Genomic DNA, 72,089 nt, shown 5'->3' with positions numbered 1-72,089 from the left:
AAACCTCCAGGGGTTGTGAATTATTCACCCAAACTGTGGACCAGACCACAGTATAAATACTAAAACAAAAGCAAAATACTGCAGATGCTGGAAATCTGAAATAGAAACAGAAAATGCTGGAAATACTCAGCAGGTTAGGCACTCTATGGGGAGAGAAAAGCAGAGTTAATGTTTCAGGTCGATGAACTTTCATCAGTATGGTGTGCTGTCCCTCAAGCTAGGGTTGAGCTTCAGTGGAACAATGTCGGTCAGAATAGGAGAGGGATGGGGAATTGAAGTGGCAAGCGACCACAAGCTCAGGGTCACGCTTGCGGACTGAACGGAGGTGTCCAGCAAAGTGACCACCCAATCTGCGTTTGGTCTCCCCAATGCAGAGGAGATTGCATCGTGAGCAGCAAATACAGCATCCGGGAGGGCGCTGAGCACCTTGAGTCTCGTCGCCGAGAGCATGCAGAAATCAAGCGCAGGCAGCGGAAGGAGTATGCGGCAAACCAGACTCCCTGCCCACCCTTTCCTTCAACTACTGTCTGTCCCACCTTGTGACAGAGACTGTCATTCCCGTATTGGACTGTACAGTCACCTGAGAACTCACTTTTAGAGTGGAAGCAAGTCTTCCTCGATTCCGAGGGACTGCCTATGATGACGATGATGATGGAGTTGGAAGAAACCAATGACTGTCACTGACCTGAAACGTTGACTCTGGTTCTCTCTCCACAGATGCTACCTGATCTGCTGAATGTTTCCAGCATTTTCTGTTCTTATTACAGTGTGTCTTCTGCAAATTGGGTTTATAAGTGTAGAGAGAATGTGGGCACAGCCGGCACTTTGCCAGCCAGGCAGGTATAATTGATGGTTAGGCAGGTTAAAACGAAACAGTTCTACACAACTGGTTGTCTCTCCCAGTAATAATTTTTTTTTAAATGTCTTTCATTGCTTGTAAGTTTAACTAACTGTCATGGGCCCCTGCAACGTGGCATCTTCATACATACCTCACGACAAAAGAACATCATCATCATCATAGGCAGTCCCTCGAAATCAAGGAAGACTTGCTTCCATTCTAAAAGTGAGTTCTCAGGTGACTGAACAGTCCAATATGGGAATGACAATCTTTGTCACAGGTGGGACAGACAGTGATTGAAGGGAAGGGTGGGCGGGGAGTCTGGTTTTCCATACGCTCCTTCCGCTGTCTGCACTTGGTTTCTGCATGTTTTCAGCGACAAGACTCAAGGTGCTCAGCGCCCTCCCGGGTGCTCTTCCTCCACTTAGGAGGTCTTGGGCCAGGGATTTCCAGCTGCCAGTGGGGATGTTGCACTTTATCAACAGTCTTTACAGCAACTCAAACCTGGGAAGTAAGGGCTCAAATTTACCCATCCCTTTTTTTTGCCGCACTTACTGGAGATGCGCTGCTTTTCTCTGTTGATAAGTACACCGAAAAAATCGCTCGCCACTTTGGCCGTTGTCTGGCCTCTCCTCGGTCTTTGCACAGCATGGCCAGTCGAGTTGGGGGCGGAGCCAGCGTCCTGTGCTGAAAACAGCCGGGACGTCTGCACATGCGCAGTGGAGTGTCCGCTCATGTGCAGTAGCTCCTCGCCCTCAGCCTCTCTGTGTGCATGCTGCAGCCACTGTGTGTGTGGGACCCGATGCCCCCACCCCTAGCCCTGGCCGAGTGGCCTCACGGTGCGATCGGCCTCAGGTTTGAAATTTTATACACTGTAGCTATTTTTGAACTTTCTTAATGGCTTGTCATTTTCCTGGACTTTTGGATATTTTGAAAAAATTATGTAAATATGTTTTGTCTCTTGTGAATAGTGGTGACCATTTGTGAAGCCTATTCACCTGGTGCTATTGTGAGAGAGGAACATAAGTGACAGAGGAACACTGAGAGAATATCTTAGTTATTGAAGTAGACTTTATTTAGATAATATGGGCTCAATTTTGGTCCAGTATAATCATTGCAAACAAATAGTTGTTTCAATTAGTTGTGAGATTAGGGCAATTTTATTCAACTATCTTTTACTTCTTTTATTTTTGTAGTTTAAGCTTCCATGAATGCTTCTGTAAATTAACTTCGCAAAGTTTGTCATATGATGTCCTGTATAGCTGTTTGATCCTATTCACATTCTTTAGTCAAGTCATTAAGTTCTGCTGGCCTCCGATGTACCTACCTGCGCTGATTTCTTACTCTCTGCAAAGGTTTTCTGAAGTGGCCACATATGCTGGCCTAAGTAGATTTGGAGTAACTATTAGCTGGCCAAAGTAGCCGAAATGGCCAAAACTGGCGTAGGTGGCTGGTAACGCCCCCTATTGAGAAAAACTAAACTAAACTAAACAAATCATAACTAACTCACTTACACTGGCGCAAATTGAATGTGCAAAATGGGGATGTTTAAGATGCTCCAGAAAAATCAAGTTGCTCCAAAAAAACCGGAGCAACCCCTGGCCAATTTTGAGCCCAATGATTGGGTTTTTTGAAGAGGAAGGAGCGATTCACTCTTAGTTCGGTTGCTGCAGTTTATATAGAAGCACCCCTAGTGTGTGGTGCATTTAATAAAATGCCGATGTGCTTTGAGTAAGTTCTGAGCCATTTCTTCTTTTTGCTGAATACTTTAGCAAATATTCAACTGGGACAGGAGAAACCAAGTCAATAATAGATCATCAAAGAGACATGCTCAGCATTTTCATTACCATATAGTGGATGGACCTCAAGGGAATCCCTTTGCTGTCATCTTGTATATCCAAGCCCATTAATGGTAATACTAATAAACAAACAGCTGTATGGAATTATTATAGGAGGAGGTACTTACTATACTTACCCTCGACACTAATGTTCCTATTTCACATCTTTTTGTGGGAAAACTTTAGGATAAAAATTGCTGTTGTTCATAATAGCAAACAGACATTTATTTGCCAGCTGCACTGGAACTACAAGGCAGAACGAAAATCTAATAATTAGTGGACAATTGTGAGCCTCCCCACATGCACTCCTGTATCCCGTTCTACAACCTCTCATCATTTCATGATCCAGTATGCTACGCCTCCCATCATACATGCACATCAAGTCACATCTTGAAGAAGAGGGGTGTTATGAGACAGAGGAACTCTCAGCACAAAGTTCAAGGCCAACATTCCAAAATTTGCCCAACAATGGTGCATTTGGTACAGTATCAGTGTCTCTTCCCTCGATGCTTCCTCTTTCTGACAGTGTAAAAAGAAAGAAAGACTTGCATTTATACAGCATCTTTCACAACCTCAGGACCTCCCAAAGTGCTTTACAGCCAATGAAGTACTTTTGAAATGTAATCACTGTTGTAATGTAGGAAACATGGCAAACAATTTGCACATAACAAGTTCCCAAAAACAGGATGGAGATAATGACCTGATTGAGGGATAAATATTGGCCAGGACACTGGGGATTACTCCCCTGCTTTTATTCGAAATAGTGCCTTGAGATCTTTTACCTAAGAGGACAGACAGGGCCTCGGTTTAACGTCTCATCTGAAAGACGGCACCTCTGACAGTGCAGCACTCCCTCAGCACTGCACTGGAGTGTTAGCTTGGATTACATGCTCAAGTCTCTGGAGTGGGGCTGACTTAAAGGCGAGAATGTTACCAATTAAGCCACGGCTGATACACAAGGTGAGCTTTCTCTACTAATTATTCTAGTACTGCTTCTGGGTGCTAACCTAATGAGAAAAGGAAGTGAGGTGGTTGGCCTGAGGGCTTCCTGGGATGGGGAAGGTTCATTAAGTTCAGCACATTTCCATGCAAACGCATGCCATGATATGATGCAGTGGTGCCAAGTAAGTTATTTTTCTTAGGGAAGAATGGGATGCAAGTATGGGTACTATCCTTTTTAAAGGAGCTACACCTGTACTTTGAAACTCTTGCCTCAGATATCCAGGTCCCTCCCATCCTCCATACCTGTAGCACCTGGCAAAATCATTTACATAAATGAGGGGACCCTGAGAAAACCCAGGGTCCTCTTTGTGACAACATAACACCGAATGTGCCTGCTCACTACAGGCTGCGCCTCAGCAGAATTATGGCCCTTAACTGCTTCCATCTTACGTAGCCCCTAGTGGTAATTAGAGACCAACAGTGATAGAATCTTGGGGCAGGTCGTATATCTCTGCTTTTTAACTGTGATGTGTGTTGAATTAGACAGCAGGGCTATAATAGTTTTAATATGTTGAGGAGGCTATCCATCTGTTTTCAGTAACACGGATAATCAGCTGTTTGTCTCAAGTAACTCCGTAACTGTTTCCATGAGCACTATGTATACTGATGTTACTTGTTATGCAATTTAAATGAAAAAAATGCAAAATACCTGGCTTTTATGCTTATTGCTGCTAAATTAGGCTTCTGCTTAGTTTTTGATCCCAAGTCTGTCCACAGTTTATTTAATTATAATCAAAAATGTCTGTGTTCTTATCCCTTACTGGTCACGGAGTGTAAGTTCCACTTATTTAGATACATAATTCAGATACGTAATTCAGATATTGTTGCCTAAGTTACTGTGATACAGTGAAACAACAGCACCCACCCAGTACTTCAAAGTGATACAAATATGAAGATATTGAATGATTACAAATCTTTGTTTCTTTTGCAGAAATTCAGATCCGCAATCATGGTATACCTGCCATTGTCGCGTTTTATACTTAGTTACAGCAATTTTTAAAAGTAATTCTTGGGATATGGACATCACTAGCAAGGCCGACATTTATTGGTCATCCCTAGTTGCCTTGGGAAGGTGGTAGTAAGCCGCCTTCTTGGCCCGCTGTAGTCCCTGTGGTGCCGGTATTTCCACAGTGCTGTTAGGCAGGGATTTTGACCCAGCGACAATGAAGGAATGGCCTTATATGTTCAAGTTGGGATGGTGTGACTTTGAGGGGAGCTTGATGGTACTGGCGTGGCCATGCACCTGCTGCTGAAATTCAGAATTAAACAGAATCTTCTGTTGTATCCAATCCCATAAACCAGATGCAGTGTGATCACAGGACTCAATGGAATCTGTCCATTAAAAATACTGCAATGGCCTGTCCACTCCGTCTTTAGCTGGGGAACCTAGCTAAGAGGTTCACAATTCTTACTAATCATTTTTCAGATCAACTGTTTAAATACATTTATTTCTGAAATCAATGTAAGCTCAGTAAAAAGGCAGATACATTCCAAACTTTTGAAGCATTTAGAAAATGATTTTCTTTTCTGTGTAACAAATGAATAAATTGTAGATGTTTACTTTATTAGCTTTGTGCATTGGTCTTTATTTTCAATGAAAGAATTACTTTTATTGCCGTTAAATTATTATGTAACAAATGCGATTGGTCGGTTATTTAAAATAACAGGTTTGTTCAGTCGCAAGCCTCCAGAGAAGATTTGCTTGCTTTGATTTTTACATCAGCTTGTAAAAAATCATTCTCACCGGTGCAAAGGTCATCACTCCAGGCTAATAACTGTAATGACCTGCGTGAAGTTGCACTTAAAATGGGTTTTATGGTATAGGTCAATAAAAGTTTTATAGTACATCCAACTGGATGTGAATTTTGAGGCAAAGTGTGCTTATTTGTCAAGCAATTTGGTTGCGGCAGTCGTTCCATACCGGCATTTTTTTCATCCCCTGAAATCTTCTTCTTAGGCTATCCCTCGGAGTCGAGGATAACTTGCTTCCACACTAAAAATGAGTTCTCAGGTGCCTGAAGAGTCCAATGCGTGACCTACAGTCTCTGTCACAGGTGGGGCAGATGGTAGTTAGAGGAACGGGTGGGTGGGGTGCTTGGGTTGTCACGCGCTGTTTGCACTGTCAACGCTTGGCTTCAGCTTGCTCCTGGCGATGAGGCTCGAGGTGTTCGGCTCCTTCTCAGATGCTTTTACTCCACTTTGGGCGGTCTTGGGCCAGGGATTCCCAGGTGCCAGTGGGGATGTTGTACTTTTTCAAGGAGGCTTTGAGGGTGTCCTTGAAGCGTTTCCTCTGCCCACCTGGGGCTCGTTTGCCGTGTCGAAGCTCCGAGTAGAATGCTTCTTTCGGGAGTCTCGCATCGGGCATGCGGACGATGTGGCCTGTCCATCAGAGCTGATCGAGCATGGCCAATGCTGCAATGCTGGGGATGTTGCCCTGAGTGAGAACACTGATGTTGGTGCGCCTATCCTGCCAATGGATTTGCAGGATCTTGCGGAGGCAGCGTTGGTGGTACTTCTCCAGTGTTTTGAGGTGCCTGCTGTACATAGTCCACATCTCTGAACCATATAGGAGGGCGGGTCTCATTACTGCTCTGTAGACCATGAGCTTGAGGTCCTGGTCTTCAAACACTCTCTTCCTCAGGCGACCGAAGGCTGCACTGGCACACTGAAGGCGGTGTTGGACTTCGTTGTCGGATGTATGCTCTTGTTGACAGTAGGCTCCTATGGTATGGAAAATGGTCCATGTTGTCCAAGGCCTTGTCTTGGATTTTGATAACTGGGGGGCAGTGCTGTGTAGTGGGGGCAGATTGGTAGAGGACCTTTGTCTTACAGATGTTTAGTGTAATGCCCATGTTCCCATGGTGAAGGTGTTGACGATGGCTTGGAGCTCGGCCTCCGAGTATGCACAGATGCAAGCGTCGTCTGTGTACTGTAGTTCAATCATAGAGGATGGGATGACCTTGGATCTGGCATGGAGGTGGTGGAGGTTGAACAGATTCCGTTTGTTCTGTAATTTAGCTCCACTCCAGCGGTGAGATGGAGTATTGCAGCAAGGAAGATCGAGAAGAGCGTTGGTGCGATGAAACAGCCTTGCTTGACCCCAGTCCGAATAGGAACTGGGTCTGTGGTGGATCTATTGGTCAGGAGCATGACTTACATGTCATCTTGGAACAGGCGTAGGATGGTGACAAGCTTTTGGGGGCAACCGAAATGGAGGAGGGCGCTCCATAATCCCTCACGGTTGACAGTGTTGCAGGCCTTTGTGAGGTCAAAGAAGGCCATGTATAAGGGTTGGTGCTGTTCCCTGCATTTCTCTTATAATTTGACACATGGTGAAGATCATGTCCGTTGTGCCCATTAGTGGGCAGAATCCGCACTGTGACTCCGGGAGGAGCTCTTCAGCTGCAGGGATAAGATGATTTAGGAGGATTCTTGCGATGACCTTCCCTGTGGCCGACAGCAGGGAGATTCCTCTGTAGGTACAGCAATCGGACTTGTCACCTTTCTTGAAGATGTCATCATTACGGCATCTCTGAGATCTCCTGGCATGCTCTCCTCCTTCCAGATAAGAGAAATTAGGTCATGTATTCGCGCCAATAGTGCTTCTCCGCCATGTTTTAGTGCTTTGGCGGGGATTCCATCTGCTCCTGATGCCTTGTTATTCTTTAGCTTTCGGATGGCCTTTTCTACCTCATTGTGCTGAGATTGTGCTGAGATGGTGGCTCGTATTATGCTGCGAGATGAAGTCGAGGACACTCACGTCGAAGACAGCATCTCGGTTAAGGAGATCTTCGAAGTGCTCCTTCCAGTGAGCACTGACTGCTTCTCTGTCCTTGATGAGCACCTCTCTGTTCTTGGCCAGCATTGGGTTGGGGCCTTGGGTGCTTGGGCCGTAGGAGGTTTTGACTGCATTAAAGAATCCTCACAGTTCATGGATGTCAGCTAACTGCTGGATCTTCTGTGCTTTCTCCACCCACCATCTGTTCTTTAATAATGGGAATGTGAGCACACATGCAATCATTATCCTGCCAGATTCAAGGTGCATTTTTCTGACTGACTCACACTCCAATTGCTTGTATGTTATTAATAAAAAGTCTTTTAAAAAATGTTGCAACAAGGTGCTGTTGATAGAAAATGATGAATCTACCATTTTAACAAGCCAGCACAGAACCAAAAGATTGCAATATTGACACATTGAACGATGTTAAAGAAAGTTGTTTGAATTGTTGCAGCAATGCAATTTCTAATGTCCACACAAAATAGCCAGCATTTGCCAAGAGAAAGAGACATTTTCTACAAGCAGGGCTCAAGTTTCCAAACCATTTATCAATTTTTAAGCATGATAAGGAAAGATTTCATCTGTTTTCTATTCGTAACTAACTCATGAGCACAAATATAAAGAACACATAAGAGCAGGGAGGTTATGCTTAAATTGTATAATACTTTGGTCACAGCTGGAGTACTGCGTGCAATACTGGTCGCCGTATTATAGGAAGGACGTGATTGCACTAGAGAGGGTGCAGAGGAGATTTACTAGGATGCTGCCTGGAATGGAGAATCTTAGTTATGAGGACAGATTGGATAGGCTGGGTTTGTTCTCAGAGGAAGTTGAGAGACCTCATCGAGGTGTACAAAATATTGAGGGGCCTGGACATAGTGGACAGTAAGGGTCTATTTCCATTGGTGGAGGGGGCTATTACAAGGGGGCATAGTATTAAGGCGGTTGTTGGAAGGTTTAGAGGGGATTTGAGGGAGGGCTTCTTTACGCAGAAGGTTGTGGGGATCTGGAACTCGTTGCCTGGAAGAGTGGTGGATGCAGAAACCTTCACCACTTTTAAGAGATGGTTGGATGTACACTTAAAGTGCAGTAACCTGCAGGGTTACGGACCTAAAGCTGGTAATTGGGATTAGACTAGATGATCTTTTGTTGGTCGGCACAGATATAATGATAAGTACTGCAGGGAATAGAACACGGCCAGGGTGATCTCCTGGACTAGTTTCGATCGCCTGGATGGGTCGGAGAGGAATTTTCCTAGATTTTTTCTCCCTAAATTCACCTGGGTTTTTATCTGGTTTTTGCCTCTCCCAGGAGATCACATGGCTCCAGTTGGGGTGGAATGTAGATGTTTTCAGTATAAGGGGTTTTGCAGTGGTGTGGGGCGGACTGGTTGGGCTGGGTGCTCTTTGCCTTTCCGTTATTGTTCATGGGTTTGTATGTAACTTTTAGGGCTGCTGACCGAGGGCCATGCGGCTCTTTGTCGCCCGGCACAGACATGATGGGCCGAAATGGCCTCCTTCTGCGCTGTAAATTTCTATGTTTCTATTTATAATGGGCTTATTTTCGCCACCATTGGATGACTTTTTTTGGCATCTGCTGATTTTTTTGAGCAATCTTAATTTTACAACTTTGCTCAAAATTTGTACACCGGTGACGACTGTCAGCACAGGATTTTTTATATGCCAGATTTTTTGGTGCAGATCTGGGTGAAAATTGATTTCCGCGCCGTTTTTGGCCGTTTTTGGCCATTTAACCGATTTTCGCCAACACTGATTTCTTTCAGGATGGCGCACAGTGGCCTTAAGTACCGATCAGAAAAACCCTGCATTAACTTAAGGAAATCGGCACTGAATATATTTCTGAGTTTTTGGAGCGAGGGAAGAAGACAATTTAAAACACAAATTCATGATGAACAATGTTAAAGTAAAGGAAGTTGTTTGAATTGTTGTAGCAATGCAATTTCTAATGTCCACACAAAATAGCCAGCATTTGCCAAGAGAAAGAGACATTTTCTACAAGTAGAACTCAAGTTTCCAAACCATTTATCAATTTTTAAGCATGATAAGGAAAGATTTTGGAAGTTAATTTTCCCCATAGAATGTTAGAAATTAATTTTTTTCCATGTTATGTGAGAAGACAAAGTGTGACTCCACCCCACCACAGAATCTCTGCTCACGGGGCTCCAGGCACGGGTCTGAGTAGTGCCAGTCGGCCGGCGGCAGGATCACTCTCTCGGCCGGACACAAGCACAGGAGCTCGGCGCTTGGATTCCCCCGGGTGAAATACAAGCACACACTCATGTGTTTTTGAATGGCCGAGGGAGCGATCATGCTGGCATGCACTCCGAATTGTGCATCAGAGATGGCACAACACAGCAGCAAACATACGCATTTCGGCAAAAGCACTTGGTGCCATAAATCACTGTGCGTCGCGTCTCCATAGCGACCAAGCTTAGTGTTGCACATGCACGCAGACCAGGTCGTGGTCCGTTCTACTCGGGCGCCACCCAGCAAAGGTGTGTGTGCTGTGCTTCAGTAAGTACTGTCTCGCAATAACAAGAATGACAAAATTAAGAAAATAATTATGGGTGCAAATATTACTATGCCTCATGTAGTAAGGTTGGTTTACATGCATGCCATGCAGAGGCGACGGATAATACGACGCCACCATCGCAAAAACCAGATCGCTCGGGGATTGATGAGGGGGAGGCCATACCCTGACCGAATCTACAGGGACAGGCGCTCATACCTACACCTGAGTGATGCAGACTGCATTCGCAGGCTGAGATTTAGAAAGGAGGTCATCACTGAGATCAGCCAGCAAATCAGGGCAGACATACAGCCAAGAAGTGGCACGAGGACTGCCCTACCTGTGGAAGTGAAGGTCACTGCAGCACTTGCCTTCTGTGCTTCTGACTCATGTCAAGCAGTAACTGGGGACATAGGCTGCATCTCGCAGCATGCCACACCTTGTTGCATTTGACAGGTGACTGCTGCACTGAATGCAAAAGGAACCAGTTCATCAATTTCCCTATGACCATGCAGGCAACGCGAGACAGGGCTGTGGGGTTCTCCAGAATTGCTGGCTTCCCAAAGGTACAGGGTGCGATCAACTTTACCCACATCGCCTTGAGAACACCTTTGGACAACTCTGAGGTTTATTGCAACAGGAAAGGGATCCATTCCCTAAATATCCAGCTCGTCTACGACGATCTGCATCGGATCATGGCAGTGGATGCCAAATACCCAGGTATCATCTATGATGCATTCATCCTACGTGAGAGCGTTATATCTGCGATGTTTCAGGAGCTGCCAGAAGGGCACACCTGGTTGCTCGGGGACAAGGGGTACGAGCTCGCCTCCTGGCTTATGACCCCCCCCGCTACATAAACCCCGTACTGAGCCAGAGCGTCGGTACATCATGTCGCACATAACGAGATGGAGCATCGTAGAGAGGACAATTGGCAGGCTGAAGCAGTATTTCCGATGCCTGGACCACTTTGGAGGCTACCTGTAATACTCCCCTCACCACATCAGTCAGTTCACTGTCGTGTGTTGTATGCTGCATAACTTGGCCATCATGAGGGGCCAGGCACTGGACATTGAAGATCCTCCTGAGGGAGGAAGGGGGGGGGGGGGAAAGAGGAGGATGAGGAGGCTGACAACGAAGAAGAGGTGGATGAGGAGTAGCAGGAGGACAAGGAGCACCAGCAGCAGAAGGAGGGTGAACCCATGCCACCAGGAGGAGGCGACCTTGTGCACCTATAGCCATAGCTAGAGATTTGCGACAGCGGCTAATCCGTGATCGCTTTGCTGCCTGAAGACTAAACGGCCCGACAGTGTTGACTCTTTGCACCTGTTAGTGTGAAAAAATAATGCACGTAATATTGTGTTTTATGTTGCATTCATTCAAAAAATAATGTGCAGGATTCTGCTTAAATTAAAAAAATAATTAGGTTTATTAAACATTTGTACAGTTGTACTTAACTTCAATAAAACATTTTGTATCAAACTGTAAACTTTTCAATGAAGAAAACAAGTAGCAGCAACAAACAAACAAACAAACAAACAAACTCTAACTGCAACCATCTCTCCTCCCCCTTATTCAAAGACCTTTGCGCTGTGCGCCCCTCTTGCCCCTGTTGTTGCCTCTACTCCTACCCGTGCCCGTTGTCGCAGACTTCTGCTTCCTTCCCCTGACCCTAAGGTTTTTTCTGTTTTCTGCACGAAGGCGCATTTGTTGTCGGTGGGGTTGGACAGGGACAGACCTAGCAGACAGCATTGTGGAAGGCCGGGTTCATCGTCGGACTCTTATTCAGCGTGTGGATCAACCCACAGCACACTACCTGAGGTTGGTCTGGGGATTGGAAAGTGAGTGTCAGCAGTTGATGTTGCCAATTGCTGTTGGGCAATGATAGCCTGCGTATGTCCACATATTGCAGCAGCTATCTCCAACATTCCCTCCCTAATCTCCGACGTTCCCTCCCTCATCTGTCCCGACACTGCTCCCATTCCTCCAGACAGTGTTGCTACTTCTACTGACAGTCCCACTAATTCTACCCTCACCCCACCCATTGTGTCCAGGAGCGATCTTGTTAGCTCAATGCTCTCCCCACTCATTCCCATAATCAGTCCTATGTCCCCTGCATCCTGCATTTCAGGTTGAGCTCTCCTTCCCACCCTCCTCGACCGTCTTCCAGGTATGGCTTGCTGTAACCCACTGGGACCCGCAGCCTCAGACTACCCCATGAAATGTTGTGTCGGTTGTATCATTCAACGAAGGACTTGGCACCCTCAGAGTTCACCGGCTCAAGTTGGAATGTAACCATCTCATCATTGGGGTCTTCCTGCTGCCCTTCATTGTCCAGCTCATCCTCATCCTGAAGTTGATGAAGAATATCTGGACTGATGGCTTCCTGATCATCTGCTTTAGCTTCTATCTCTTTCCGATGCACAACATTTGCAAAACATAACAGAGCAGATGTTTGGTTAGCAGCAGGGGAGGGGGCAGAGGGGGCAGGGTGGCATGAATACATGAGTCACACAGCGCAGGCTCTTTTCAAAGATCACAATGCCAACCCAGACTGTGCAATTTGCAGGGCTTACCCTCTCTTGGTAACCTGGGCCCAGCGTCCACATTGGTGGTTGATCTTCTCTTGCAAGATTTAATCATATCAGTGATCCTCCGTTCCACGGCTGTTAGTTGCAGCCTATTTGGCGCACCTCCTCCAGGTATTGACCTCTCGCGGTTGACCTGTGACACCTTCCTCTGCAAAGATGAAAATAGAACTTTTTAAGAGAGGGTCCTTCTGCTGTGGTGGCCACACACATATTAGTCACATTTACAAATGTAATTGCAGTGTATAAATAAAAATATTACTTACAGTAACTGCTTGGCCAAGGTCCTGCCACTTCTTTTTGACCTGTGTGCCACTTCTTGGGGTCATGGCCAGTGCATTGAACTCTTCTGCAACTTGTTCCCAAAGTTTTGCTAGTAGAGAGGGTTTCAGTTTCTTTTGTCCCATTTTTCCTTTGTTCTCAAGCACATCCCATTGTTATGTCTTTAATACTCTTTTGAATGATTCCACGAGGTCTAGTATTGTACTTAAGCTGTTGTAACCTTAATCCCATTTATTGTAACTCCAGATTGAGGCACACGCATGGTGGGCAACCTTTTATACTGGGCCCTGCACACCTATGCAGGAGACCCTCAGGTCTCCCATGGCAGTGCCCTCTGGTGGCACACCTTATGTGACTACACAGTTAGTATACATGGTCTACATACAAGACATCACTTCCCCCCAGGTCTTTAATGCAAATTGACTCGTTCATTGACAACGACCTGGGCTTTGGTCTTGCTGGTTGACCATTGGAGGGTCGTTTCTAGCTTGGGTGGGTTGATAGTGAGATTTGTTGCCAGTGGAGGTCCCAGTGGTTTCTGGTTATGATTCCATGACTACTCCATTCTCCCCCCCACACAGAGATCATGCTAATGGCCCGTTACATGCAAGTTACATTCAAGTTCATCACATGGGTTTTACATTTCCATCTTGGTACATTTGTTGGGTGGATTACAGTTGCATTTCTTTGTGTGTGGTACACTTACATGATCAGTACAGGTATCTCAGTATAGGTACACAAGGACGATCTAGTTCCAGCACGGCCAGATGAGATCCGGGTCGTCTGGTGGCGGTGCAGCGCCCCATGCTAGTGGGTCTGTGGGCGAGGTGAGCTCATTTTACTTGAGTTGCCGGAGCTCAGAGCTCTTGCCATTACTCCTAGTATCGGGCAGACCCAAAGACAGCTGATGTGCCTGTGACCTCCCTGTCCCTTTCGTTTGCACAGTGTCGCTGCTGCTCCCTGGCAAGCGGTCTGAGCGAGTGAGCATTTCATCTAAGCGACGCTGGGGCTGTCTCGTCTTGTCTAACAATTCGCAGGGGACTGCTGACTCACTTTTCTTGAGGGCACCGTTGTGAGCACTCTCCAGTTTGGGATCCTGGCTGGCCCAGGTCCCGTTCAGAGGAGCCGTTGCAGGTGACCCTTCACTCTTGGGCGTTGCCGTGGTGGCGAGTGGTTTTGTGGGCTGCGCCTTTTCCACCCGGGTAGTGGGCAATGGTAGCCGACTGCGAACATAGGCGCAGTTTCTAGTTTCTGGCCCATGGTGGTTCATGTCATCGGGTGCCTGCAATGTTAAACCGATCTGAGGCATGGTATCGCTACCGGTGCCTCTGCTCTCCGGGGATTGTTTACTCTGCGGCTTGTCTACTTCTGTCAGCTATGGGGACACTTTATGATACATTGTTCTGGTCCCGGGGACACAGGTTACAGCATTGGGTAGCCCGCTGGACCTGTGTACGACTGTTAGGTGTTTGCCCGCTATATTGGCCGATTGCAATTTGCATCCGACATCGCTCAACAACATTTTGCTCGTTACAGCTGGACTTTTACATTGGTTACCAATTTCAAACAGTTCATTCAAAAATGGCAGGTTGCTGGCCTCCTTTAAAATGGCCTTACTACTTTTACTCCAATCGTCTTCCTTGCGTGAAACCATGTGTCGTTGCTCTATTAGCGCTGCACCTCGTGGTTTGGACGCCATCTTTTCCCTGTCCATGATGTCGACTGCCGCGATCTTCTTTCCCAGGAATTCTGCCACTGAAGCTGGGAAGGCACCATCGGATTCATCACCTGAAACAATCCACAATGGTAAATTGTGCACCATGCCATCATGGGATACACTTACATCCGCACAACCAACAACTGATATCAGTTCCTTGGTGTAGGTGCACAGCTTTGCCTGAACCGGGACCAGCTTGGGTCGTTCAGCTTGATCGTTCCACAGTCTCTCAAAGGCTTCCTGGCTCATTACTGACTGACTCGCCCCCGTGTCCACTTCCATGAAGACTGGAATGCCATTTATCTTGACTTCCATTATCACTGGAGGACAATCTGTGGTGCAGGTATATATTCCATACACTTCATCCTAGGACTGAGCTGCCTCACTAGCCATCTCCTCGTAATCCGCTCTGGAGTCACAGCCATCTGCTGACTCCTCTTCCACGTGATAAGTCACAGCTCTTTTGCACATTTGCTGGAGGTGGCTCTTTGTGCTGCAGCTTTTGCACACATAGTCGCTGAACCGATACTGATGAGCCCTGTGATTAAGTCCGCAACGCCAGCATGGTGCTACTCGACTTACGTTTGCACCTTTTGGTGGACTCTGAGTTAAAGGACTAGGGGGCCTGTACGCTCTGCCCTGGGCAGATTTATGTTCAACAGTTCTGCCTGTGAAAGGCGCCATTCTATTTACAGTACTTGCCGGGTTTGAGTCCTGAGAGTGAATCACCATCTGCTTGGAGCTGCAGCTTGAGGTCATGAATGCTCGGCTGATGCTGATGGCCTTCTGCAGAGTGACGATGGTTTCGGCAGACAGTAGTCTGTGAAGAAGGGCCTCATGACCGATGCCAATTATGAAGATGATCCGCAACGCATCGGCGAGGGATGCACCGAATTCAAACAGTCCTGCCAGCCTCCTGAGGTCAGCAGTGTACTTCGCGATTTCCTGGCCCTCGGGGCGGCGGTGTGTATAAAATCGATGCCTGGCCGTGAGGATGTTCTCCTTTGGTTTGAGTGGTCCTGAATTAGCACTTTCAGCTCCTCGTATGACTCGGTCATTGTTTTCTCTGGTGCAAGCAAGTCTCTGACGAGGCCGTAGACCGCGGGCCCACAACTGGTCAACAGGATAGCTCTGCGCTTCTCTGCCAGCGTGGCCGGATCATCGCCTACCAGGTCGTTTGCTATGAGATATTGGTTGAGCCGCTCTGTAAAGGCTTCCCAATCTTCACCCTCTGAGAACTTTTCTAATGCACCAACGTTAGTCATTTTTGCGTGAAAGTTCATGATCTCGTCGCCAGTTGTTATGTCTTTAATGCTCTTATGAATAACTTCACGAGGTTTAGTATTGTATTTGAGCTGTTGTAATCTTAGTCTCATTTATTGTTACTCCAGAATGAGGCACAAGCATGGTGGGCAGCCTTTTATACTGGGCCCTGCACACCTATGCAGGTGACCCTCAGGTCTCCCACCGCAGTGCCCTCTGGTGGCACACCTTATGTGAATATACAGTTAGCATACATGGTCTATATACATGACACCCATCTCCTCTCAATGATGTATACCAGGGGCTCAATTTCTTCTGCTAGAAATCTCTTGGCCCTTCCCCCTCTCCTTGTCCTTCTTCTTCTCCATCCCCTTCTCCTTCCCCTTCCCTTGGATCCATCTTTTTCAGCTAAAATTTAAATGTCCAGATTCGGCTCCGATCCCAATGTGTTCTCACAAGCTTTTGATCCAGACCAGGAGGTTCATTGTGGATGCGCGGGCACACCCGTCACCTGGAAAAAGTTTTTTTCCCCGGTGCATGCTCACTGACTTTTCGGAGCACACTTGAAGCTACACCCCCAAATTTAACTTCGGGTACCACAGCGCCAACATTACATTTTACTTTGGCGAAAGTTGTATATATTTTTTTCGGCACAATCAGGCACAAAAAAATCGGTTGTACATCCTCCTGGGCACCAAAAATTGGCAAAGAGGAAAATAGAGCCCTAAGTCACGATAAATAGCAATAGAGACAATCCTGCCCTCTGTGCATTTTTGTTGCGTATTTGCTTATATATTGCATATACATGTACTGAGAGTTAATCTACGTCCTTCAACGTTAGGGGCTCCAACGGGCCTAGAATGTAAGATAATTAGTTTGGATGAATCACTCAGTTCATGAGCTGTATTTGCAAGTATGTGTGTACATGTCTCTCCCTCGATGTATTTCCTTTCTGTCAGTCTTTGCGGCCATAATTGGTCAGTGTATATGCAAAACTGAATCTAATTCAACAGTCAGTCTGACAAGTCAAACCATCAAAAGAAAATGGTCAACCAGTCTAACATTAAAAATTGGTGCTACTCAGTTTCCTTATGAGCGTGCTCAACATAAAGTGACAGCGAATAAACAAAGGCACACGGCTTGCCTAACTCAACTGCAAACGCTCACCTTTCAAACAATAGACAACTGACATTCAAAATCTGTATCCAAATCAAACAAAATGCTAATCTGTTCATTGGTCTTGCAGTACCTAACGTCCGGTGACATTTTAAATTTACCAACCTTTAAAGTATGTGTGATTGAGTTCACAAGAACGTGTCTACTCACACATGTGCAAATAAACATTGCTGGTTTACATGTAATGAAACCAGAAAGTACTGCAAGTACACACCAGGTCTATTAGCACCTGAAAAGAGAAAAGAGAGGTTAACGTTTCAATTGCCATGTAAATAACCTTCCTTTGTTAACTGGTAAATAATTACAACATAACTGTAAACCTAAATTTAAAAATTTTGCTGGTAATTACAAGCTTCAAAAGTATGAACAATATCTGCTAAGTAATAAGCATTACATTTTTCTGAGCATACATAAACTTTGGGAGGGTGCCCACATCTGATTTCTTGTCAGAAACCTGAGCAATCCAAACATGAGACCTACTGTGGGGAGTACTTTCACAATCTGTAGAGTGTTGCTAAAGATGTTTCTGAATTCTATGCCGTGAAAGAATAAATGTTTGGTCAAAAATTGTTATGAAGCTGTGCTACATTTTAATATTTATATATCTGGGTTCAATTAAATTATATCAGATTAAAAAGGCGTGACCCCAAATGGATTAATAAAAGAATCAATTGTGAAATAAAAAGGAAAACTTAATCTACAAATTCTGCAGGCAGAAAAGGAATACGATTCATTGGAATGAATACAGGAACATGCAGAAACAGTTATCAGATGGGTAAAGAGGAACCAAGGAATAATTAATATATCTGCAGTCTCAAAACATAACGAGGAAATTATTTCAATAATTCATTAGAAAGAATCAAATGTGCCCAAAACATAAGATGTGCACAAGATAGTAAATATCCTGAATGACTGCATCCTCCAAGTATTCACAACAGAAGACTGAAATTCACTGGTAGATGCAGAGTCAATTGTGGATTTCAAAAGGGAATTGGATAAGTACCTGAAGGAAAAAGAAATTGCAGGGCTACGGGGAAAGGACGGGGGAGTGGGACTAGCTGGAGTACTCTTGCAGAGAGCCGACACAGGCTCGACGGGCTGAATGGCTTCCTTCTGTGCTGTAACCATTCTATGATTCTCTGGGCTAGAAACTCAATGCATTTGCACCTCCCGTTAACGCACCCGGGCGTGACGCTGGCAACGATTCCCGCTATACCGGGCGGGAGTTTAGCGGCGGCGCTATGACATTGCGCCCCGATCTCCTGCGCCCAGACATCATGAAGTCATTGCTGCGCACATCACCCCATTAGCGCCTCAGCCCCGAAATTCACTTTCGCCCGCTGCAGCAGCGCCGGGCAAAAGCACCAACAACCACAGAAGGCGAGGATCAGGCGGCCAGCCACTACCGGGGTGAAAATTAAAGGTGCCGATGTAAATTACAAAAAAATACTTACCTTGGTTTTCCCGCTGCTGCTCCATTTTCTTCGCAGGGTCCTGGTTGCGATCACTCAGCCCGGCACTCTGCTTGAGTGCCGGGCTGACCGCATGGTACTCCTGCTCGATGGTGGTCTAAGTAAGTCCCTTTTTCATTTGCAGAGGATACAGTGTGGGCCATTTCCCATTTTACCCCCTTTGATTCTAAGACATGAACAACACGCCTTTCCCAAAGAGAGTTAACCCAAGCAAACGTGACTTCCATATAAATGAGATGGAAGTACTAGACAGGCTAAAAGGGGTCCAGGGATAGATGGTATTGCTGAAGGAGACTAGGGAGCAGATTTGTCAGGCATGATGAGGGACTCAGTAGACAGTGGGGAGGGAACAGGATAACAAGATGACTAAATTCAAAAAACTGACAACAAATGAGCTACAGGCAACTACAGATAGGTCTTCTTACTTCAATCCTATGTAAAATAATGGAATTGATTATCAGGGATAAACTTGCAGATTATCTGTACAATAGCGCTTGGGCCTTGTCGGTAATCTCAGCCTGAGCTGGCAATGCTGGTCACACCTCCATTGGCAGCTCCCCTGAGTGACAAGATCAATGTTGGGCAGCCTGCCTCGCCAGTAAGGTAAGTCCAGGGAGGGGGGATCAGAGCAGGCTACGGGTGGGGAGGATTACAACTATGATGGTGTTGAAGGAGCAGGCTTTCTTCTTCTGGATCCACTGGAGCGTTTTCTTTTTAAATGTTTTTCCTACCTTTCGTTGGTGGCAACCAGGGACACTGAAGAATTCCCGCTCATCGGTCACTAATTTCATCAAGGTGGCCCTTCAAAAGGCATTAAGCCCCTAATTTACATATTGAAGGTGCCTAACATATGTTTTAGGCATCTGCCTGGGGCACCAAAAAATGGGCCCCACGAATATAGCAGTGGGGCCAAAGCCTCCATGGATTAGGTGCTGGCAGTTCCACTACTACATTGGGATACTTTGCACCTGTTTTACATTTGAAAAAACAGATGCAATGCATACTCAATTCCTATTCAAATAATCATGGGGATAAATTCACCAATCTCACACTCTGAACAGGCAGTCACACTCAATGCGTCAATCTCCCGACCCACACTGCCTTCGAACATGACTCCTCACTGGGAGAGCAGGACCAGTGAATTTACCCTATGATCTTTTCTCTCTGGTTAATGTCGTGGTTCTACGTTATCAACTTTTGTGTGTTTTAAATGTTAATTTAATTTTGAAGCACGTACCGCTTTTGTGTTTAGTGATTCAGTTGTGACAGTGGCTCACATTGGTATTTTCTTTTCTTACTGAAAATAAGTGCGAGTGGAAGCATGCTGAGCTGTTGAAATTCAATACTAAAGGTTAAGTGCAATAGCCCCAGGGCCATCTTAAACACCTTTATGCTGACCTAAAAGAGAGCATATTGATCTCAACTGAAGTCGTCAGAATGCTACAATTACTCTCAATTGTAGCATCCTTACAATTATGCATCCCTCAGTGTACCCAAGTTAGGAAAGAGAGGAGGTGAGGGGAGGAGTGAGAAAAATCAGTCGGGGTTGCTGCTGTTAATTGCTGTCCATCATCCCTGATGGAAACTGGATGTGTATGAATGCTGGGTGATGACTGAACCAAGCTCAGCTGTCACGATTGAATAGCTTATTGCCAGCACTTATGGAACTATACCCCAACATAGTCACCACCATCTGGAGAGGAGAAGAAAATATTGGGAAAAAAGAACGTTCACATGGTTTCTTGACAGAATGACAGCTCAACATTTCTAAAAGCAATCACAAGAGGAGGAAAGGAATGCTTCATATCACTGAATAAAAAGAGTGAGTTGGCATTGTTGTACATGTTGCAATTGGCTATCTAATTTAAGACATATAAAGACAAAGTAGCCTAGAAATCCCAGTCACCCAGCTTCGTTGCCAGGGACCATGTCATATGTGTAACAGAGGTGTTTAAGGTGCTACTGTTCTGCCTGCTTCACAAACACACTGGGATCTTGCTGTTCGGTTGGAGGGCCCACTGGCCGGCCAGGTATATGTGCCCAAAGTGGCATTTTCCAGCTGCTGTCTTCACCTTTGCTGTGTTGCCACCTTCATAACAGCTGAGCTCGATTGCAGTTGTGGTTCGTTATTGTGAGTTTCGCTCATGGCTGTTGGACGCAAGTACACCTGCTTCCTGCAGGCAGACTTACCATTGGCCAGATACTGGGTGGAACTGCTGAGATTTCCATGGTATCTGTCACTCCATCATAAGAACATGAGAACATGAGAAATAGCAGCAGGAGTAGGCCATTTGGCCCCTTGTGCCTGCTCCGCCATTCAATAAGATCATGGCTGATCTGATCCTGGCCTCAACTCCACTTCCCCACCTGCTCCCCATAACCCTTGACTCCCTTATCATTTAAAAATCTGTCTATCTCCACCTTAAATATATTCAGACCCAGCCTCCATAGCTCTCTGGAGTAGACAATTCCAAAATTCAAGACCCTCTGAGAGAAGAAATAACTCCTCATTTCTGTTTTATTCTGGAACTATGCCCTCTAGTTCTAGATTCCCCCATAAGGGGAAACATCCTCTCTGCATCTACCCTATGACGCCCCCTTAGAATCTTATATGTTTCAATAAGATCACCTCATTCTTCTAAACTCCAAGGAGTATAGGCCCAACCTGTTCAACCTTTCTTCATATGACAACCCCTTCATCTCAGGAATCAACCTCGTGAACCTTCTCTGAACTGCCTCCAATGCAAGTATATCCTTCCTTAAATAAGGAGACCAAAACTGTATGCAGCACTTCAGTTGTGGTCTTACCAATGCCCTGTACAGTTGGAGCAGGACTTCCCTGCTTTTATACTCCATTCCCTTTGCAATAAAGGCCAGCATTCCATATGCTTTCCTGATTACTTGCTGTAGCTGCATGCTAACTTATTGCGCTTCATGCACAAGAACCCCCAGATCCCTCTGTACTACAGCATTTTGTAGTCGCTCCCCATTTAAATAATAATTTGCTTTTTTATTTTTTCTACCAAAGTGGATAACCTCACATTTTCGAACATTATAGTCAATCTGCCAAATGTTTGCCCACTCACTGAGCCCGTGTATATCCCTTTGTAGATTATTTGCGTCATCCTCACAACTTGCTTTCCCACCTATTTTTGTATCAACAGCAAATTTGGCTGTGTTACACTTGGTCCCTTCATCCAAGTCATTAATATAAATTGTAAATAGTTGAATCCCCAGCACTGATCCCTATGCCAGCCCACTAGTTACAGTTTGCCAACCTGAAAAATGACCAATTTATCCCGACTCTCTGTTTGCTGTTAGTTAACCAATCCTCTATCCATGCTAATATATTATCCCAACCCCGTGAGCTTTCATCTTGTGCAGTAACCTTTTGTGTGGCACCTTATTGAATGCCTTCTGAAAATCCAAATACACGAGACCAACTGGTTCTCCTTTATCCACTCTGCTCATTACATCCTCAAAGAACTCCAGCAAATTTGTCAAACATGATTTGCCTTTCATAAAACCATGCTGACTCTGCTTGACTGTCTTATGATTTTCTGAATGTCCTGCTATTATTTCCTTAATGATGGACTCCAGCATTTTCCCAATGACAGATGTTAGGCTAACTGGTCTATAGTTTCCTGCTTTCTGTCTCCCTCTTTTCTGAAATAGGGGTGTTACATTTGCGGTTTTCCAGTCCGCTGGGACTCAGGAAATTCAGGAAATTTTGGTAGATTACAACCAATGCATCCGCTATCTCTGCAGCCACTTCTTTTAAAGCCCGAGGATGCATGCCATCAGGTTCAGGGGACTTGTCCACCTTTAGTCCCATTAGTTTGCCTAGTACTTTATCTCTAGTGATAATGATTGTTTTCAAGTTTCACCCCGGCTCCCCGCAATAGCTCCTTGATTATCAATTATTGGGATGTTTTTAATGTCTTCTACCGTGAAGACTGATACAAAATATTTGTTCCCTGTTCCCCATTATTAATTCTCCAGTCCCATCCTCTAAGGGACCAACATTTACTTTAGCTACTCGCTTCCTTTATATGTATCTGTCGAAACTCTTACTATCTGTTTTTATATTTCGGGTTAGTTTACTCTCATATGCTATTTCTCTGTATTATTTTTTTAGTCATCCTTTGCTGATTTCTAAATATTTCCCAATCCTCTGGCCTTCCACTGTCCTTCGCAATATTGTATGCCTTTGTTTTCAATTTGATACCATCCTTTACTTCCTTAGTTAGCCACGGATGGTTCATCCTTCTCTTAGCATCTTTATTTCTCACTGGAATAAATCTTTGCTGAGAGTTATGAAATATCTCCTTAAATGTATGCCACTGCATTTCTACAGTCTTACTCTGCAATATATTTCACCTCCAAATGTGACAGCAGAGGTGGTATTTAGCAAAATTGCCAGGAGGGGTGAAATCCGAGTTTAAATGGATTCCACCCCAAATTCCTCCCCCCCACTGCCCAGATTACAATAATTCTACACCTAAAATGGGCTGAAATTTCTAGGCCATTATATTTTGGGCTTTAATAGCTAAAATATCTTCCACGCAGTCCTTAGTTGGGGAAGGAATTCTCCCACACAGTAGGGAGGTTGAGATGAAAGCAGTCATCATTAAATGTTATTTCATATATGTACACCACGGTTTTTATTGAATGGTTTGTATTAAGTCAACAGGTGGTGTAAACAGTCATCTGTCTCTCTGCAGCAATATTACAGTTGCATGCATGTAGGAAGCTTGTACTTCAAAATCTCTAGGTGCTAGTATGTGTAGCCTAGGGTGAACCTGGTCTTTCCTTGATAAATTTGCTCTGCATCATATGAACATAGGAACAGGAGAAGGCCATTTAGCCCCTCGAGCCTGTTCCGGCATTCAGTGAGATTGTTGTGCATCTGTAAAGCATGCACTCCCATGTTCCGCCACCAGGGAGCGCATCCCCTGAAGTCCCAAGGGATCCCAGAATCCCTTGGGAGCACTGTATATAAGCCAGCCCCTGAGGCCTGTTCCTCACTCTGGAGTGTCTTAATAAAGACTGAGGTCACTGTTACTTTAACCTCCCTGTGTGCAGTCTCATCTGTATTAGGAACACGATAATTGGCGACGAGTATACGAATCCAATGCAAAGATGCAGCAAACTGCGGGCATCCTGGAGAAGTTCTCGGATGGTGAAGACTGGGAAGCCTATGTCGAACGGCTAGACCAGTACTTTGTAGTCAACGAGCTGGACGGAGAAGGAAGCACTGCAAAAAGGAGAGCAGTCCTCCTCACGGTCTGCGGGGCACCGACCTACAGTCTCATAAAGAATCTTCTGGCTCCAGTGAAACCCACAGATAAGTCGTATGAGGAGCTGTGTACATTGGTTCGAGAGCATCTTAACTCGAGGGAGAGAGTGCTGATGGCGAGGTATCGGTTCTACACGTGCCAGCGATCTGAAGGTCAGGAAGTGGTGAGCTACATTGCCGAGCTAAGGCGACTTGCAGGACAATGTGAGTTTGATGGCTACCTGGAGCAGATGATCAGAGATTTTTTTGCACTGGGCATTAGCCACGAGACCATCCTACGAAAACGTTTGACTATAGAGACACCGACCCTCAGTAAGGCCATTGCGATAGCACAGGCGTTTATGTCCACCAGTGATAATACCAAACAAATCTCTCAGCACACAAGTGCTAGCAATATTCATAAATTAACTGGAACTGTGTTTGCGAGCAGAAATGTACAGGGCAGAACCCACGAGTCTGCAACTGCCAGCAGGCCTCAGGTGACCCAGGCGACTCAGAGTCCGCAACAAAGGATGAATGCAAGGCAATTCACACCTTGTTGGCATTGTGGACACTTCCATTCAGCCTATTCATGCCGCATCAAAGGGTATGTTTGCAAGAGCTGTGGACCAATGGGGCACCTCCAACAAGCTTGCATACGAGCTGCAAGCTCGGCAAAACCTGCTAACCACCACGTGGCAGAGGATGATCGGTCCATGGTGGATCAAAGCAATTTCGAGCCTCAGAGAGAGGAGACAGATGCTGAAGTACACGGGGTGCACACATTTTCGATGAAATGTCCACCTATAATGCTAAATGTTAAATTGAATGGCTTACCCGGAGCCATGGAATTGGACACTGGCGCTAGCCAAACCATCATGAGTAAAAAGATGTTTGAGACACTGTGGTGCAACAAGGCACTCAGACCAGCCTTGAGACCCATCCACACGAAACTAAGAACGTACACCAAAAGCTCATCACTGTCCTGGGCAGCGCCACGGTCAAGGTCACCTACGAGGGCACGGTGCATGAACTGCCACTCTGGATTGTCCCGAGCGATGGCCCCACACTGCTTGGAAGGAGCTGGCTGGGCAAAATCCGATGGAACTGGGATGACATCCGAGCACTATCACATGTCGATGAGGCCTCATGTACCCAGGTTTTTAACAAATTTCCTTCCCTTTTTGAGCCAGGCATTGGAAACTTTTCCGGGGCGAAGGTGCAGATCCACTTGGTCCCAGAGGCACGACCCATTCACCACAAGGCGCGAGCGGTACCTCACATGATGAGGGAGAGAGTGGAAATCGAGCTGGACAGGCTGCAACGTGAGGGCATCATCTCCCCAGTGGAATTCAGTGAGTGGGCCAGCCCGATTGTTCCAATACTCAAAGGTGATGGCATAGTCAGGATTTGTGGCGATTATAAAGTAACTATTAAGCGTTTCTCGCCACAGGACCAATATCCGCTACCTAAGACAGACGACCTATTTGCGACACTGGCAGGAGGCAAGACGTTCACCAAACTCGACCTGACTTCGGCGTCCATGACGCAGGAGCTGGAGGCATCTTTGAAGGGCCTCACCTGCATCAACACGCACAAGGGACTGTTCATCTGCAACAGATGGCCGTTTGGAATTCGGTCGGCTGCAGTGATTTTCCAGAGAAACATGGAGAGCCTACTGAAGTTGGTATCACGCACGGTGGTTTTTCAGGATGACATATTGGTCACGGGTCGGGACACTGTCGAGCACCTACAAAACCTGGAGGAGGTCCTCCAGCGACTGGATCGCTTAGGGCTGCGGCTGAAGAGGTCGAAATGCGTCTTCATGGCAACAGAAGTGGAGTTTTTGGGGAGAAAGATCGCGATGGATGGCATTCGGCTCACAGACTATGAGAGGCAGAGGCTATCAGGAACACGCCCAGGCCACAGAACGTCATGGAGCTGCGGTTGTTCCTGGGACACCTCAACTATTTTGGTAACTTCCTACCGGGGTTAAGCACCCTCTTAGAGCCCCTACATGTATTATTGTGTAAAGGTGAGAACTGGGTATGGGGAAAAAAAAAAGTAATTGCTTTTGAGAAAGCCAGAAACATTTTATGCTCCAACAAGCTGCTTGTATTGTATAACCCACGTAAAAGACTTGTGCTAGCATGTGATGCATCGTCGTACGGAGTCGGGTGTGTATTACAACAAGCTAACGTTGTGGGGAAGTTGCAACCTGTCGCCAAAGCTTCCAGGAGCTTGTCTAAGGCCGAGAGGGCCTACAGCATGATCAAAAAAGAGGCATTAGTGTGTGTGTGTGTGTGTGTTCGGGGTAAAGAAAATGCATCAGTACCTGTTTAGCCTCAAATTTGAGCTGGAAACCGATCACAAGCCCCTCACATCCCTGTTCGCTGAAAACAAGGGGATAAATACTAATGCCTCAGCCCGCATACAAAGGTGGCCACTCGCGCTATCAGCGTATAACTATACCATCCGCCACAGGCCTGGCACCGAGAACTGTGCGGATGCTCTCAGTCGGCTACCATTGCCCACCATAGGGGTGGAAATGGCGCAGCCTGCAAACTTGTTGATGGTGGCGCAGCCTGTAGACTTGTTGATGGTCATGGAAGCGTTTGAAAATGATAAATCACCTGTCACGGTCCGCCAGATTAGGACTTGGACCATCCAAGATCCTCTGCTGTTCCTAGTAAAAAACTGTGTACTGCATGGGAGCCGTTGAAATGCAAGAGCTAATCAAGCCGTTCCAGCGGCGAAAGGACAAGTTGTCCATTCAGGCAGACTGCCTGTTGTAGTGCTACTCAAAAAGGGCAGGGAGACTTTCATCTCGGATCTCCACAGCACACACCCGGGTATAGTAATGATGAAAGCGATAGCCAGATCTCACATGTGGTGGCCCGGTATCGACACTGATTAGAGTCCTGTGTACGGCAATGCAGCGTATGTGATCAGTTGAGCAATGCACCCAGAGAGGCATCACTAAGTTTGTGGTCCTGGCCCTCCAGACCATGGTTGAGGATCCATGTCGAATATGTGAGCCCGTTTCTTGGTAAAATGTTCCTGGTGGTGGTGGATGCTTTTTCAAAATGGATTGAATGTGAAATAATGTCGGGAAGCATCACTATCAATGAAAACCTGAGGGCCATGTTTGCCACCCACGGCAAACATGTGTAAAGATGCAGGAGCATGTGTAACGGCTCCAACAATGTGCTTAAGTTCGGCAGAAAATTCCCGAAATAGTTCAAAAGTCCCAGGAATGATCGCAACTCCGCCGTGTTGCCGGGCCTGGGCGCCCGGCGGATCGCCTCCGTTTTTGATTCAGTGGGCCGGATCCCATCTGCGGCAACCCTCCTGCCCAATGGCTTTGGGGGTCTGTCAAGAACGGGCTTTTAATAAGGCGAGGAACCTGCTGTGTTCTAACAAACTGTTGACTTTGTATGACCCCTGTAAAAACTGGTTTTAATGTGAGATGCATCGTCCTATGGGGTTGGGTGTGTGTTGCAGCAGAGTAATGACAACGGCCGACTCCAACCGGTAGCGTATGCCTCCAGGTCACTCTCCCAGGCAGAGCATGGATACGGCATGGTCGAAAAGGAACTTGTGTTTACGGTGTGAAAAAGATGCACCAGTACCTTTTCGGTAGACGGTTCGAGCTAGCGACGGACCACAAGCCATTAACATCCCTGTTGTCCGACAGCAAGTCAATGCCAATGCATCAGCTCACATACAGCGATGGGCTCTCACACTGGCTGCGTATGACTACACCACCACCACCGATGGGGCAGCGGAGCAAAGCGCTGAGATGGTCATGGCCGTTGAGGCTTTTGACACCGCAGGCTCCCCCAGCAAAGCCCGCCAGATCAAAAGCTGGATCAACAGAGACCCTCTCCTATCCATGATAAAGAAATGTGTCCTGACTGGGGATTAGGCGTCTGCACACAGGGCGTGCCCCGAGGTGGTCAGACCGTTTCAGAGACGGATGGATGAGCTCTCCATCCAAGCCGACTGCCTGCTATGGGGCAGCCGGGTAGTCTTGCCCCAGAAAAGCAGGGAAGCGTTCATCAGGGAACTCCACAGCGAGCACCCTGGCATCGTGTTAATGAAGGCCATTGCTCGGTCACATGTATGGTGGCCGGGGATTGACTCAGACCTGGAACACTGGGTTCGCAGGTGCATGACATGTGCCCAGCTGGGCAATGGCCCCAGGGAAGCCCCACTCAGCCCGTGGCCCTGGCCCACCAGGCCATGGTCACGTATTCACGTAGACTATGCGGGCCCGTTCATGGGGAAAATGTTCCTGATCGTTGTCGATGCATACTCGAAATGGATCGAGTGCATCATATTAAACTCGTGCACGACATCCATTACCGTGGAGAGTCTGCGTACGGTTTTCGCGACCCACGGCTTGCCGGACATCCTGGTCAGCGACAATGGCCCGTGTTTCTCCAGCCATGAATTCCAGGAGTTTATGTCGGGCAATGGGATCAAGCACGTCCAGACAGCGTCATTCAAGCTGGCTTACAATGGCCAGGCGGAACGTGCGGTCCAAGTCATAAAATGGCATGCTACGCACCCAAGGACCCTCCATTCAGTACCGCCTATCACGCCTCCTGCTGGCCTACAGGTCCCTCCCACACTCGCTCACAGGAGTCCCGCCAGCGGAACTCCTCATGAATCGCACGCTTAAAACGCGGCTGTCCCTCATTCACCCAGCCCTGGCAGACATTGTTGAGGGCGAGCGCCAGTCCCAAACCGAGTCCCATAATCAAAACTCAAGGGGGAGGCGTATAGAAATGGATGACCCGGTATTTGTTCTTAATGATGCTTTGGGACCCAAGTGGCTTGAGGGCACAGTAATTGACAAAGAAGGGAATAGGGTCATAGTGGTCAGACTAAACAATGGGCAGATATGCCGCAAACACTGGGACCAAGTAAAGAAAAGGTTCAGCATAGACACGGAGGAACCTGAAGAAGATCATGAGATGTCACCCACACCACTGCCACTGGACGAGCAATGAGGACAATCCACAGTATGCACAGTCCCTGCGGCCAGCCCGGACAGGCCGGAATCACCTCAGGTGACAGAGACGCATGCCGAGGCTTAGCCACCAGAGCCACACTATGGCGCTCCACGAGAGAGTGCCGACCACCTGAAAGACTTAACCTTTGACACAAAAAGACGTAAGGGGGGAGGTGATATCATGTATGTAACCATCATGCAACGGTAATCTTCATGTAACTGTAACCTTCATGCAACTCCTGTACACTGTACTTATACCCTGGAAATGCACACCCTGACCACAGGGGGTGAACTTGTGGGAGACACTCTTCACCTGGGTTTCCAGGTATAAAAGGGGAGGTCCCACCCAGGGTCAGCACTCCTTAGCCCTGGGAATAAAGGTTAAGGTCATGTAGTGACTGTGTCTGCAGTACATGCCTCGTGTGAGTTTGTAGTACGGTGCAGGGACACCACAAACTATGTTCTGGGTGCTTAGTAGGCTTTTTGCAACTGGTGAATCTCCCTCGAGCCTCCCATAAAAGCCAAACAAGCACACACTACACCCACACACGCTTTCAGTCACTCTCTGCTCCCTCTCTCTCTGGCTCCTCTTCTGCACATATAATGATGACCCCTGACCTCCTGAATCACGGGAAACTAGCATTGCTGTACCATTGCTAAGGACGGTGACACTTTACAGCAGAAGGTCAGAGAGATTTAACGCTAACGCCCATTTCAGATCGCTCGTGATAGTGCCCAATTTTAAAATGGAGACGAGGGGCTTTGAGAATGGGCGACAAGCCAGCGATCTGAAAACTCATTTTTCTGCCCACGCCGTAAATACCGCTCCTTTTTGGGCAATCTGCACAAAAGTGTAAAATCTAGCCCCATATACTTGTCTTTGCCCCATATTCCTTAATACCTTTGGTTATTCATAATTAATATAAATTTGATGTTCCTGCTTACAAAGACTACAAGGGAGTAGAAATGACACTCTAGTGTCATAGGGGTGCGCCTCTGAAATTAGATTTAGCCACATCGTCAAGGATTGCTCCTTGTTGCATCTGACATAATCCAGGGGTACAACTAAAGAGGAAAATAATTCCAATTTTTTTCATTGTTCATCCTTAATGATCACAAATCTAAGGGAGAAGCACAATGCATTCATACTTCAAGATGTCTTCAAGGATGAACTCATGTATTGTGCTATGAGACTGGATGATGGGCAATATTTATGTGTACCAGCTGTACAAGATCTTTGAACAGATGTGCGTGGTTCAGTAACACTCGTGCTCCATAAAGATGTCACTGCAAGATTAGAAAGACATAATATGTAGTTCTGTAATAAGTATGGTCCTGCTTAACCAGCTTAAATATTGCATGGTAAATGTTAACATTTTGAAATAATTTGCTGTTTCCATTCCGTAGATGCACATATAAAGTTCCTCATTATAGCGTTGTTTAGGATTGCTCAAGGACATGTTCATTTGGGCAATGTTTTGAAAAGTATTCTACCAACACAGGGTAATTAACTATAAGTATACAATTTCCCTGAAAGCCTGGCCCAATTATTATCGGTTGCATGAGAAACATTTGCACAGACCTTCTTGGGCTCATGCAGTGTTGATTTCACAAAAATGACAAATACAATACATAATCAAGCAGGCCATCATGGTGGGTGGTGTAAAGTGTTCTATGCACTCAGTTTTTAAACTAATAGTTTCCAACCAAATGTGTTTTGGGTTTTGGTGTCTGAAATGTTCCTGGTAACGGCCCAGGGTAAAATAGTCACCTTGGACTCCCATTGTTTGCTTTGATATTTGTCTTTTAATTGAGAAACCCAGGTTGATGGCCACGGCCGACTTTGCAAGGCACCACCTACTTTGAAAAGAATAAGCTAAATCAAGATGGAGTGACTATGTCACACCAAGCTTAAGGCTCCGATATTGACTGTGATGGTTTCCGTGAGCTGGGTCGGAGGACCTGGTTCGGGAAATTGGCAGTTTGGGATTCCCCGCACGCTGTCAAGTTTTGACTCACAGCATGTGTCTTTTTTTTCTATCAGGTTCCCTGCCCAGGTGCCAGCCTGATTGGCGGGGAACGTGCTGGAGGAGCCCGGGAGCAAGAAGGGAGCCTGTAGCTGCATTATTGGGAGCGTGGAGGCGGGGATCTAATAACGGGTGGTGGGGTGGGGGGGCGCGGGGGGTTTGATTCAATCTTGGGAGAGGTTAATATCTGATTCCCAATTCTGGTGGAGGGGGTCCCATCCGCAATCCCGAGGAGGTCCGATCGCAGGGGAGTCTTTGGATGGGGGTGTGTTTGATGGCGAAGGGGGGGTCCGATGGCGGTCAGAGAAAAAAGTAAGTTTGGTGGGTTGGGAGGAAGCACTCCTACTCCTCCTGGCCCACAAGCAGTGCTGGAAAGGCACTTACCTTTACCAGGAAGCAGTCCTCGCCTCCCTTCAGCTGTCGGGTTTCCCGAGGCCTGGGAAACCTGGCTGGCCAGCATTAAACCTGGAAGACTGGTTAAATATGAGGCACACAGCATCATTATAATATTTAAATGAACAACCTGTTTCCTGGGAGGAGGTTGGTTGCCCATCCCCCATCCCGCGTCCGTTAAAACCAGAAGTGGGTGGATTGGAGGCACTTTGGGCTCAGGTGTGGGATTTTTAAAATTTTAACATCCGACCCTACCCCAATCCACCTCTTTATTCGGGTTAAAATTAACCCCTAAGTTTCAAAAATCTGTAGTTTCTTGGAGGAAGAGAAAACTGAGGGAGTTAAGCAATTCCATAAATTTCAGGACCAGAGAAAAAGTAGGAGGTGAACAATTAAAACAACATTTGGGATGCTGCAGGCTTAATTGTTACCCGGTACTATTTGATTGTGGTGAACACAGGGGAAAAACTCACTCGTGTTCAGCTTTGAAGAGAAGGCCCTTCAGAACTTTAACCTTGTTCTAATTATGTTGGTGACACATTTGATGCGTGGCCATGAGGTCACTGTAGAGAAATTCCTAAACAGTAGTTATCTATTCAGGAAACTAATCACAAACCTAGAGGATAATGATTCTATTATATGAAGTGCTCTTGTAGAGAGCCGGCACGGGCTCGACGGGCCAAATGGCCTCCTTCCATGCTGTAACCATTCTATGATTCTATGATTCAATGAAATGATTAACTCCCTATTATAGGGGCTGGAGTTACTGGAAAGGAAAATAGTTTCCTAGAATTAAAGGTCAATAGAAAATCCAAAAATAATGACTGTTATTTGCAGTGAAATCAAGGATAATCAGATTACTAGTATACCAAGCCTTCTGCTTGACTGAAACCTCGAACAACACATGTCAATGCATGACATCACATACGACTGTAAATCCTTTTCTCTTGACTTTCCCAACTATCTAGTAGAAATTCTTCTCCAACTGAGGATCATGAAAAAGATATGTCTGCTTTAATAGCCCAAAATATAATTGCTTTTAGGAACAAGTCTTAATATGTGTTAAAACTTTAGCTCCGGGATTTGGCAGAAAATATTCCGTTAAATCACTTATTCTAAATTAATTCTGCATTTCACTGTGCAATACAGATAAGTGTGGGAACTGTGATCATTAATGGCTTCTTCAGTTCAAAATAAAAGGTAGAACTTGATGATAAGTAATTGCTTTTAAACTTATTATTTACACACCTCTTACTTTTCCCTGAGCCATGTGCTATTCTCCATCTTATAAAATGGGCAGGTAATTTGCTAATTTTAGTTATGAGATGAACACAAGATGGACAAATGACAGGCTGAAGCAACTTGCCTTCCAACATTTCTCTGGAAAAAGACTTGGCCTCTGCTTGGTTCTTCTGCTCCCAGCACAAGACTACGGGGAAAAATTTTGGGTTGCTTGCGCCTCCCATTCGCTAACAGGACGCAAACGACTTTTTGCCCGGGTGAAATTCCATGGGAGTTTAGCGGTGGCTATAACTGGTAGCGTACTGTGCCGCTGTGCCAGCGATGATGATGTCATTGTCATGCGCAGTGACCTGTTTGCGCCCCGCAGCGAAAATTCAGTAGCACCACGTGAAGCTGCCGTGGCGATGCCCGCAACAGCTTCACGGGGCGCATACCAGGGCTGTGGGCCGCTCGCGGGGCTGAAATTTAAAGGGGAGGTACGGCATCAGAAAAAAATGGCCGCATTACTGGTCGTGGCCTTCTTGTTTGTAGATCGCGGGGTCCGTGCAGCGCGGCGCTCCACTTGTGCGCCAGGCTGCTGCCACGGCACCCCACTCCCTGGTGGTCCAGCAATGGTCCCGTTTCCCACCCGCAGAGTGGGCAGCTTGGCCCTGCCCTCCACTTTAATGGAAGGGAAGGGCCCTGTCTACGTGGCAGCGCCTCATGTCCCACCGCGTAGTGATGAAAACTTTGCGTGGCTTTGCGCCACGCTTCCACCCCCAAGTGGAACTGCAACGCAAGCCCAATATAGGTCGCGTGCGGAACTTCCGCGCCTGGTGCAGGAACACATGCCTCGCGGCTATTACCGCACCAGTACCGAATTTCACCCCGTAAGAATTTGCACATTGGGAAATTGTGGGTGTGAGTTAGTGCACTGACACCAAATTTTTAATGATATTTTTAAGAATAATTACAACTACTACTACACCTTAAATACTGCATTTTTGTTACTCTGAGTCAGAAGGTTGTGGGTTCAAGTCCCACTCCGGAGTCTTGAGCACAAATTCTAGGTTGGCTTTCAAGTGCAATACTGAGGGAGTGCTGCACTATCGGAGGAACCGTCCTTCGGATGAGATATTAAACCGAGGTCCCATCTATCCTCTCTGGTGGACATAAAAGAGCCAGTGACAGTATTTTGAAGAAGAGCAGGGGAGTTCTCCCTGGTGTCCTGGCCAATATTTATGCCTCAACCAACATCACTAAAACAGATTATCTGGCCATTATCACATTACTGATTGTGAAACCTTGCTGTGCATAAATTGGCTGCCACATTTCCTACATTACAACAGTGACTACACTTCAAAAGTTATTTCATTGGCTGTTAAGCACTTTGGAAGTTCTGCGGTTGTGAAAGGCAATATATAAATGTACGCCTTTCTTTATTTTTTACAGAGGAACACACGTGATGGTGCAGAGAAAAGCCACAAGACTGAGCTCAAGTGTCAGGAGATTGAGAAAAACGGAAGAAACTTGGGCTTCAGTTTTGAAAGATGACTCAGAGAGGACCTCATCAACCTCAAGATAATAAATGCAGCAGGAAAGGTAAATTTAGAGCACTGCCTCAAAGGAACCATAATAATAGGGCAAGGGGTTACAGGTTCAAACTGGGGAAAGGTAAATTCAGGTTTGTTGTCAGGGTGTACTTTGTGAAAAGAGTGATAAACATTTACAAGCATGGTAGTGGAGGAATCTTTAAAGAGGTAGTTGGAAGCTAGAATCGAGGGATTGTAGATTTTTCCAAATGAGTGAACTAAGATAGATTAAATGGCCATGCACTTCTGTATTAATTTTGTGCTGTACTAGCAACTAACTTTGCTTTGTAATCAACTATAAAAATCAGTCAATATATAATAGTGCCCATTTTTATGAAAGTTATACATCCTTTACAACTTTCTCATGATTTTGTCCCCCATATCATATAATTCTGTTCCTTTATGGGATAAAATTGCTATTTAATTACCTTCTGAATCTCCCCAATATAGAGACCGAGAAGCCTTATATGTAGAATCATGGAATGGTTACAGCACAGAAGGAGGCCATTCAGCCCATCGGGCCTGTGCTGGCTCTCTGCAAGAGCACTCCCCCGCCCTTTCCCCGTAGCCCTACCAATTCACTTTTGAAAGCCATGATTGAGTCTGCCTCCACCACCCTTTCAGGCAGTGCATTCCAGATCCTAACCACTCACCATGTTAAAACATTTTTGCTCATGTTGCCTTTGGTTCTTTTGCCTTACTTGATAGAGGAAATGAATACCAACTTCTTTTAATTGCAAAATTATTTACCAAAACATCTACCAATGCTACCTCAACCCAAACACTATTTAAACCTTAATTGTGACATTGTCCTTCTATTTGGGCAAAACATTAAGATTAAAACAGCTGGATTCCTGAATAATTATTCTGGATACACTGATTTTCTCAGTGGTCCGTAAGATCCAGTCCCACAGTACAGTACACCCAGAGGTTCCACCAGTGGCTGATACTGTTGTTAAATCAGAGTCGAGATGTAGATGATAGAAAATTAGGCTAAATGAATACAAAGTGAAAAAGAAAGACTTGCATTTAGATAGCACCTTTCATGACCACGGACTTCAAAAGTACTGTACAACCAATGAAGTACAGTCACTTTTGTAATGCAGGAAATGTGACAGCCAATTTGCGCAGAGCATGCTCCCATAAACAGCAATGTGATAATGACCAGATAATCTGTTTTTTTTTAGTGATGTTGATTGAGGGTTATAAGGGGGCCAGGACAGCTGGGATAACTGCCCTGCTCTTCGAAATAGTGCCTCGGGATCTTTTACACCCATCTGAGAGAGCAGACAAGGCCTCAAGTTTAACATCTGATCCGAAAAACAGCACCTCTGACAGTGCAGTATTCCAGTGTCAACCTAGATTTTTGTGCTCAAGTCTCTGGAGTGAGACTTGAACCCATGACTTTCTGACTCAGAGGCAAGGTTGCAATGAACTGAGCCACAGTTGACACAGGAGAAAATAAGAAAGACAGATGTAGGTGAACACAGTCCAGATTGCATCATTATGGTAAATAATTATAAAGCGAGGATAATTAAGAAACATGCTGAACTAAAAGTCAGAGAGGACAACCCTGTGTCTAGGTAAGATAGTCAGAAATTAAGTGAGATTTGAAACACCTTATTTGGAAATTCTATTGATAGCGATTTCTTACCTTATTGGTAGAAATATCTGATACCAGCAGGGTATGTCATTTAAAAGTAATCCCTGACTAGATATTAATGAACAGTTGCTCAATGTGTTAGAATGTTCCCTACGCATACAAAAGAACAAACATGTATGTCTATATCGTGCCTTATCGCATGTTAAAGACACCCCAACACTACACAGAGTTGGCTGCAAAGTGGTTGCAACGATGGAATCAACAAACGATGCTAAAAATGCACTAAGATATATTACTAAGGAGACTTCTTCAGCTGTATGTTTTAATATCTCCCTGTATTTAGATTTATAATATACCTATTAATAAGCATACGTAGCATAAATTATGATTATGATAGGAAGTTATGATGAACCTGCATAAAACACTGGTTCGGCCTCGGCTGGAGCATTGTGTCCAATTCTGGGCACCGCACTTTAGGAAAGATGTGAAGGCCTTAGAGAGGGTGTCGAAAATATTTACGAGAATGATTCCAGGGATGAGGGACTTCAGTTACGTGGATAGACTGGAGAACCTGGGGTTGTTCTCCTTAGAGCAGAGAAGGTTGAGAGGAGATTTGATAAGTGTTCAAACTCATGAGGGATCTGGACAGAGCAGATAGAGAGAAACTGTTCCCATTGACGGAATGGTCGAGAACCAGAGGACACAGATTTAAGGTAACTGGCAAAAGAACCAAAGGCAACATGAGGAACTAATTTTTGCGCAGCGAGTAGTTAGGATCTGGAATGCACTGCTTGAAAGGGTGGTGGAGACAGACTCAATTGTGGTTTTCAAAAGGGAGTTGGATAAGTATCTGAAGGAAAAAAAATTGTAGGGCTACGGAGAAAGGGCAGGGGATTGGGACTAGCTGAAGTGCTCTTGCAGAGAGCCAGCACAGGCTCTGTGTATATACTATGCTAGTACCACTAGAGGGTGCATCTATGGGAGGCCCAGGCAGGTGTTGTATAAAAAGCTGGTCACCACGCGGTGAAGGCACTCTGCAATTACAATAAAGAGACTAAGGTCGCAGCAGTTCAAGCACAGCACTAGGCCTCGTTGAGTTATTCTACAGATAAGTAGAGACATATTAACTGCCAACGCGGATGGGATGTGAAGCGGACCATCACCTTAAGTCAGGCGTTCACGACCTCACCGTTGAGATTCTCCCAGAATCAAAACTCACTGTGCAGAAAATAACTGTTGATCAAAGAATTAGTCTGACTCAGGGTTCACCAAGAGGTGTAAATGTGAATCGTTTAACATGCTGGCATTGCGGGGGTAACCATCGGGCCCGTCTGTGTCGATTCAGACACTATGTGTGCAAAGGCTGCGGCCAAAAGGGCCACCCAGAGCGAATGTGTAGAAGAACTGCGACTCAAAACGTGGCAGAGGAGTCAGCAGGAGGTTTCCAATCCAGCAATGATCATAAAGTACAAGCTAGAGAGGCGACTCAGCCCGAGGAAGCAGTGCACGGGATGCACACCTTCACTACCGAAAGTACCCCCATGATGATGAAAGTCAAGATAAATGGCATTCCTGTTTCCATAGAGTTGGACACGGGGGCGAGTCAGTCACTTATGAGCCAGAAGGTATTTGAGAGGCTGTGGGGCAACAAAGAACAAAGAACTAAGCTGAGCCCGATTCAGACAAAGCTGCACACTTACACCAAGAAACTGATCCCAGTTATCGGCAGTGCGAACTAAAATTATCCTATGATGGAGAGATATATGAATTGCCACTGTGGGTTGTACCAGGCGACAGGCCAACACTGCTTGGCAGAAGCTGGATGGGGAAGATTCGGTGGAACTGGGAAGACGTCAGTGGACGATGCTTCCTGTGCTCAAGTGCTGAGGAAGTTCCCATCCTTATTTGAACCAGGCATCGGCAACTTCACAGGCGCCAAAGTGCAGATCCACTTGGTCCCCGAGGCACGGCCTGTTCATCACAAGGCTCAAGCGATCCCTTACATGATGAGGGAGAAAGTGGAGATCGAATTGGACAGACTTCAACACGAGGGAATCATATCACCAGTCGAATTCAACGAGTGGGCCAGCCCGATTGTTCCAGTACTAAAGAGCGATGGTACGGTCAGAATCTGTGGCGACTACAAGGTAACGATCAACCGAGTTTCATTACAAGACCAGTACCCGCTACCCATATCCGATGATCTCTTTGCAATATTAGCGGGTGAAAGGCGGTCACCAAGCTGAATCTAACCTCCGCTTACATGACCCAGGAGCTGGCTGAATCGTCGAAACAATTAACGTGCATTAACACACATAAGGGACTGTTTTTGTATCACAGGTGCCCGTTCGGGATCCGCTCGGCTGCAGCTATCTTCCAAAGGAACATGGAGAGTCTGTTGAAATCCACGCACCATTGTATTTCAGGATGACATCCTAATCACTGTTCGCGACACCACCGAACACCTGCACAACCTGCAAGAGGTTTTAAGTCGACTAAACAGAGTCGGAATCCGGCTGAAATGATCCAAGTGTGTCTTCCTGGTGCCAGAGGTAGAATTCCTGGGGAGGAAGATTGCGGCAGACGGCATCAGGCCCACGAACTCAAAGGCAGAGGCCATCAAGGATGCACCCAGACCGCAAAATGTAACGGAGCTGCGCACGTTCCTGGGACTCCTCAACTATTTCAGTAACTTTCTTCCAGGGTTGAGCATCTTGCTCGAACCGTTGCACAAGTTGTTACGCAAGGGAGACAACTGGGTTTGGGGTCAAGATCAAGAGGCCGTCTTCAAAAAGGCCAGAAACTTGCTGTGTTCGAACAAGTTGCTTGTATTGTATGACCCAGGTAAATGTCTAGTTTTAGTATGTGACGCATCGTCGTACGGTGTCGGGTGTGTTTTACAGCAAGCAAATGTAGCGGGCAAACTCCAACCGGTTGCATATGCGTCTAGAAGTCTATCCAGGGCCGAAAGAGCCTACAGTATGGTGGGGAAGGAGGCTTTGGCCTGTGTCTAAGGGGTAAAAAAAAATGCACCAGTATTTGTTCGGACTCAGGTTCGAGTTAGAAACCGACCACAAGCCCCTAATCTCACTGTTTTCAGAAAGCAAAGGCATAAACACCAATGCTTTATCGTGAATCCAAAGATGGGCACTAAAACTGTCGGCCTACGATTATACGATCTGCCACAGGCCAGGCTCTGAGAACTGTGCCAATGCCCTCAGCCGGCTACCGTTGCCCACCACCGGAGTGGAAATGGTGCAGCCCGCAGATCTGTGCCTGATCATGGAAGTCTTCGAAAGCGAAAGGTCACCCGCAACGGCCCGCCAGACCAGGACCTGGACCAACCAGGACCCTGTGTTATCTCTTGTAAAAAGTTGCGTCCTCAATGGGGGCTGGTCAGCGGTCCTAAGAGATATGCAAGATGAGATAATGCTGTTTCACCATCGTAAAGGAGAAATGTCCATCCAATCAGATTGCCTCTTATGGGGCAACCGTGTCGTCCTGCCAAAAAAAGGCAGGGCAACCTTCATATGCGACCTACACAGTGCCTACCCAGGCATAGTCATGATGAAGGCTATCGCCAGGTTCCACGTCTGGTGGCCCGGCATTGACTCAGACTTGGAATCGTGCGTGCGCCAGGGTAACACTTGCTCACAATTGAGCAATGCCCCCAGGGAGGCTCCACTTAGTCTGTGGTCCTGGCCCTCAAAACCATGGTCCAGGATCCACGTAGATTATGTGGGCCCCTTTCTCGGAAAAATGTTCTTCGTTGTAGTGGACACCTACTCTAAGTGGATCGAATGTGTAATAATGGCATCCAGCATGCCCACTGCCACCATTGAAAGCCTCAGGGCCATGTTCATCACCCAAGGCTTGGACATTCTGGTCAGCGACAATGGTCTGTGTTTCACCAGCTCAGAATTCAATGAATTCATGACCCGCAATGGCATCAAGCATATCAGGTCTGCCCCGTTCAAGCCCGCATCCAATGGCCAAGCAGAGTGGGCAGTCCAAACCATAAAACAGAGCTTGAAAAGCGTCACGGAAGGCTCCTTACAAACCCGCCTATCCCGAGTGCTGACCAATTACAGGACACGACCCCACTCGCTTACCGGGGTCCCCCCCATAGAGTTACTAATGAAACGTGCACTCAAAACCAGGTGCTTCTTAGTCCACTCTGACCTCAATGATTAGGTGGAAACCAGGCGTTATCGGCAAAACATGTACCATGATCGCGCGGCTGTATCACGGGACATCACTGTAAACGACCCGGTGTTTATGCTGAATCACGGTCATGGCCACAAATGGGTCACTAGCACTGTTTTAGCCAAAGAGGGGAATAGAGTGTTTGTTGTCAAACTGCTTAATGGACAAACATGCAGAAAGCATTTGGACCAAACCAAATTACGATTTGCAGGCAACCAGGAACTACCGGGAGAGGACCTTATCTTCAGCGATCCACCTACACACACCCAATCAGCAACAGACCTAGCTGCCAACCATGAGGGTGATCCCACCATCTTCAACAGTCCAGTCAGACCAATCGCACTGCAAGACAGCAGTGGCCCGACCAACTCACCCATGCCAAAAGTGACACTCAGACGATCAACCAGGGAGCACTGAGTTCCAGATCACCTCAACCTGTAACTAACTCGCATCAAAGACTTTAGGGGGGAATGTTGTCATATATGTATACTCTGTGTATATACTATGCTGGTACCTCTAGAGAGTGCAACTGTGGGAGGCACAGGCAGGAGCTGTATAAAAGGCTAGTCACCACACGGTGAAGGCACTCTGCAGTTACAATAAAGAGACTGTCATAGCAGTTCAAGCACAGTACTAGGCCTCGTGGAGTTATTCTACAGATAAGTAGAGACATATTAGGCTTGATGGGCCGAATGGCTTCCTTCTATGCTGTAACCATTCTATGATTCTATGAAATTAGATGAAGAGGAAGATGCAATATCCAATGTATACTTTAGATGAAAAAAAATTAAATGGAGTGTGATATTTGCCTCATCTTTCCCAAGCTGAATCACATTGCTAATTCTCAAAGTTTTACTGTGCTTCAGAAGTGGTGCAGTACGCCCAACTACAAAAGGCTTGTGATGTGGTGCAGTTGCAGGACTTATTGCTGAGGAAGACAGTTGAATGAATAAAGAAGGGATTCCATGAGAGACATACTGATACTTTTGCATCACAAAAACAAAAGATATCAAGGGAGCGATTAAAGAACAGACATGAAGAAGGGTGAAAGTATTCGACCCTGACCGAACTAGGCAACAGAGAACTGAAATAATTGGAAATAGAAATAGAAAAATTATTTTATCTTTCCAGTACTTGATATGTATTTGGAACAAAATCTGCCTTTCAGAATAGTTTGGAAGTGGAGGGGCAAGAGAAAAAGAGTAATCTTTTAAAAATGTTGAAAATTTGAATGTACCCTGTAGCTATATTTTCCTTCTTTTTCTAATCATAGCTTTCAGCTGGACATGAGGATAAAGCAGGGATGTCTCCTTATATTCATGCCTGCTTTTTCACCACAATTAACAAATAGAAAAAAAAATACCCCCCAAGTTTTAAATTCCTTCTCAATACACTTCTGCAAACATACCTGCAGATTTTGCTTTGGAGCAGGTCATAAAAAGTCGTTGTTGGCTAGTTGACGCATATGTTGAGGAATCAAATCTTTTTTCTGGCAATTGTTCAGACTGCCAAAGTTTTTCGAAGAGGAATAAATATTTGTACTCATTAAGGTGAGATAAGTCAGTTCTGTAGAATGGAAGAACTTCCTGCAGTTACTGTCAATGTCAGTATCAAGCACTTCCACAAACCATCCCATTCCAAGGGCAATCTCAGAAAAAACCCCAACTCCACTGCCATACCTGTGACCTCTCTGAGTAAAATTCATTGTTCAGGGTCAATGGGTTTTCTGCTTCTGCTCTCTGCAATTATCCCCATTAAAGTGAATGGGTGGAAAAAGATGGGCTAACAAGTTGAAAACTGGAGAACCTCAGTCAGTTAGTACTAACTTATAGAATGAAATGTCTTGCATTTATATGGCGCCTTTCACATCACAAAGCAGTGCATAGCCAATTAAGTACTTTGACGTGCATTTAATGTTGTCTGTAGGAAAACGTGGCAGCCAATTTAGACACAACAGGGACCCGGAAATAGCAGTGAGATAAATTATGTAATCTGTTTTTGCTGCTGTTGGTTGAGGTGGTAAATCTTTGAATAGGGCCATGGGATCTTTGGCATCTGCCTAAACATTAGATGGGGCCTCAGTTTAATGTATCATCTGAAAGACAGGATCGCCGACAGTGTAGGGCTTGAATACACAGCCTTTTGACTCAGAGGCAAGAATACTATGCCAAGCAATAGGAGTGGATTGGCCAGGTGGGGGGGGTTGTGCATTGGATTGGGGAAAGAGAGGAAATATTTAGTGTGAAGTCATATACGCTAAAAATTGTAATAAGTTGGCTCATGTCAACCATGTAGGCCCTTGCCACTGGATCAAGACCTAGCTCTGTCAAGCCCGCGTAGTGGCTGGTGTGCGACGGCCACCCCACGTTAAAAGAATCCATGCACAGGCATCTTCCCCCCTTTAGTATGTAGTTCGGGACCGAGATGTCCCTCATTGAAACACCTGTGAACTCATCCCTTTTTGGTGTGGAAGCAAGTCATCCTCGATAGGAGGGACTGCCTAATACTATACTATAAAACTTAAATAGAGTCAGAGTGGCTGCGCATTTGGACAAATATGAGCTTATCAGAGAGAGCCTGCATAGTTTTGTAAAGGGTAAGTCATGTCTAACAAATCTAGTTGAATTTTTTGAGGAGGTAACTAACATGGTAGGTAAGGGAATGTCTGGGGACATTATTTATATGGACTTCCAGAAGACATTCGGTAAGGTTCCACATGTGACATTACTAACAAAATTGAGAGCACATGGAATTGGAGGCAATGTATTGAGATGGGTAGGGAATTGGTTAGGATGTAGGAGACAGACAGTAGGGATAATAGGTGTGTACTTCAATTGGCAGGATGTGATTAGTGGTGTTCCCCATGAGCGGTGAATATTTTTGTGGTAGAGGAGCGGCGAGAGATTGTGATGGAGGAGCGGTGTTAGATCGCGGCGGAGATGCAGTGAATGGCGGAGGAGTGGCAAGAGATCATTGCGGAGGTGCGGCGAATGTTTGTGGCGCAGGAGCAGCGAGAGATCGTGGCGGAGGTGTGGCAAATGAAAGTACAGGGCCCAGAAGAGCCGAGGGCCCAGGGGCAGCACGTGCCAGCTCACACTGCGATATGTGCGCTCGCTAGATCCGTGCAGGAGAGCAGGTCTCCAGTCATCCTGGTTTACCCTTGCCACTGGATAAAGGCCTAGCTCTGTCAAGCCCGTGTGGTGGCTGGTGTGCAACGGTCACCACACATTAAAAAAATCCACGCACAGGCATCTTCCAACCCTTCAATTGGAGTTCAGGACTGGAATGTCGGGTCCTTCATTGAAACATCTGTGAACTCATGTGGAAGCAAGTCATCCCCGTTCGAGGGACTGCCAATGACTGACTGACTGACCTCCAGGGATCTGTCCTGTGGCCTCGGCTTTTCACTATCTTTATAAATGACTTAGATGAAGGGATAAAGAGCCAAATATCCAAGTTTGCTGATGACTCCAAATTAGATGGCACAGTAAATAGTGTAGATGGGAGCATAAAGTTGTAAAGGGACATTGATAGATTAAGTGAATGGGCAAAACTGTGGCAGATGAAGTTAAATCTGAGAAAGTGTGAGGTCATCCACTTTGGACCTAAGAAAGATAGACCAGAGTATTTTCTAAATGGCGAGAAGTGAGGAATTTTGGAGGAGCAGAGAGATTTAAGCAGAAATCACTAAAAGCTAGTAGTCAGGTACAGAAAATCATTTAAAAGGCTAAAGGAATGTTGGCCTTTATCTCAAGAATATCCTATCTTCCAATTTCATGCTGTTACTTTGAGCTGAATTCAGACTCAAATTTCCATAGATGCAAGAATAGTGTTTTTACCCATTGGCCTTCCAGTCTCTCAAAAAACATCCAAACATAAATTTATGTTAATTCCTGAGCACTTAGAAACAGTGAAATTGATTAAAGTAAAACTCCATATTACAGTGAAAATATTTCAGTAGCCAATGCCGTACCTAGTCCCATCACAGTGAAATCATTGCCCTGTAAAATAGGGTAAAGCTGAGGGGTAATCTTTCACTGTTTAGCCCATAAGGAGCAGTGGAATGCATCTCTGAGATTAAGGGAAGCCAGTGCCTCCAGTTATAAAACACTTCTAATCGCTGTCTTTACTCTGATCATTGTTCTTAATTGCACTTTTGCAAACATTCAGATTCAGCTGCAGGAAACAGTCAAGCTGAAGAAGTTAATCCTTTTGATAAAGTATGCAGTAAGTTTCAGGTGATGTGTGAAACATGAAAAAACAGTGAATTAATTCGACTAGAGTCATTGGGTCATTACAGAGGAAATGGCGAACTCACAAGATCACGTTTGCAAGATACTTATGGATGAGGAAAGCCATTTGGCCCATCTTAGCTCACCAATCCAGAACTGTCCTATGTTCCTCCCATTGCTGCATCCAGTTGTTTCTTAAATGATTCCCGGGTTTTCACCTCTACCATATGACCCAGACGTCTATTCCAAGTGTTGATCATTCCCTGCGTGAAGAAGGACCTCCTAATATCAGACCTAAAGTCACCTTTTGGTAGTTTGTTGTTCCCTTGTCCTACACCCACTGTTTCATTTGAAGTAGTGTTTATGGATTAACCTTTCTGTAAAGTCCTTACTCTACAGTATGAAACCACATGAGGCATCTTCTGGGGACAAGGTCACTTTGTGATCTGAAGTCTTTATTCACAGGACTCCAAAGACAGTGACCTTGCGTGGGACCTCCCTTTTTATACCTAAGTGATCAGGTAAGGAGTGTCTCCCACAAGTTCACCCCTTGTGGTCAAGGTGTGCATCTAGGTTGAGTGCATACAGGAATACAGTGGTGTTACATTGTGGTTACATACATGACATCATCTCCCCCCACAAAGTCTTATTGGAATCATAGGCTTAGTCTTTCAGGTGATCTACGCTCCCTCGTGGAGCGCGGCAGTTCAGGCTCTGGTTGTTGGATACTGACGTGAGTGTCTGTCACCTGTGGTGATTCTGGCCTGTCCGGGTTGACCGCAGAGACTGTGCATTCTTCTGAATGCTCTTGTTGCTCGTTCACTGGCGGTGTGGTGAGCTCCATCTCATGGTCTTCTTCAGGTTCCTCCGTGTCGGTGCTGAACCGTTTTTTTTTACTTGGTCCAGATGCTTACGGCATATCTGACCATTGTTGAGTTTTACCACGATGACCCTATTCCCTCTTTGTCAATTACAGTGCCCTCAAGCCATTTGGGCCCCATGGCGTGATTGAGGACAAATACAGGATCATTTATTTCTATACATCGCCCCCTCGCATTACGGTCATCGTACTCGTTTTGCGACTTGCGCTTGCCCTCAACTATGTCGGTCAGGACTGGGTGAATGAGGGACAACCGAGTTTTGAGTGTCCGTTTCATTAGTAGCTCTGCGGGCGGGACCCCTGTGAGTGAGTGAGGTCGGGATCTATAGACCAGCAGGAGGCGCGATAGGCAGCATTGTAGGGAGGGCCCTTGAATCCTGAGCATACCTTGCTTAATGATTTGGACCGCACGCTCCGCCTGGCCATTGGAGGCCGGCTTGAACGGCGCATTCCTGACGTGGTTGATGCCATCGCCCGACATAAACTCTCGGAATTCGTAGCTTGTGAAACAAGGCCTTCCTGCCATTCTGGGGCATAACTACCCGGCAGCCCCATAGTAGGCAGTCGGCTTGGATGGCGAGCTCATCCATCCGTCTGTGGAATGGTCAGACCTCCTCTGGGCATGCTCCGTGTGCGGGTGCCCAATCCCCAGTCAGGACACATTTCTTAATCAGGAATAGGAGGGGATCTCTGTTTGTCCAGATTTTGATCTGGCGGGTTGTGATGGGGGAGCTTGCACTGTCAAAGGCATCGACAGCCATGACCATCTCGGCGCTTTGCTCCGCTGCCCCCTCAGTGGTGACCAGTGGAAGCCTGCTGAGTGCGTCAGCGCAATTTTCAATGCCGGGCCGGTGCTAGATGGAGTAGTCATAAGCAGCCAGCGTGAGAGCCCATCGCTGTATGTGAGCTGATGTGTTGGCATGCGTCCGGTATGCTCTGTCCTTCATGACGTCGGTGGGTGTAGAATTTGTGTCGGGCCATATGTATGCTACTCGCCAGTTTGAGGTGCTCCCCAATCAATTTGCTAAGTTCTTCAAAGGTTTTGCCCGCCGGCTTTTCAGGTGCTAGTAAGTCTTTCATGAGTGCGTAAGTCTTTGGTCCGCAGCTGGTCAAGAGATGAGCCCTTCGCTTGTTGGCCGCTGCATCCCCCAGCCAATCTTTCGTAACGAAGCTTTGCTGAAGCCTCTCGACAAAATCGCCCCCGTCTTCGCCAACACAGTACCATTCCTCTGTGCTACCGATGGCTATTCTCGTGGGTCGTGAATTCACGTTTCTCGTCGCCAATGTAAAGTCCTTACTCTGCAGTATGAAACCACACGAGGCACCTTCTGGGGACAAGGTCACTCTGTGACCTGAACTCTTTATTCACAGGATTCCAAAGACAGTGACCCTGCGTGGGACCTCCCTTTTTATATCTGTGTGATCAGGTAAGGAGTGTCTCCCACAAGTTCACCCCTTGTGGTCAAGGTGTACATCTAGGTTGAGTGTATACAGTAATACAGTGGTTTTACATTGTGGTTACATACATGACACTTTCCAAGACCATTTACTATCTTATATACTTCTTTAAGATATCAGTCACCTGCTTTCCAGGCTGAAAAGGCAAAATCTCTTCCCTCATAACTCAGAGCCCTGACGCTAGGGATCATCAGCCCCATGGCTCGTCTCCGCACTACTCCAGCACTTGAAGTCTCATTTCTTTTTTAGGCACTAGAACTAGACATAATACTCAAAGTGCGGTCTGACAACAGCACTGTAGAGTTTGAGCATACATTCCTTTAACTTGTACTCTGCTGCTTTGTCTATGTAGTTCAACATTCTATACACTTTGTTGATTGCTGCTCTGCATTGGTTGGACATGTTGGTGGAAAAATTCAAGTCAGGGTCGTATGCATTGCAACTGGAAAATAGGAGGGCAGAAGTTGAAAATTGGGTGGAGCACCTCGGCCGGCTCATTGATGCCCTGATGCTATATTCAGGCGGCCTGTAAATGGGCGAGCGGCTCACTTGCCTAAAACAGGCGTAAATTTGCTTTGCTATGTAAATCAGGGCCCTACGCTGGTTGTAGAACCCTGATGAAAAATTCAATTACAAATGGGCGGAGCTTGTGTGGCGCAAGCTTCCCCTAGTTTTAACAAGTCTTGAGCGGGAAACAAAGTCATAGTTTTGTGGAGGGGCAGGAGTGCCCCTCCTGGCTGCCCAAAGATATCGCGGGTGGCTGCCGACTCAGGTTCGCCCACGCGCCCGATTCCCGCCTCGAGTTAAAATCGGGACTTTTATGTTTAGCAACTACTCTTAAGACATACCTGTTACTGGCGGTTTGCTTTCATTTTAAAGTGTGTTTCTGTCGTGCTTATATTCTGCTCTGCTTGACTTTTATGGATTCTGCCTTCAATTTCTGCAATGAGACATGGTGCTGTAATCTGACTCAGTGTACCTTGCATCTCTGAGTGCAGATTGAGTAGAACTACGCCACGTATGCTCCTGGCTCTCAATGGGTCAGCTCTGTGGCTGCAATATGTTTGCTTATTTTTGCTCCAGAACATGTGTGCGCATACATAAGACACTGTGCATCTGACTTGCTATGTAACAAAACTAATTCCCTGCTGTACCCGGTCACTCTCAGCAGGACTTTGTAAGGAAATGTTTCGAATGAATCACTGAAAGAATCGAAGGAGCTCTGAGAAGTACCTGCAGTTTCTTTCCTGGGCTCACAGGGAACTAAATGAGAAATGCTGAGAGAGATTGCAATGACATCAAGATTGAGTTATTCCATCATATTTGGTCAGTTAGTTCCCAAGAAAGAATATGAATCTCCCATATTCCACAATTGACTCCGGAAGCAGTAAGTTTTGGCCCCACACTATTCCAATAGGGTTCATCTATCTGAAATACAGCTGTGAGGGGAGAGCTGACATAAGAACATAAGAACATAAGAATTAGGAACAGGAGCAGGCCATCTAGCCCCTCGAGCCTGCTCCGCCATTCAATAAGATCATGGCTGATCTGGCCGTGGACTCAGCTCCACTTACCCGCCCTCTCCCCGTAACCCTTAATTCCCTTATTGGTTAAAAATCTATCTATCTGTGACTTGAATGCATTCAATGAGCTAGCCTCAACTGCTTCCTTGGGCAGAGAATTCCACAGATTCACAACACTCTGGGAGAAGAAATTCCTTCTCAGCTCGGTTTTAAATTGGCTCCCCCGTATTTTGAGGCTGTGCCCCCTAGTTCTAGTCTCCCCTACCAGTGGAAACAACCTCTCTGCCTCTATCTTGTCTATCCCTTTCATTATTTTAAATGTTTCTATAAGATCACCCCTCATCCTTCTGAACTCCAACGAGTAAAGACCCAGTCTACTCAATCTATCATCATAAGGTAACCCCCTCATCTCCGGAATCAGCCAAGTGAATCGTCTCTGTACCCCCTCCAAAGTCAGTATATCCTTCCTTAAGTAAGGTGACCAAAACTGCACGCAGTACTCCAGGTGCGACCTTACCAATACCCTATACAGTTGCAGCAGGACCTCCCTGATTTTGTACTCCATCCCTCTCGCAATGAAGGCCAACATTCCATTCGCCTTCCTGATTACCTGCTGCACCTGCAAACTAACTTTTTGGGATTCATGCACAAGGACCAATTGTGGAGCAGTGGAGGCGTGTCCTGCTCAGTAGGAGCTGTGAGCAGTGAGAGGAGCAGCTATCAACCTGTGCTCCTGCCTGGAAAGCCCTGAGACCAGCCCAGGAAGAGAAGGAAGGAAGGGGTTTCACCACCAATTTTCACCCAGAGGGAGAGGAGGAGAAAAGAAAACTTTGTACATCTTTTTACCATTCTGCAAAGAGTTGGAGAGAGGGGGAAAAACCAGCAACAAACATCCAGTGTGGAAGGAGGGAGACTCTACATTTCTACAGGTGGTTGTTGGTGCAGTCCCAAAAAGACTTTGTTGAATCGGTGGGGGGAGGAAAGAAGACCACTGAGGGCCGGAACATCGCGGGTGGTGTGTGTGTGTGGAAAGTGTGTGTGGGGGCCTTGCTTACAACTAGGCCCCCCCCACAATTGAACCCCCCCCCGCCAATTGCCTAGCCTGGGATAGCTGGAGCTACCAGGCTGAAGATTTCTTTTTCCTTAAATACCCTATTAAACATCATTAGGAGTGTGTGCCTGGTGGCTCGAGCTGCCCCAGGTGAAGACATCTTCTCCCCTCACCTGAAGACCACCCCAAAGACTTTGTGTTTTGCCATCTGGGGATTGCACCCACCCACAGCTGCGAGGGGAGACCTGTCCTCGCAGTTCCCCCACCCTTCCCACCCCCCTCTCTCTTTCTCTGTTACTCTGTTTCTCCCCTCTCTCTCTGAGGCCCCTTTCTCCTAATTTAAAAAAAAAAACAATTGAGACAACTGAGCAGAGGGAGCAAGGCCCCTCCCCAATTGCCAACTAGGGGAGAGGTGCCTCGTTAAGAGCTCCTCTGCTCAGTCAAATCAAACGAGGCCAATCAAGACCATTAAGGCCTGTGACTTTGGGGTGGGTGTAGCCCTTAAAGGGACCCCGTGATGGCGACCCCATCCACGCCGGTGGCAGGGCCAGCGAAGACGTATGCGCAGGTGGCAACCGCTTCCACGGCACCTCCTGCGCCACCCGCTGCCCTGCCACCTTTCAGATTAATTACCAGAAAACACGGGGTCAAGAGCTACACTCACCCCACAATGAGCATTGAGGAGTGCGTGCGGGCGATGGCTGGGGTAGTCGGCCCCTCGGCCATTGTCGCGGCCTCCAAGATGTCTGGGAAGGCCGTGTTCTTCCTGGGGTCGGAGCGGGCGGTGTCCCTGGCCCTTGAAAAGGGGCTCACGGTGGGCGGGACGTTCCTGCCGGTGGACCCTCTCGAGGCCACCGCGCAGAGGGTCATCATATCAAACGTCCCGCCCTTTGTTCCCGCTAAGCTCCTCCTCCCTCACCTACAACAACTGGGGGAGGTAAGGTCGGGGATCAACCTCATACCGCTCGGCCTCAGGGAGAACAGCCTGCGCCACGTGTTCTCCTTCCGCCGCCAGCTCTTTGTCTGGCTGGCGCGGGAGGAGACGACGGAGGGAATTTTCAATGTGGTGCACGAGGGGACTGCCTACCGCGTCTTCTGGACGTCGGACGGCGTGCGGTGCCATGCCTGTAGGGAGGTGGGGCATGTTTGTAAGAACTGCCCCGCCTCCAAGGCCGCCAAACCACCGAAGGCTGCCAAGGCTGGCGCCGCCGCCACCTCTCCCCCTAGTTGCGTCCGCGTGCCGGGAGCCATAGGTGCGCGGGCATCGTCGGAGGCCTTTGTTTTCAGGGCCTCCGGCGGGGGGGAGGGAGAGCATCCGAACGGAAGGAAGGCGCGGGACAAGGCAAAACATCCAGAGACGGGTCCCCTCGGTGCGCCAGACAATTTGTTTACCGCGCTCGGCCCAACCCAGTCACCGGCGAGCGCGGGGTGCCCCGAGCCCGTGCCCGAGCCCTTGAACAACACCACAGAGGGGCCCGGGCGCGGGCAAGAAAAGGAAAAGGGGGGGGCGGAGCGGGAGGCCTCGGCAGACATGGAGGTCTCCCTGCCTCCGCGCGCCCCCAGGTACAAAAGGAGGCACGGCTCCGATGAGGCGGAGGGGGAACAACATCCCTCCGCGGAGGAGTCGGTGCCCGCCGCGTGTCCCGCGTCCCCAATCAGCGCCCCCAAGCTGCGCTGTAGGCGAGAGGAGTCTGTCCCCGGGGAGGGTGAGACAGTCGAGGCTGCCCAGCCTCTGCCTCCCGGGGATGGCGTGGAAGATCTGCCTGTCGTGGGGGGCGTGGGGATCGCGGAGGAATGCATTGCCGCCGGGCCGGGCGTCCCGGGGACTGAGGCGGGCGGGGCCAAAAAGGCCGAACCTGAGCCCGCCCAGCTATTAATCAACTTCCCCCGGGAGTCGCTCGACCCGGCAGAAACACAAATGAGTGATTTTAATGAAACTGTAGATGCTGGGCCGGGGGGTGGCAGCGGGGAGGGGGAGAAACACCCACCCTCGCCCCTTACTTTGGAGCTGGTGCACTTGGGGAGCCTGGGGATTTCCTATGGCCGGGTCTCTCCTTGTTCCCCGGTTCCTGGGGCGGAGGGGGAACCCCTTCCGCTGTCATTTCCCGACCCAGCACCATTTTTAAAAGAGCCCAGTGGGGACTCCTCTGCCGACGATCCTGGGGGTGGGATCGGGGCAGAGCCAGGGCCGGTTGGAGCGGCCGGTTCATTTGCCGTACCATGTGCGGTCGATGGGCCGGCTGCTGGCGGCCACCTCCCGGAGGAGGACGGGGACTCGGTGGGGGACGCGGGTGAAGACCTAGAGACCACCGCCAGCGAGGCGGTGGATCTGCTCGCGGCCGCCGCCGAGACCATCCTCATTCCTGCAAAGGAACTCCGGGACTTTTTGGCCCAGAGCCGGGGTCACTGCAACCAAGCCCGACTGGCCCTGGAAAAATGGTCCGAGCCAGAGCTGATCAAGGGGTCCGTCCGCGCCGCCGTTGAAACCTTGGCCGCGGGCGGGCCCTTGACAAAGGCGCAACACCTTGAGCTGCGCGAGCTCGAGGGACTCCTCGCTGGGCTGCGGAGGGAGCGGAGTTCAACAAAAGACTCCGCTCCCTCCCCCACAATAGGTTAAGGTAGAGGTTGCACTATGCTTTTGCCATGAAGATAACCATAGCCAGCCTCAACATCAACGGCGGCAGAGGGGCACGCCGTAGATTTGACAATTTTTCGCTCCAGCGGGAGGGGAAATATGCGGTGTGCTTCCTGCAAGAAACCCACACCGTTCCGGGAGACGAAGCCACGTGGCTCCTGGAATGGCAAGGAGAGGTCCGCATGAGCCACCTCACCGCCATTTCTAGTGGGGTGGCCATCTTGCTGGGCCCGCATTTTCAGCCGGAGATCTTGGGGGTCGAGGAGCCCGTGCCAGGCCGCTTGCTGCACGTAACGGTTCGCCTGGGGGACGTGCCGCTCCATCTCGTGAACGTGTCCGCCCCTCAGCCCGGCCCGCAGCAAACGCGCTTCTTTGAAGAGGTGTCCGCTCTTCTTGGCTCCGTCGACGTCGGCGACTGCATTGTCCTCGGGGGGGATTTTAACTGCATCCTCGAGGCGAGGGACCGCTCCGGTGCCCCGCAGTGCATGACGGCGATGGAGAAGTTGAGGGACCTGGTCGGGTCCTTCGACTTGGTGGACGTCTGGCGAAATCTCCACCCCGACTCCAGCGCCTTTACTTGGGTGAGGCCTGGAGTTGGATGGTCTAGAGTCGACCGCCTTTACGTGTCTCGGGCGTACGTTTCCTGCGTCCCGGCGGCCTCCATGCGGCCAGTGCCGTGTTCGGACCACCACCTGGTGTGGGCGGAGCTCGCTTCGCTCCGCGCGAGGACGGGGTCCGCGTACTGGCACTTTAACAACCGGCTGCTGGAGGACGTGCGGTTCCAGGACTCGTTCCGTCGATTCTGGTCCGACTGGAGAAGGAAGCAGGGGGGCTTCCCCTCCTTGAGGCTATGGTGGGACGTGGGCAAGGCTCACGTCCGCGTCTTCTGTCAAGAGTACGCGAGGGGGTCGACCAAGAGGCGGGCGGCCAGAGTCGGGCGCCTAGAAAAGAGGTGCTCGACCTGGAATCCCGTCTCGGTCAAGTCGTCCAGGACCCGGCCCTGCGGACGGTGTACGAAGCGAAGAAGGCCGCGCTGAAGGACCTGCAGCTCGTCGGGTCCCAAGGCGCGTTCGTGAGGTCGCGGATCCGGTTCCTGCGGGATCTGGACCGCGGCTCCCCCTTCTTCTACTCGCTGGAAAAAAGGCAGAGTGTCCGTAAGCAGCTCTTGACGCTGCTGGCCGACAACGGCTCTCTCGTCTCGGATCCGGAGGGCGTCAACAACAGGGCCCGTGAATATTACGGGGCTCTGTTCTCTCCGGATCCGTCCAGCGAGGAAGTGCGTAGAGTTTTGTGGGAGGACCTGCCGAAGGTCAGCCCGGAGGGCGCCGAAAATCTGGAAGCTCCGCTAAGCCTGGCGGAGCTGACCGGTGCCCTCGACCGGCTCTCGAGGGGAAAATCCCCGGGGCTGGACGGGCTGACCGTGGAGTTCCACAGGGCATTCTGGGACGTCCTGGGGGGCGACTACGCGCGGGTCCTGGGGGAAAGTCTGGCGACCGGGGAGATGCCCCTCTCTTGGCGCAGGGCAGTCATCGTCCTGCTGCCTAAGAAGGGCGATCTCCGCCTCCTTAAGAACTGGCGCCCGGTCTCCCTCCTCAGCACGGACTACAAAATCTTCGCCAGGGCGATGTCTGCTCGCCTTGGTGCCGTGCTGGACCACATGATCCACCCCGACCAGTCCTACACGGTCCCGGGTCGGACAATCCACGATAACATCCATCTGGTCCGGGACCTCATCCATTGTTCCCAGGAGGCTGGTCTGTCGGTCGCCTTCCTATCCCTCGACCAAGAGAAGGCGTTCGACAGGGTGGATCACGACTATCTGCTCGGAACTCTGCGCGCTTTCGGGTTCGGGACGCATTTCGTCGCCCGGATCCGACTTTTGTACGCCGCCGCGGAGTGTCTGATTAAGGTTAACGGGTCTTTGACGGCGCCCCTTCGCTTTAGGAGAGGGGTACGCCAGGGATGCCCCATGTCCGGCCAGTTATACGCCGTTTGCGTGGAGCCTTTCCTGCGCCTCTTGCGGACGAGGTTGACGGGACTGGCTCTGCAAGGGCCGGGCGTGGAGGTCGTCCTCTCGGCTTACGCCGATGACGTGCTCCTCGCAGTAGAGGATCCCGCTGACCTGCGGAGGATGCGTGAGTGCCAGGAGATTTACTCGGCCGCGTCCTCCGCCAGGATCAACTGGGAGAAATGTTCCGGACTCCTGGTGGGTCAGTGGCAGGTGGACTCCCTGCCGGAGGAGCTCAGGCCTTTTGCCTGGAGCACGACCCATCTCCTCTATCTGGGAGTCTACCTTAGCCCCGACGAGGGAGCCTGGCCGGCGAACTGGCAGGAGCTGGAGACCAAGGTCGCCGCTCGCCTAGGGCGCTGGACAGGACTGCTCCGAGTGCTGTCCTACAGGGGTCGAGCGCTAGTCATAAACCAGCTGGTGGCCGCAATGTTGTGGTACCGGCTGGTCACTTTGACCCCTCCCCCTGCGTTTGTCGCCAAGATACAGAAGAAGCTGGTGGACTTCTTCTGGAACAACAGGAAGCACTGGGTCTCTGCTGCGGTCTTGAGTCTCCCGCTTGAGGAGGGCGGTCAGTCGTTGGTGTGCGTCAGCGCCCAGCTCGCGACTTTCCGTCTTCAGACCGTGCAGAGATACCTTTACGTCGAGCCCCCTCCTAGGTGGTGCACTCTGGCGAGGTATTTCTTCCGCCAGCAGCGCAACCTCAATTATGACACGCAGCTCCTGTTTGTGAACTTGGGGGGTGCCAGGACCGCCCTCCGAGAGCTGCCTGTCTTTTACAGGAAACTCATCAGGGTCTGGAACAAAGTCTCCACCAAGCGCAGCTCTCCGCCGGCTGGAGTGGCGGCCGTCCTGCAGGAACCGCTGCTCGGGAATCCGTACCTCCATGGCCGAGGCTTTATGTGGCGGTCGGAAGAGAGGGCTGTGGCTGGTGAGGTGACCAGGGTCAGGGACCTGCTCGATGGCGGAGGAGCGGGCTGGATGGCGCCAGACACGCTGGCGCGGCGCCTAAATTCTGCCAACGTCCGCCACGCGGCCGATGCCATCGAGTCGCTAAAAACAGCTCTGGGCCCTGACTCCGTTAGGTGCATCGAGGAGGCTCAAGCATGTGGGGAGATCCCGTCCGAACTGGAGTGCATCATCACGCCCGGCAACCAAATTTTAATTTGATTTTACGTTTTTTTTTTAAGTTTAATTTGTTTTAATTGCCGGTGCTTTTAGTGTCCCCCTTCCCTTTTATAGGGGGCACTGGGGAAAATTGTGATTTTAGTGCCCAAAAAAAAAAAAAGAAAAACACAAAAAAAAAAGGGGGAAAAAAAAAAAGGGCCTTGTAAATGTCTGGAGTGTCACCCAGGTCGGGTGGCACCGTTTAATGTTTTATGTTTTTGCAGGTGAACTCCAAAAAGAGTTTCATGCACAAGGACCAATTGTGGAGCAGTGGAGGCATGTCCTGCTCAGTAGGAGCTGTGAGCAGTGAGGAGAGGAGCTACCAACTTTTGCTCCTGCCTGAAGAGCCCTGAGACCAGCCCAGGAAGAGAAGTAAGGAAGGGGCTTCACCACCAACTTTCACCCAGAGGGAGAGGAGGAAAAAGCAGAAAACTTTGTTCATCTTTACCATTTCTGCAAAGAGTTGGAGAGAGGGGGAAAAACCAACAACAAACATCCAGTGTGGAAGGAGGGAGACTCTACCATTTCTACAGGTGGGTGTGGGTGCATTTCTCAAAAGACTTTGTTATATCGGTGGGGGGAGGAAAGAAGACCACTGAGGGCCGGAACATCGCGGGGGGTATGTGTGTGTGGAAAGTGTGTGTGGGGGCCTTGCTTACAACTAGGCCCCACACACATTTGACCCCCCCCCCAATTGCCTAGCCTGGGATAGCTGGAGCTACCAGGCTGAAGTTTCTTTAAATCACCAATTGAATATCGTTAGGAGTGTGTGCCTGGTGGCTCCAGCTGCCCCAGGTGAAGACATCTTCTCCCCCCACCTGAAGACCAACCCAAAGACTGTGCTTGTGTGTTTTGCCATCTGGGGAGTGCACCCACCCACAGCTGCGAGGGGAGACCTGCCCTCGCAGTTCCCCTCCTTCCCACCCCCCCTCACTCTTTCTCTGTTACTCTGTTTCTCCCCTCTCTCTCTGAGGCCCCTTTCTCCTAATTAAAAAAAAAACAATTGAGACAACTGAGCAGAGGGAGCAAGGCCCCTCCCCAATTGCCAACTAGGGGAGAGGTGCCTCGTTAAGAGCTCCTCTGCTCAGTCAAATCAAACGAGGCCAATCAAGACCATTAAGGCCTGTGACTTTGGGGTGGGTGTAGCCCTTAAAGGGACCCCGTGATGGCGACCCCATCCACGCCGGTGGCAGGGCCAGCGAAGACGTATGCGCAGGTGGCAACCGCTTCCACGGCACCTCCTGCGCCACCCGCTGCCCTGCCACCTTTCAGATTAATTACCAGAAAACACGGGGTCAAGAGCTACACTCACCCCACAATGAGCATTGAGGAGTGCGTGCGGGCGATGGCTGGGGTAGTCGGCCCCTCGGCCATTGTCGCGGCCTCCAAGATGTCTGGGAAGGCTGTTTTCTTCCTGGGGTCGGAGCGGGCGGTGTCCCTGGCCCTCGAAAAGGGGCTCACGGTGGGCGGGACGTTCCTGCCGGTGGACCCTCTCGAGGCCACCGCGCAGAGGGTCATCGTTTCAAACGTCCCGCCCTTTGTTCCCGCTGAGCTCCTCCTCCCTCAACTACACCAACTGGGGGAGGTAAGGTCGGGGATCAACCCCATACCGCTCGGCCTCAGGGAGAACAGCCTGCGCCACGTGTTCTCCTTCCGCCGCCAGCTCTTTGTCCAGCTGGCGCGGGAGGAGACGACGGAGGGGAACTTTAATGTGGTGCACAAGGGGACTGCCTACCGCGTCTTTTGGACGTCGGACGGCGTGCGGTGCCATGCCTGCAGGGAGGTGGGGCACGTTCGCAAGAACTGCCCCGTCTCCAAGGCCGCCAAACCACCGAAGGCGGCCAAGGCTGGCGCCGCCGCCACCCCTCCCCCTAGTTGCGTCCGCGTGCCGGGAGCCGTAGGTGCACGGGCATCGTCGGAGGCCTTTGTTTTCAGGGCCTCCGGCGGGGGGGAGGGAGAGCGTCCAATCGGAAGGAAGGCGCGGGACAAGGCAAAACATCCAGAGGCGGGTCCCCTCGGTGCGCCAGACAATTTGTTTACCGCGCTCGGCCCAACCCAGTCACCGGCGAGCGCGGGGTGCCCCGAGCCCGTGCCCGAGCCCTTGAACAACACCACAGAGGGGCCCGGGCGCGGGCAAGAAAAGGAAAAGGGGGGGGCGGAGCGGGAGGCCTCGGCAGACATGGAGGTCTCCCTGCCTCCGCGCGCCCCCAAGAACAAAAGGAGGCACGGCTCCGATGAGGGCTGTGGCTGGTGAGGTGACCAGGGTCAGGGACCTGCTCGATGGCGGAGGAGCGGGCTGGATGGCGCCAGACACGCTGGCGCGGCGCCTAAATTCTGCCAACGTCCGCCACGCGGCCGATGCCATCGAGTCGCTAAAAACAGCTCTGGGCCCTGACTCCGTTAGGTGCATCGAGGAGGCTCAAGCACGTGGGGAGATCCCGTCCGAACTGACCCCCGTCCGGACGGAATTCCTCATCGGCGCCAAACCCCGGAACCTCCCTCGGGGGCCGGCGCCTCACAACTTGAGCCGCCTCGGGGAAATCCCCTCCGTGCCTTTCAGTTCCGCGCAGAGGGGTTTCCTGTACGGGCTGCTCCTGCACACCCTCAACTTTGCCATCCTCGCCGGCCGTCCGGACACGCCATGGCGTACCATCTTGCCGTCCGGAGGAGGCGGGGGTCCCCGATGGAGGGCACTCTACGCAGGGGTCCTCCCACTATTCATCGGGGACTTGGCCTGGAGGGTGGTGCACGGAGCAGTGCCGTGCAACAAATTTTTAAGCCGGTTCACGGACTCCCAGGCCGCCTGCAATTTCTGCGGTCTGGAAGAGTCCATGTTCCATGTTTTTATGGAATGCACAAGGTTGCAGCCCCTGTTTTATTATTTGAAGGGGCTGCTCCTGAAATTCTGGTTGCACTTCAGTCCCACTCTCCTGATCTTTGGGCACCCTGTGCGGAGGGGAGCGGGTAGGTCCGAAGGCCTCCTCGTAGGACTGCTCCTGGGCACGGCCAAGGGTGCCATCAGCCGGTCCAGGCAGCGGGCGGTCGAGGGGGTCGTTCAACCTGACTGCCTGCCTCTCTTCCGCTCTTACATCCGGTCCAGGGTGTCCTTGGAGATGGAGCACGCGGTGTCCACCGGTACGCTCGCGGCCTTCCGCGAGAGGTGGGCACCGGAGGGACTGGAGTGCATCATCACGCCCGGCAACCAAATTTTAATTTGATTTTACGTTTTTTAAGTTTAATTTGTTTTAATTGCCGGTGCTTTTAGTGTCCCCCTTCCCTTTTATAGGGGGCACTGGGGAAAATTGTGATTTTAGTGCCAAAAAAAAAAAACCAAAAAAAGAAAAACACAAAAAAAAAAGGGGGAAAAAAAAAAAGGGCCTTGTAAATGTCTGGAGTGTCACCCAGGTTGGGTGGCACCGTTTAATGTTTTATGTTTTTGCAGGTGAACTCCAAAAAGAGTTTCATGCACAAGGACCCCCAGGTCCCTCTGCACCTCAGCATGTTGTAATTTCTCCCCATTCAAATAATATTCACTTTTACTGTTTTTTTTCCCAAAGTGGATGACCTCACACTTTCCGACATTGTATTCCATCTGCCAAACCTTCGCCCATTCGCTTAACCGATCCAAATCTCTTTGCAGCCTCTCTGTGTCCTCTACACACCTGCTTTCCCACTAATCTTAGTGTCATCTGCAAATTTTGTTACACTACACTCTGTCCCCTCTTCCAGGTCATCTATATATATTGTAAACAGTTGTGGTCCCAGCACCGATCCCTGTGGCACACCACTAACCACCGATTTCCAACCCGAAAAGGACACATTTATCCCGACTCTCTGCTTTCTGTTCGCCAGCCAATTCTCTATCCATGCTAATACATTTCCTCTGACTCCGCGTACCTCTATCTTCTGCAGTAACCTTTTGTGTGGCACCTTATCGAATGCCTTTTGGAAATCTAAATACACCACATCCATCAGTACACCTCTCTCCACCATGCTCGTTATATCCTCAAAGAATTCCAGTAAATTAGTTAAACATGATTTCCCCTTCATGAATCCATGCTGCATCTGCTTGATTGCACTATTCCTATCGAGATGTCACGCTATTTCTTCCTTAATGATAGTTTCAAGCATTTTCCCCACTACAGATGTTAAACTAACCGGCCTATAGTTACCTGCCTTTTGTCTGCCCCCTTTTTTAAACAGAGGCGTTACATTAGCTGCTTTCCAATCCGCTGGTACCTCCCCAGAGTCCAGAGAATTTTGGTAGATTATAACGAATGCATCTGCTATAATTTCCGCCATCTCTTTTAATACCCTGGGATGCATTTCATCAGGACCAGGGGACTTGTCTACCTTGAGTCCCATTAGCCTGTCCAGCACTACCCCGCTAGTGATAGTGATTGTCTCAACGTCCTCCCTTCCCACATTCCTGTGACCAGCAATTTTTGGCATGGTTTTTGTGTCTTCCACTGTGAAGACTGAAGCAAAATAATTGTTTAAGGTCTCAGCCATTTTCACATTTCCCATTATTAAATCCCCCTTCTCACTTCTAAGGGACCAACATTTACTTTAGTCACTCTTTTCCATTTTATATATCTGTAAAAGCTTTTACTATCTGTTTTTATGTTTTGCGCAAGTTTACCTTCGTAATCTATCTTTCCTTTCTTTATTGCTTTCTTAGTCATTCTTTGCTGTTGTTTAAAATTTTCCCAATCCTCTAGTTTCCCACTAACCTTGGCCACCTTATACGCATTGGTCTTTGATTTGATACTCTCCTTTATTTCCTTGGTTATCCACGGCTGGTTACCCCTTCTCTTACCGCCCTTCTTTTTCACTGGAATATATTTTTGTTGTGCACTGTGAAAGAGCTCCTTAAAAGTCCTCCACTGTTCCTCAATTGTGCCACCGTTTAGTCTGTGTTTCCAGTCTACGTTAGCCAACTCTGCGCTCATCCCACTGTAGTCCTATTTGTTTAAGCATAGTACGCTCGTTTCTGACACAACTTCCTCACCCTCAATCTGTATTACAAATTAAACCATACTGTGATCACTCATTCCAGAAGGATCTTTTACTAGGAGATCGTTTATTTTTCCTGTCTCATTACACAGGACCAGATCTAAGATAGCTTGCTCCTTTGTAGGTTCTGTAACATACTGTTCTAAGAAACAATCCCGTATGCATTCTATGAATTCCTCCTCCAGGCTACCCCGTGCGATTTGAGTTGACCAATCGATATGTAGGTTAAAAGCCCCCATGACTACTGCCGTTCCTTTTTCACATGCCTCCATTATTCCCTTGATTATTGCCCGCCCCACTGTGAAGTTATTATTTGGGGACCTATAAACTACGCCCACCAGTGACTTTTTCCCCTTACTATCTCTAATCTCCACCCACAATGATTCAATATTTTGTTCATTAGAGCCAATATCGTCTCTCACAACTGCCCTGATATCATCCTTTAACAGAGCTACCCCACCTCCTTTCCCTTCTTGTCTATCTTTCCAAATTGTCAGATACCCTTGTTTGTTTAATTCCCAGTCTTGGCCACCCTGCAACCACGTTTCTGTAATGGCCACCAAATCATACCCATTTGTAATGATTTGTGCCGTCAACTCATTTACTTTATTTCGAATGCTGCGTGCATTTAGGTAGAGTGTTTCAATCCTAGTTTTTAAACCATGATTTTTAGTTTTGACCCCTCCTTCAGCCCCTTTATATTCAATGGCCCTTTTTGTTTTTCGCCTTGGGTTTCTCTGCCCACCATTTTTACTCATCTCCTTTTTGTCTTTTGCTTTTGTCTCCTTTTTGTTTCCCTCTGTCTCCCTGCATTGGTTCCCATCCCCCTGCCATATTCGTTTAACTCCTCCCCAACAGCACTAGCAAACACTCCCCCTATGACATTGGTTCCAGTCCTGCCCAGGTGCAGACCGTCTGGTTTGTACTGGTCCCACCTCCCCCAGAACCTGTTCCAATGCCCCAGGAATTTGAATCCCTCCCTGCCGCACCGCTGCTCAAGCCACGTATTCATTTGCGCTATCCTGTGATTCCTACTCTGACTAGCACGTGGCACTGGTAGCAATCCCGAGATTATTACTTTTGAGGTCCTACTTTTTAATTTAGCTCCTAGCTCCTTAAATTCGTCTCGTAGTACCCCATCCCTTTTTTTACCTATGTCGTTCGTACCAATGTGCACCATGACAACTGGCTGTTCTCCCTCCCTTTTTAGAATGTCCTGCACCCGCTCTGTGACATCCTTGACCCTTGCACCAGGGAGGCAACATACCATCCTGGAGTCTCGGTTGCGGCCGCAGAAACGCCTATCTATTCCCCTTACAATTGAATCCCCTATCACTATCGCTCTCCCACTCTTTTTCCTGCCCTCCTGTTCAACAGAGCCAGCCACGGTGCCATGAACTTGGCTGCTGCTGCCCTCCCCTGATGAGTCATCCCCCTCAACAGTACTCAAAGCAGTGTATCTGTTTTGCAGGGGGTTGACCGCAGGGGACCCCTGCACTACCTTCCTTGCACTACTCTTCCTGCTGGTCTTCCATTCCCTAGCTGGCTGTGGACCGTTCACCTGCGGTAAGACAAACTCGCTACACGTGCTACTCACGTCATTCTCAGCATCGTGGATGCTCCAGAATGAATCCACCCTCAGCTCCAATTCCGCAACACGGTCCGTCAGGAGCTGGAGGCGGATACACTTCCCGCACACGTAGTCATCAGGGACACTGGAAGTGTCCCTGAGTTCCCACATGGTACAGGAGGAGCATATCACGTGACCGAGCTCTCCTGCCATGACTTAACCCTTAGATACCCTTAAATTGGCAACAACAATGTTAACAGGTTACTTACTGATATAAAAAAGAAAAAGAAAAGCTACTCACCAATCACCAGCCAATCACTTACCCCCTTGGCTGTGACGTCACCTTTTGATTTCTTTCTACTTCTTTTTGCCTTCTCTCCCCGCTGCAGCTGCACCAGCTGGGCCTTTATAGGCCTCACCAACGCCACGCACTCCCGCCTCTCGCACAGAAACTGAGGTTACACGGCAAGGTCTTGCCTTTTCTGGCCTCCTTTTCTTCAGCAGTCACAGCAGCCGGATGTCTGGTTAAATGGACAAAATGATTGAGCAAGAAACTAAACCAAGCCACCAGCCACAGCAGACTCCAGAAATGGAGAAATAGAGAAGTGTGCATCTCAAACAATGAAAGATATAGTCATGTGGAACTGCTTATTCCGTGCTACAACTCCTATTAACACTACTTGGAAATTAGGGTCTGGACTCATCTGGTGTTGTGATTTGAAAGTAAACTGTGCTCTTTCACATTCAGGACCTGGGTTTCATTTTAGCCCAACTGTTGTTGACTGTTCTTACATCCAGGCAAGTGGAGAGTATTCTATCACACTTTTGACTTGTGCCCTGAAAGTGGTGGAAAGGTTTTCGGGGGTCAGGAAATGATCCACTTATGGCAGAATATAAACTCTCAGTGTTGGTGATGCCATTGAATGCCATGGGGAGGTAGTTAGGCTTTCTTTTGTTGGAGATGGCACTTGTGTGGAAGCTGGTGGACACCATTGAGGTCCGCGGTGACCACATCTGCAGCAAGTGTCTGCAGCTCGAGGAACTTCGGCTCCGCATTGATGAGCTGGAGTCTGAGCTGCGGACACTGTGACACATCAGGGAGGGGGAGAGTTACCTGGATGCCGCGATCCAGGAGCTAGTCACACTAATTAATTCAAATTTAATCTGTGGTCAGGGACAGGAGGGTGTGGTTATGAGTGAGGATGGTACAGGAACTGAGGATGGAGTGATGGAGGAGACTCAGCTCTTGCTCTTGTCCAACAGGTTCGAGGCTCTTACTCCCTGTGTGGATGAGAGCAGGGACTACAGGGAAGTTGAGCAAACTAACCACAGCACCATGGTACAGGGAGCCATTCAAGTGGGGGGAGTATAAAGAAATGTTGTAGTGGTAGGGGACAGTATCATTAGGGGGATAGATACTGGTCGCTGCAGCCGAGAGCGTGAGTCCCGAAGGCTGTATTGCTTTCCTGCTGCCAGGGTTAAGGACATCTCCTCTGGACTGAAGAGGAACCTGGAGTGGGAGGGGGACAATCCAGGTGATGAGGTCCACATCGGTATGAACGACATAGGTAGGACAAATAAAGAAGTTGTGCTGAGGGATTATGAGCAGCGAGGGCCAAATTAAAAAGCAGAACCACAAAGGTAATAATCTCTGGATTACTACCTGAGCCACGAGCAAATATGCATAGGGTAAATAAGATCAGAGAGTTAAACACCTGGCTCAAAGACTGGTGTGGGAAAAATGGGTTTTAATTTGTGGGGCACTGGAACTAGTACTGAGGTAAGAGGGTGCTGTTCTGTTGGGACGGGCTCCACTTAGACCGTGCTGGGGTCCTGGTGAATTGAATAACTAGGGCTGTAGAGAGAGCTTTAAACTAATTACTGGCAGGGAGGGTTCAGGTGAGCAAAAAGTTGAAAAGTCAAAGAATAAGAAGAAGGCAATAGAGCAGGGTAGCACTGGGGGGAATGATAACCAGAGCGTGACAGGAAGGGACAGCATGTATAAACATAAAAGTGAATCAGAAAGTGGGGTCAAAGCAGGAAAAAAGTGATAGAAAATAAAATTTAATAGCTCTTTATCTGAATGCATGCAGCATTTGTAACAAAATAGATGAGTTGACCCATACAAATGGGTATGATCTGACAGCCATTAGAGAAATGTGGTTGCAAGGTGACCAAGGCTGGAAACTAAATATTCAGGGGTATTTGACAATTCAGAAGGACAGACAGCAAGGAAAAGGAGGTGGGGTAGCTCTGTTAATAAAGGATGAGATCAGTGCGTTAGTCAGAAAAAATAATGGCTCAGAAGATCAAGATGTTGAATCAGTTTGGGTGGAGCTAAGGAATACCAAGGGGGAAAAGTCGCTGGTGGGTGTAGTCTATAGGTCCCCTAACAGTAGCTACACTGCTGGATGGAGTATAAATCAAGAAATAATGAAGGCTTGTAAAAAAGGAATGGCAATAATCATGGGCGATTTTAACCTCCATATTGATTGGACAAAGCAAATTGGCCAGGGTAGCCTTAAGGAAGAGTTCATAGTGCATCTGGGATAGTTTCCTTGAACAGTACATTGCGGAACCAACCAGGGAGCAGGCTATCTTAGATCTGGTACTGTGTAATGAGGCAGGATTAATAAATGATCTCCCAGTAAAGGATCCTCTCGGAATGAGTGACCATAACATAGTTGAATTTCAAATTCAGTTGGTGGGTGAGAAAGTTGGATCTCAAACCAGTGTCCTAAGTTAAATAAAGGAGACTGCAAAGGTATGAAGGCAGAGTTGGCTAAAGTGGACTGGGAAAATAGATTAAAGTGTGGGACAGTTGATGAGCAATGGCAGACATTTAAGGAGATATTTCATAACTCTCAACAAAAATATATCCCAATCAGAAGGAGAGACTATAAAAGAAGGGATAACAATCCGTGGCTAACTAAGGAAATAAGGGATGGTATCAAATTGAAAACAAGGGCATACAACGTGGCCAAGACTAGTGGGAGACCAGAGGATTGGGAAACATTTAAAAGCCAGCAAAGAACAACTAAAAAAACAATAAAGATGGAAAAGATCAATTATGAAAGTAAACTAGCACGAAATATAAAAACAGATCGTAAGAGTTTCTACAGGTACATAAAAAGGAAAAGAGTGGCTAAAGTAAATGTCCACTAGAGGATGAGACTGGGGAATTAATAATGGAGAACAGGGAAATGGCAGAGACTTTGAACAAATATTTTGTATTGGTCTTCACGATAGAAGACACTAAAAACGTCCCAATAGTGGATAATCAAGGGGCAATTGGGAGGGAGGAAATGAATACAATCACTATCACTAATGAGGTAGTATTCGGTAAAATAATGGGACTAAAGGCGAACAAGCCCCATGGATCTGATGGCCTGTATCCTAGAGTCTTAAAAGAAGTGACTGCAGAGATGCATTGGTTGTAATCTACCAAAATTTCCTGGATTCTGGAGAGGTCTCAGTGGATTGGAAAGCCGCAAATATAACACCCCTATTTAAAAAAGAAGTCAGACAAAAAGCAGGAAACTATAGGCCAGTTAGCCTAACATCTGTCGTTGAGAAAATGCTAGAGTTTATTATTAAGGAAGCAGTAGCAGGACAGTTGGAAAATCCATATGATTTTATGGAAGAGAAAGCATGTTTGACAAATTTGCTGGAGTTCTTTGAGGATGTAACAAGCAGGGTGGATAAGGGAGAACCAGTGGATGTGGTGTATTTGGATTTCCAGAAGGCATTCGATATAGTGCCATATAAAAGGTAGTAACTGCACAAGATAAATGCTCACAGGGTTGGGGGTAATATATTAGCATGGATAGAGGATTGGCTAACAAACAGAAAACAAAGAGTCGGGATAAGTGGGTCATTTTCCGGTTGGCAAACTAGTGAGGTGCCGCAGGGATTGGTGCTGGGATCAGGTCCAGGGGACGTCCACCTTTAGTCCCATTAGTTTGCCTAGTACTTTATCTCTAGTGATAGTGATTGTTTTAAGTCTCCCCGCGTCCCCCCCTCCCTACCACCACCAATAGCTCCTTGATTATCAATTATTAGGATGTCTTTAGTGTTTTCTACCATGAAGACTGATATAAAATATTTGTTCAAAGTCTCTGTCATTTCCGTGTTTTCCATTATTAATTCTCCAGTCTCATCCTCCAAGGGATCAATGTTTACTTTAGTACTTGTTTCCTTTTTATATACCTGTAGAAGCTCTTACTGTCGTTTTTTTATATTTCTGACTAGTTTACTCTCATAATATATCTTCTCTGTCTTTATCATTTTTCTTGTCATCCTTTGCTGGTTTCTAAAAATTTGCCAATCCTCTGGCCTTCCACTGTTCTTTGCAACATTGTATGCCTTTGATACCATCCTTTACTTCCTTAGTTAGCCACAGATGGTTATCCCTTCTCTTAGAGTCTTTTTTACTCACTGGAATAAATCTTTGCTGAGAGTTATGAAATATTTTCTTAAGTTTGCCACTGCTTTTCTAGTCTTACCCTTTAATATATTTTCCCAGACCAGTTTAACCAACTCTGCCTTCATACCTTTGTAGTTACTTTTATTTAATGTCAGGACACTAGTTTGAGACCTAGCTTTCTCACCCTCAAATAGAATTTGAAATTCTACCATGCTATGATCACTCTTCCCAAGAGGAGCCTTCACTACAAGATTGATTGCGAAATCATGTACCAGGCTAACGAGTAAAGCATTTGGACAAGACCAAACTGCGAACTACAGATAACCAGGAACCACTGTGAAAGGACCTGGCCCCCAGTGACCCACTAACACGATCAACTTCGCCGTTGACCACGAGGATGAATCCACCACATCAGGACTTCAACCCAGTCGATCGACTTGAGGACGCAGGGCGCCAGATCGCCTCAACTTGCAAATAACTTGCACATAAGACTTTGGGGGCGGGGAATGATGTTATGTATGTATGTAAATCTTACCAAAATGTAAGACTTGCCACTAGGGGGCACACCTGTGGGAGACCTAAAGGTCACCTGTGCACCCTAGGGCAAGCAGGTATAAAAGGTGATTCACCATGCTGCTTCCCCATTCTGGAGTCTGAATAAAGAGACCAAGGTCACAACAGTTTGAGCTTGTGATATAGTCCTGTGGATTTATTCTGAACATAACAGTACCTATGTCGTTGGTACCTACATGGACCACAACAACTGGATCTTTCTTCTCCAATCCAGAGGAGATGTCCTTACCCCTGGCACTGGGCAGGCAACACAGCTTTCGGCTGCAGGGAACAATATCTATCCCCCTAACTATACTGTCCCCTACCACTACAATGTTTCTTATTACTCCCCCACTTGAATGGCCCCCTGTACCATGATGCTGTGGTCAGTTTTCTCTTCCTCCCTGCAGCTAAAGGCTTGGCCACCGATGGTTGAGCGATTATAATCAGGGATGCACGAGGGCAGAATTTGAGGACCACAGATATTTCGGGGGGGTTGTGGGGCTGAAAGAGATTACAGAGATAGGGAGGAGAGAGGCCAGGAAGGGATTTGAAAACAAGGATGAGAATTTGGAAATTGAGATGTTGCTTAACTGGGAGCCAATGTAGGTCAGTGAGCACAGGGGTGATGGGTGAACAGAACTTGCTGCGAGTTAGGACACGGGCAGCCGAGTTTTGGCTGACCTCAAGTTTACGTAGGGTAGAATATGGGAGGCCAGCCAGGTGTGCGTTGCAATAGTCAAGTCTAGAAGTAACAAAGGCATGCATGAGAGTTTCAGCAGCAGATGAGCTGAGGCATGGGCGAAGATGGGCAATGATACGGAGGTGGAAATAGGCGGTCTTAGTTATATGTGGTCAGGAGCTCATTTCAGGGTCAAATATGACACCAGGATTGCGAACAGTCTGGTTCTGCCTCAGATAAATGCTAGGGAAAGTGATGGAGTCAGTGGCTAGGAAACAGAAATTGTGGAAGGGCTCGAAGACAATGGCTTCGGTCTTCCCAATATTTAGTTGGAGAACATTTTTGCGCATCCAGTGCTGGATGTCCTTCAAGAATTGTGTCAATTTAGAGACTGTGGAGGGGTCAAAAGAAGTGGTGGTGAGATAGAGCCGGGTGATGTCAGCGTACATGTGGAAATTGACACTGTGTTTTCGAATGATGTCACAAAATAGATGAGAAATAGGAGGAGGCCAAGGATAGATCCTTGGGGGACCCCATAGGTAATGATGCGAGAGTGGGAAGAGAAGCCATTGCAGGTGATGCTCTGGCTACAATTAGATAGATAAGATTGGAACCAGGCGAGTGCAGTCCCACCCAGCATGGTGGAGAGGTGTTGGAAGAGGATGAAGTGGTCAACCCTGTCAAAGGCTGCAGACAGGTCAAGAAGGACAAGGACGGAGTTTACCTTTGTCACAGTCACAAAGGATGTCATTTGTGATTTTGATGAGAGCCGTTTCGGTACTGTGGCATGGGCGGAAACCGGTGTGGAGGGATTCAAACATAGAGTTCTGGGAAAGGTGGGCAGGGTTTTGGGAGGCGACAACATGGTCAAGGATTTTGGAGAGGAAAGGGAGGTTGGAGGTGGGGCTGTTGTTTACAAGGATGGAGGGATCAAGGGTTCATTGTTTAAAGAGAGGGCTGATGGTGACAGATTTGAGCGAGAGCGGAGCAGTACCTGAGGAAAGAGAACTGTTAACAATGTCAGCTAACATGGGAGCCAGGAAAGGAAGTTGGGTTGCCATCAGTTTAGTGGGAATAGGATCGAGGGAGCAGGAAGTGGGTCTCAAGGACAAGATGAGCATAGAGAGGTGAAGAGGGGCGATCAGAGAGAAACTGGAGAAAGATACGAGTTCAGGGCTAGGGCAAGGGGGAACCTGAGAGGAAGTTTGGCCCGGGGGCTAGGGGAAAGAAGCGAAGTGGCCGGGGCAGCTGATCGGATGGTCTCAATCTTAGAGACAAAGAAGGCCATGAGCCCCTTGCACTTGCTGTTGGAGGTCAGCATGGAGAAGACAGGGAAGAGGGGTTTAAGAAGACGGTTAGCAGTAGCCGGGGATTATAGTTGCATTCCAGAATAATCCTGGAATAATGAGCAGTTATCACAGACAAGAGTAGGACATAAGAACATAAGAAACATAAGAAATAGGAGGAGGAGTAGGCCACCTGGCCCCTCGAGCCTGCTCCGCCATTTAATAAGATCATGGCTGATCTGATCATGGACTCAACTCTACTTTCCTGACTGTTCCCCATAACCCTTTACTCCCTTTTCACTCAAAAATCTGTCTATCTCCACCTTAAATATATTCAATGATCCAGCCTCTCTGGGGCAATGAATTTCATAGATTTACAGGCCTCTGAGAGAAGAAATTCCTCCTCATCTCAGTTTCAAATAAGCGCCCCCTTAATCTGAGACTATGCCCTCTAGTTTTAGTTTCCCCTATGAGTGGAAATATTCTCTCTGCATCCACCTTGTCGAGGTTTGAATAAGGTCACCTCTCATTCTTCTGAACTCCAATGTGTACAGGCCCAACCTACTCAACCTTCATAAGTCAACCCCCTCATCTCCGGAATCAACCCAGTGAACCTTCTCTGAACAGCCTCCAATATGAGTATATCCTTCCTTAAATACGGAGACCAAAACTGTACGCAGTACTCTAAGTGTGGCTTCACCAATACCCTGTACAGTTGTAGCAGGACCTCTCTGCTTTTATATTCTATCCCCCTTGCAATAAAGGCCAACATTCCATTTGTCTTCCTGATTGCTTGCTGTACCTGCATACTAACTTTTTGTGCTTCTAGCACAAGGACCCCCAGGTCCCTCTGTACTGCAGCACTTTGCAATTTCTCTCCATTTAAATTATAATTTTCTTTTCTATTTTTTTCAGCCAAAATAGATAACCTCACATTTTCCCACATTGTACTCCATCTGCCAACATTTTGCCCACATACTTAGCCTGTCTATATTCCTTTGCAGATTTTGTGTGTCTTCCTCACAATTTGCTTTCCCATCCATCTCTGTTTCATAAACAAACTTGGCTACATTATATTCGGTTCCTTCTTCCAAGTCATTAATATAGATTGTAAATAGTTGAGACCCCAGCACCGATCCCTGCGGCACCCCACTAGTTACTGTTTGTCAACTGGAAAATGACCCATTTATCCTGAATCTCTGTTTTATGTTAGTTAGTCTATCCTCTATCCATGCTAATATATTACCCCCAACGCTGTGTTCTTTTATCTTGTGCAGTAACCTTTTATGTGTCACCTTATCGAATGCCTTCTGGAAATTGAAATGCACCACATCCACTGATTCCCCCTTATCCATCCTGCTCGTTACATCCTCAAAGAACTCCAGCAAATTTGTCAAACATGATTTCCCTTTCATAAAACCATGCTGACTATGCTTTTCCAAATGTCCCACTACTGCTTCCTTAATAATGGACTCCAGCATTTTCCCAACGATAGATGTTAGGCTAACTGGTCTATAGTTTCCTGCATTTTGTCTGCCTCCTTTTTTAAATAGGGGCGTTATATTTGCGGTTTTCCAATCCACTGGGACCTATCCAGAATCCAGGGAATTTTGGTCGATTACAACCAATGTATTCACTATCTCTGCAGACACTTCATTTAAGACCCTGGGATGTAAGCCATCAGGTCCAGGGGATTTGTCTGCCTTTAGTCCCATTATTTTACCGAGTACTACTTCATTAGTGATAGTGATTGTATGAATTTCCTCCCTCCCTATGGCCCTTCGATTATCCCCTATTGGGATGTTTTTAGTATATTTTAACGTGAGCACCAATCCAAAATATTTGTTCAAAACCTCTGCCATTTCCCTGTTCCCCATTATTAATTCCCCAGTCTCATCCTCTATGGGACCAACATTTACTTTAGCCGATCTTTTCCTTTTTATGTACCTGTAAAAACTCTTACTATCTGTTTTTATATTTCATGCTAGTTTACTTTCATAATCTATCTTCCCTCTCTTTATATTTTTTTAGTCGTTCTTTGCTGGCTTTTAAAAGTTCCCCAATCCTCTGCCCTCCCACTAGTCTTGGCCACATTGTATGCCTTTGTTTTCAATTTGATGCTTTATCAGTTAGTGCCTGACTTATGTGTGCTGGGTATTAGATAATGGTGTATTACCTCAGGCTCATTTACTTCAATCAGTGGTCTGGTTCACTTAATTCAGGGAAAATGTAATTCCTTGGAGACGTTTGTTTGATTTTCTACAGTGTAGACCAACAACTATAACTATGAATAAGCTGCTGCCCTTGTTTTATTCTACACTTATAATGGAAAACATAAGTCAAATATTTCCTGAAATCCAACTTATGTTTTCTTTGGAAATTGCCTGAATAACGAATTTTAATTTGGCACCAGGGTAAACCAGATCTGCCTGAGGGTTCGGTCTCATCCCAATGCCAACTTAACTGAAGATAGACTGAAGTTTCATGACTAGAATTCTGAGGCAAGCCCAACCACATTTTTCACCGAGGAAATAGATTCTATGGTATGTCTGACCAGGATTTAGGGACATCTCCAGCTCAATACAATTATTTTTTAAATCCCCTTTGGCAGGTAGCAGATAGTCAATAATTACCCATGCTGGTATCTGGTGTTGTGAATTGGAATGGTGCCAGGTGACAGCAGCCTTTTATTCCCCATTGATTTGTAACTCATTAATCCCCATGTAATTCACATCTTTAGCAGGTCACACATGACCTGCTAAACTGCTCTCAGAAGCCTAGAATTTGTGATATGAATACAAGTAAGACATGAATGAAGACTTACAGGACCCTGGGCTTCATAAATAGAGGTGTAGCGTACAAAAGTGTGGAAATTATAATAGACATGTATAAAACACTGGTTCGGCCTCAACTGGAGCACTGTGCCCAATTCTAGGCACCACACTTTAGGAAGGATATGAAGTATTAGAGAAAGTGCAAAAAAGATTTCCAAGAATGATTCCAAGATGAGGAACTTAGAAACATAGAAACATAGAAACATTGAAACTTACAGCGCAGAAGGAGGCCATTTCGGCCCATCGTGTCTGTGCCGGCTGACAAAGAACTGCATGGCCCTCGATCAGCAGCCATGAACTTACACATAAACCTATGAACAATGAGCAATGGCAGAAAGGTAAAGAGCACCCAGCCCAACCAGTCCGCCCCACACAACTGCGACACCCCTTACACGAAACATTCTACACTCCACCCCAACCGGAGCCATGTGCTATCCTGGGAGAGACAAAAATTAGATAAAAACCCAGGCCAGTTTTGGGGACAAAACATCTGGGAAAATTCCTTTCCGACCCATCCAAGCGATCAAAACTAATCTAGATCACCCTGGCCGTATTCGATTCCCTGCAGTACTTACTATCATATCTGCACCGGCCAACAAGAGATTATTTAATCTTATCCCAATTACCAGCTCTAGGTCCATAACCCTGCAGGTTACGGCACTTTAAGTGCCCATCCAACCATCTTCCAAACGGAGAAGAGGATTGGGGTAAAGAAAGCAAATCTCTCTTAAAGGAGGCCTGCAACCCACCACACTTAAAGGGACAGTTCCACACACTCAAGCAATGTAATAGCAACTGTGAGTTTGAGATAAAATGTGTAACTGATGATCAGAGTTGTGTACATGCAATAAGCAAGGAAAAGTCACGCGATTGCATTCATGTAAAATCTGTAAATGATGATCCCAGTTGTGTACATGCAATAAGCAAGGAAAAGTCACGCGATTGT

The sequence above is a fragment of the Pristiophorus japonicus genome, chromosome 14 (genome assembly GCF_044704955.1).
Source record: "Pristiophorus japonicus isolate sPriJap1 chromosome 14, sPriJap1.hap1, whole genome shotgun sequence".
NCBI lineage: Eukaryota > Metazoa > Chordata > Chondrichthyes > Pristiophoridae > Pristiophorus > Pristiophorus japonicus.
This window is presented reverse-complemented; position numbering follows the sequence as displayed.